This window comes from Centroberyx affinis, unplaced genomic scaffold (assembly GCF_046629955.1).
Source record: "Centroberyx affinis isolate AG114_WGS23_722 - 3 ecotype Tasmania unplaced genomic scaffold, CSIRO-AGI_Caff_v1 ptg002606l_1, whole genome shotgun sequence".
NCBI lineage: Eukaryota > Metazoa > Chordata > Actinopteri > Beryciformes > Berycidae > Centroberyx > Centroberyx affinis.
The window spans coordinates 1-57,621 of NW_027280805.1; the positions used below are offsets into that span (position 1 = coordinate 1).

General features: G+C 40.4%; 4 protein-coding genes across 6 annotated transcripts; 2 read left to right on the top strand and 2 right to left on the bottom strand.

The window, feature by feature from the left end:
- Positions 1-7,333: 7,333 nt before the first annotated feature.
- Positions 7,334-8,970, bottom strand: LOC139656992 (trypsin-3-like). Its single transcript, XM_071534674.1, has 5 exons — positions 8,807-8,970; positions 8,466-8,619; positions 7,967-8,229; positions 7,659-7,795; positions 7,334-7,536 (listed from the first exon to the last, which is right to left on the bottom strand). The coding sequence occupies exons 1-5, from the start codon at positions 8,844-8,846 to the stop codon at positions 7,387-7,389; spliced, it is 744 nt and encodes a 247-aa protein (XP_071390775.1). The 5' UTR covers positions 8,847-8,970; the 3' UTR covers positions 7,334-7,386.
- Positions 8,971-25,372: 16,402 nt separating this feature from the next.
- Positions 25,373-32,851, bottom strand: LOC139656993 (dual specificity tyrosine-phosphorylation-regulated kinase 4-like). The gene is made up of 14 exons (XM_071534675.1): positions 32,756-32,851; positions 31,913-32,059; positions 31,709-31,826; positions 31,385-31,536; positions 30,859-30,995; positions 30,570-30,710; positions 30,269-30,407; positions 29,932-30,013; positions 29,660-29,832; positions 29,475-29,541; positions 29,219-29,348; positions 28,878-29,058; positions 26,546-26,621; positions 25,373-25,479 (listed from the first exon to the last, which is right to left on the bottom strand). Exons 1-14 carry the CDS (start codon positions 32,849-32,851, stop codon positions 25,373-25,375), a joined length of 1,746 nt encoding a protein of 581 aa, XP_071390776.1.
- Positions 32,852-36,006: 3,155 nt separating this feature from the next.
- derl2 (derlin 2) lies at positions 36,007-44,144 on the top strand. Of its 2 annotated transcripts, none has more exons than XM_071534684.1 (7): positions 36,007-36,111; positions 38,948-39,013; positions 41,173-41,246; positions 41,530-41,623; positions 43,004-43,199; positions 43,319-43,409; positions 43,567-44,144. In XM_071534684.1, exons 1-7 carry the CDS (start codon positions 36,019-36,021, stop codon positions 43,670-43,672), a joined length of 720 nt encoding a protein of 239 aa, XP_071390785.1. In that variant the 5' UTR covers positions 36,007-36,018; the 3' UTR covers positions 43,673-44,144. The 2 variants fall into 2 exon arrangements, with proteins under 2 accessions (XP_071390785.1, XP_071390786.1); XM_071534685.1 differs by having other exon boundaries at positions 36,019-36,108.
- Positions 44,145-45,456: 1,312 nt separating this feature from the next.
- On the top strand, positions 45,457-57,263 carry LOC139656996 (SWI/SNF-related matrix-associated actin-dependent regulator of chromatin subfamily B member 1-like). 2 transcript variants are annotated; one of them, XM_071534680.1, is made up of 9 exons: positions 45,457-45,589; positions 47,940-48,072; positions 48,600-48,708; positions 48,890-49,027; positions 49,931-50,058; positions 50,191-50,357; positions 51,107-51,297; positions 55,066-55,197; positions 55,903-57,263. In XM_071534680.1, exons 1-9 carry the CDS (start codon positions 45,500-45,502, stop codon positions 55,940-55,942), a joined length of 1,128 nt encoding a protein of 375 aa, XP_071390781.1. In that variant the 5' UTR covers positions 45,457-45,499; the 3' UTR covers positions 55,943-57,263. The 2 variants fall into 2 exon arrangements, with proteins under 2 accessions (XP_071390781.1, XP_071390782.1); XM_071534681.1 differs by having other exon boundaries at positions 47,940-48,051.
- The last annotated feature ends 358 nt before the right edge of the window (positions 57,264-57,621 follow it).

Sequence of the window (57,621 nt, forward strand, 5' to 3'; positions counted from 1 at the left end):
CACCTGCGAGATCGTCTGAGACCAGCCACCAGGACAGCTGATGCAACAGTTGGTTTGCAAAACCAAAGAATTTCTGCACAAACTGTCACACTGTCTCAGGGAAGCTCATCTGCGTGCTTGTCGTCCTCACCGGGTCTTTACCTGACTGCAGTTTGTCGTCGTAACCGACTTGAGTAGGAAAATGCTCACCTTCGATGGCGTCTGGCACTTTGGAGAAGTGTTCTCTTCACAGATGAATCCCGGTTTTCACTGTACCGGGCAGATGGCAGACAGCGTGTATGACGTCGTGTGGGCAAGCGGTTTGCCGCTATCACCTCATGTTGCAGCATGATAATGCACAGCCCCATGATGCAAGGATCTGTACACAATTCCTGGAAGGTGAATACATCCCAGTTCTTGCATGGCCTGCATACTCAGACATGTCACCCATTGAGCATGTTTGGGACGCTCTGGATCGGCGTGTACGACAGCGTGTTCCAATTCCTGCCAATATCCAGCAACTTGGCACAGCCACTGAAGAGGAGTGGACCAACATTCCACAGGCCACAATCAACAACCTGATCAACTCTATGCAAAGGAGATGTGTCGCACTGCATGAGGCAAATGGTGGTCACACCAGATACTGACTGGTTTTCAAAAAATGCATATCTGTAGCCCTAGTCATGTGAGATCCATAGTTCAGTGCCTAATAAATGTCCTTTTTCAAGATAAAACTGCACATTTTAGAGTGGCCTTTTATTGTGACCAGCCCAAGGCACACCTGTGCAATAATCATGCTGTTTAATCAGCATCTTGATATGCCACACCTGTCAGGTGGATGGATTATCTTGGCAAAGGAGAAGTGCTCACTAACACAGATTTAAACAAATTTGTCAACAAGAGAGAAATAAGCCTTTTGTGTGCATAGAAAAAGTCTTAGATCTTTTATTCCAACTCATGAAAAATGGGAGTAAAAACAAAAGTGTTGCGTTTATATTTTTGTTCAGTGGTTTCACGCAACAGCCAATCAAAACGCTGATAACGTGTCAGATGATGGATGTCAAACAGCTGAGGTATGTCAATAAACAAACGTGAGCTAGGCAAACTACCGTATCGGTATCATTTCTACCGATTTCAACTGATTGATTTCAACTCGACAACGGCTTATCACCAAAATGAACAAAATAAGAAAACAGAATATGGTCTCTTGGACACTTCAGAAGGAGATTATCCTCATAGACTTCATGCAAGATTGGTAATGCTACAGTTTTTCTAAAGTTTTGATGAGAATCAGAGCTGTTATCTAAAATACAATCACATATCAAGCTACAATTTCATACTGATGTCACAAGGTGGCAACAAAGAGCTGTTTATTTATTTTCCTTGAATCAAAGGGAGAATGCACTCACTGGAGGCTCATTGGATCAAGCTCCTTGAATAGAGTGTGAAATGATCCATTGGTCTCTCTTTTGAGTAGCCAGTCCTTCACCCACAGATGTTTAGCCTTTTTAGGTCATGTTTTTTCCCCCAGCATATCAATAAGCATTAATGCACCGATAGCTCTCTTCCTATTCTCCGGGACAGCCATTATGAAACAAAGTAGCCAGCCAGTGCCAGAAGAAAAAGCGATACAACACCCATTCAATCCCATTCAACAGCAAATAATTTGAGTAAGGAGGACATTGAATATGTTAAAGGAAATAATTGGTTGAATGACACAATTATCGATGCATATATCAGTGCGGTAAACAACACAGGACATAAGTATTTGACTATTCCAGCAACATTTGTCAGTCAAACACAATGTTGTGACAATGTTGTACCACCACCTGTACCAAAGGCAAATAAAAACGGGTGGAATTTTGATGGGATAGTCATTCCAATCAATTTAGGATCCATACATTGGGTATGTGCAACCATATATATTAAAAACAGAAGAATGAGTTTAGATGGTATATATTTGCAGGTACGCGTAACTCACTGAAACATGTTGATGATTGTCTAAAGAAAATATTGAATTCAATTCAAAAATATTTAGCATTGCAGTATGTAGCACTAACGGGCAGAGCCACAGAAATCCTATTTGACATTGAGGATGAGCACTTGTGTCCAAAATGTATAAAGCAGACAGATGGCAGCAGTTGTGGCGTATATGTTTGTTTGTATGCCAAAAAGATATTGTCAGGGTTAAATCACATATCAGGTGATATCAAAAAACAGAGAGAGAGACATGCCATTGTATTGGATCCACAGAAATGTGTGTGCAGTGACTTCATAGATATATCGAATAATTGAGCTAAATGGAAAACATATACAAATCAATGATAAATAAATAACAACGCAAGTCAATCACAACGCCAACAGTTGCAGAAACAAAAGACTTCTCCAAAGTTTTTCATTAACTTCTGATCTAGACCTATTTCCTCTGGTGGTATATGAAGCATGGCTGCTTGCATTAAGACGGTTTTCAGGGTATTTTTCTAGGTGTTTTTCCCACCTTTCTTCTTCTTGCAGGGACATGGTGTGCTTGATGTGCTTGATGAGGCGATCTCTTCCTCCTCATCGGTAGCATCAAAAGGACAGTCTCCAGTCAATTCTGCTGGCGTGAACTCATAACCGGGATCCTCCATTTCATCATCCCTCATCTTCCCTCAGCAGAAGAGGCCATTCGAGGAGGCGCCAACTTTGAGAGCACGTGGTGGGTCTAGCTTCTCTCATACTTTTTGATAAATCTGACCAAATCTTTGAAAATTTCATGTCGCACTTTCTTTGTGTCTCTGGAGTTACTCATTTAAAATAAAGAGATTGCATTTCTAATGTAAAATAATCACTAATAAGGGACAGTTTATAGTTTTCACATGCTCTCTAGCTAGCAAGCTAACATGGCCATGTGTTCTTTTTCATGGAATTTTCATATTTGTGAGAAAGTGTCTTTGGTGTTGCTGTCTTTGGTGTTACTGCCTTTAATGGTAACACCACAGAACTATCTGTGGTGTTATGGGTAACACCACAGACATACATGTGCAGTATAATGTTAAGCAACTATTATGATATTATAAATATGAAATGGGTTTTCAAACTTATTTTATGTATTTATTAACAACCAGTTTAAATAACCATTCATTTTATCATTTGTTAGGTATGGCAAAGTTAAGTGCTGCTGAAAAACAGAGGCTTTACAGACAGAGACGAGATGCAGATCCCATTCGCAGGACAGAGTACTTGTAGAAAAGGCAGCAGACTATAGCAGCAGGGAAAAGACGGAGGATACATGACCTGTCTGAGAGGTGCCAGAGAAGGCTGAGAAAACAATGGAGGATGAGCAAAGCACAGCTCAGGAAAAAATTGGCAATTGTGGCAATTGCAGGGTCCAAGTACAATTTGAAAAGACAGACAAAACACTACAGAAGGTAGAAAGATACACACAAAAACAGGTTGTGTAGATCCTTGTTCTTGACAACTATTGACTTCAGGAAGGACAAGCCTGGATTTGAACCCATAACTTCCACATGAGAGGAGAACACTAGTTACTGAGCCAAACACCTGCCACAGGACTGCTGAGGAGAAAATAACTAAACAAGTATTGTTTAGTTATTGACAGTGCTATTCACTTTATAGAACATTGTAGTACTCTCCTTTAACGAATAAAACAATACTAAGTCACATGGGCCAGAAAACTGCTGCTGCATTGCTCTCTGTGGGTTGAAAGGTCAGGCCAATCATTTGTTTTGCCATTGACAAATGATGTCAAACACCTACTTTGAGTTTTCTGCACTGTGTGATTTAGAGTTGATTTACTTTTCATGAATGAGGACGGTCCCAAGATTGTACACACCAAGTTTCGTGTGAATCGGATGAACGGCTTAGGAGGAGTTGCAAAAAAAGTGTTTCTTAAATAATTAAAAATGGCGGACAATAGTACACAATAGTGTAAATAGTAGACAATAGTAAATGGTGAACATTGAAAGTGATATGGGTTGGACTCGGCACATTCCAAAGAATCTGTGGACACAAGAATTTTCAGTCTACGACACGGTTCAGAAGTTATTGGCCAAAAATTGCTTGTTATAGCGCCACCATCTGGCCAATGTGTGTGGGCTGCCTTGCCTGAGTAGTGGTGGGCCATAGGAGCCCACCTGCCAAATATGGCTGCTGTAGGACTTACGGTTTCTGAGCTGCAGATACTTTTAGGGGGGAAAAAGAAAGAAAGAAAGAATTACAGCAAAAACAATAGGGTCCCAGCACTAAAAAGGTTTCTTTCTTTCTTTCTTTCTTTCTTTTTCTCCCCTAAAAGTGTGTGCAGCTCAGACACCTACCCCGGATTCTGAAGTCGCCCCCTTCTGTTTATAGCAAAAACTGACTGTGATCCCACAATATTGTCCTCCTAAACCGTACATTTCAGGAAAAAAACAACATGATTTTTGAAATCGTCATACCTTAATTAGTAAACAGCCCAAAAATTTTAATGATATCTTGAAAACTGTGCGCACAGTAGATGGAAATGTGCAGCTGCAAATTGTTTGATAAACTGACAATGTGATATGTTCAAGATAGTTTGATCAATCTTCATCAAACTAAAGACAAATGATGTATGGACTGTCAAGATGATGTCTGTAAAGCCATGTGTAAATTGATTAATGTGGGCCCTACTACAGTTATAATATCCTTTCTGAGGCTTTCAATGTGGGTTGGACTGTCACCTATGATCAATCACTTGTCATAGGTGGAAGTTGTCAGAGTGTTTAAAGGAATAGTTCATCCAAAAATTTAAACTCAGTCATTATCTACTCATTCTCATGCCAGTACAAACTCGGGTGGATGTTTTTTCTTCATACAACTTACCTGGAGTTCTGCTGCTGGAGGAGCTTTCTTCCAAACAGTTGCAGTGAATGGGGAGCAGGACGTTCTGCTTCAAAAAGGGCGTTATGGCGTAATTTTATGGACATTTATTGCCCTTTTTGAAGCAGAACGTCTGGCTCCCCATTCACTCCCCATTCACTGGAAGAAGCTCCTCCAGCAGCGAGCTTGGAGAACTCCAGGTAAGTTGTATGAAGAAAAAACACTCACCTGAGTTTGTACTGGCATGAGAATGAGTCGATAATGACCAAATTTTAATTTTTGGGTGAACTATTCCTTTAAACTCAGGTCTTTGGAGCACAAGGTTGTGAGTTCAAGTCCCTTATGAACTGTGACCATTTTTAAGTTTCATGAAAAGTAAATCAACTCTAAATCACACAGTGCAGAAAACTCAAAGCAGGTGTTTGACATCATCTGTCAATGGCAAAATACCCGAATGTCATCACTGATTGGGGTGTGGCCAGACCTTTCAACCCATAGAGAGCAGTGCAGCAGCAGTTTTCTGGCCCATGTGACTTAGTATTGTTTTATTCCTTAATGGAGAGCACTACAATGTTCTATAAAGTGATTAGCACTGTCAATTTCTCATAGGCTGCAGTATCACAATACTTCTCGCTTTAGTTAGTTTCTCCTCAATAAACCGGTAACAGGCCTTTGGCTCAGTAGGTAAAGCATCAGCCTTTCCTGTGGAAGGTTGTGGATTCAAATCCAGGCTGGTCCTTTCTTAGTAGTCAAGAACAAGTCATAGAAAGTTTGGCCATTGTGAACAACTTGAGCAATGTGGTTGCAATGAAACAATCTGATTGATAGAAGTCAACACAAAAGCCAGTAACTAATATACTGCATGTCTGATCTTCGTAACATGTCAGTATTTGTGTGTCTTTCTACCTTCTGTAATGTTTTGTCTGTCTTTTCAAATTGTGCTCGGACCCCGCAATTGCTGCTTGCGGCTATATTTTTTATTATCTCTGAGAGCTCTATCAAAAATGTGTGAACATTTCACTCTCAAACCCAAGAACCCATGAAGCCAATCTGTAATGCTATCAAGAGCCACTTCCTGAAGCTGCTCCATTATGGGAGGCTGACTTCATGGACTTTGAGTTTCACCTTTGATACTGAAGAAAGTTTCCTTTGATACTGAAGAAAGTTTCCTGTTTACTATCAATAGAGCAACTCCAGAAAGTGATATTATCTAGGCTACTATTTGTTTTGTGGAACAATTGTTTTACTTATACTTATATATTGTGAAGCACTTTGCAAACTGTGTTTTAGAAAAGTGTTTATTATTATTATCATTATTACATTGATTTTCTTTTTGAGTAGATATCATGAATATATCCAAATTAATTCAGTCGTTTGTCGACAAAATAAAAATTGAGGAATAAACATGTGATACTTGTATCTTTGCCTTTACCCGATGTCAAGTTCCGCTGGTTTGGAATTTGCGAGAGACATCCACTCCGTGTTTCTCTACGTCTGGGAACTTGGCGTGAAGTTGGCAGCTTTAAAGTGGGTTGAATACTCTCACTTGGACGGAGCCATGTGTGCGCTTTTTTGTCTGGGAAATTATCAATTATACGCACGCGCCCGTTGACTCAGCCGTGCATCAGGAGCAAGGCGGTGGTCGCACTGATTGGAGACATCTCAGTGCGCATTCCACACAGTTCCCTCAAGATAATAAAAGCTACACCAAAACCAATAAATATGAATGTATTTGCTTATTTACATTTACATCTACATTTGATGCTGGATTATCCTATTTGAGATATTGGTAGATAATGGCTCATATTGATTTCCAAGAGAGACATTTTTTTCCACCCTGATGAAAAGTCACTGTCTAGTCAGCTGGCTAACTGTCACCTTTGCAGCAATGCTTACTTCTGTGCATTATATCTTTTCTGGGCAGCAGGATAGCCTTAAACATAACATCCCATAATCCTGTCCTGTCAAAGTGTCCTTGAGCAAGGCATGTGACCCTGCCTGCTCATTCACTGTGAAGTCATTCTGGGTAAGAGCATCAGCTAAATTATCCCTGTCAAAGAAATTATATGGTAGAAAAATGAGTACTGTTTAATATGAACCATACCTCAATCTCTCAATTTAATTAACTAAATGAATATCAGTATCTGCAAGTTTTGCTTTTAACTAATTTAACCAATTATGCTGTATTTTCTACGTATATAAGCAATCACTATTAAATCAGGAGAGAGAGCTAGAGCTATTCTTTTCACACATAGGATATTACACTCTGTTTTCACATTCTTTCATAGAGTCATGCTTACCCGAGCTGTGAATTATGGCACTGAAGGCAAGTGAATTTTCAAACTAATGAGTGATGGTCCTTGATCAATGCCATGCTAATGACAGTGATAGAACCACACTGTACACACAGTAAATCACACAGTTATACACACAGATTTTATGTATGCCCAGTTCAATAAATCACACAGTTATACACACAGATTTTATGTATGCCCAGTTTAATAAATCACAGTTATACACACAGATTTTATGTATGCCCAGTTTAATAGCTTCCTAAGTCTATGCTGCTCAGCCAGATTTCATGATGTTCTTGATCCAGGAGATGTAATTGCAAACTTTTGTGTACACCCCAGGCTTGTTTCTCTGAGCACAGCCATGCCCCCAAGATACCACACCCTGGATCTCCCCGCCACATACCATGGGACCCCCAGAGTCACCCTGAGGAGAGAGAGAGAGAGGCAGGGTGATGTTATTTTCAAGGTGGGTCCTTCATATTCAGAGCCAAATCTGAGAAGAAAGAAGCAGCAGGGTCTGTGTTGTGGCTGTGACCTTGAAATTACCTCACAGGAGTCTTTGCCTCCCTCCAGGAACCCGGCACAGATCATGTTCTTAGTTATCTCGGAAGGATAGGCATTGGAGCAGGTGTTGTAACTCAGGAGGGGGGCATCTAGGCACTGCAACTTGTCAGGGAACAATACTGGAATAGATAGTATGAGAAAATAAGCACACATAAAGGAGTTGTTTTTATCATTTTTATGATGCCATTAAGTAGAGCATGGCAAATACTCAACAGTTCATAGCTTGTAAGATAAATACAACCATTGGCCTTTTGAAACAACACACACAACTATTTTACTGTGAAACTCACAGCCCTTTTTGCTGGGAAGAAGGCTCCCCCATCCAGAGATATGGCACATCGTCCCATCACGGGCGCACTTTGTGGGGAGGGTAGCGGGGCGCACATAGCAGTTCAGAGTGGCCGGCTTCCTCAGCTTGATCAGCATGATGTCATTGTCCAGAGTGTCGGAGTTGTAGTCAGGGTGACGGATAACCTTGGTGGGCATGATGAGCTGTCCGGTGTTCTCAGTCTCCCCGATGTTGTGCCGTCCCAGATATACTTTTAGAAATGGCCTGGAAGAGTTAAACCCATTATAGAGACCATTATGATTATCTGAGAAGTGAGAGAAGCTTCCTTACCGCTTCCCACCCAAAGAACTAGTTTCAAGAGACTCACAATCATTAAGTCATGAATTACAGAGTCAAATATATGTTTTCAAATGTAGTAAAAAAAAATCCATCAGTTTTAAACAACAGCAAAACTGTTCGAAACAAGCTGCTAGCAGTGGTTAGTGACAAAATGTTCTTACTTTGTGTCGCAGTGTGCAGCAGACAGCACCCACTCACGAGACAGAAGAGTCCCTCCACATAAGTACTCCTCTGTGTCGAGTAACACTTGGTAGGGCACAGAGTGCTTTGGGCACTCATACCCTCCAACAATCTTGCTAGCTTCCCCAAGGGCAACTGTATTTGTTTAATTAAAAGTGAAAATATGGAACAGACAAAAAACAGAAGATGACATGTGATTCCTGTATCGTTGACATCCAGTTAAACATAGCTACACACGAGTCTGTGACACCATTAGATGCCCTGTTTTAACTCATGCATCATCAGACTTAATTAATGCTTATGTATCTATTTTGTACCATACCTGCCCATCCAAAGAGTGCCAGAAGAAGGAAATGCTTCATGCTTTCTGTCTGTTTGGTTGGCAAGACTAGTGTGTCCTCAGCCTCTATTTTTGATGTATTTTAGTCCTCTAATCTGCTCTTTCTCAAGGTCTTTTATCTTCAGGTGTACACATCAAACAGTGACACCTTGGAACAGGGACACCTTGTTTTCCCCAGAACACTGGGTTTTATGTATAATAAGACTGTGACGGCCCCGCCCTCTCTGCTGGCTGTGTTCCCCTTTGTCTGTTTCCTTTTGCAGATGGCCAGTGGGCGGAGCCGGAAGGGCCGTCTGGTTTGATGGTTTGCACCAGTTTGCTCTCTACCTGCCTAGATACAAGTTGTATCTAGGCTAATTAACAGGTCCTCGGTTTGGAGCCCTCAATTTGGGGCCTCCAAACCTAATTTAGGATATTTAACACTCGCACGCCTCACACATCATGTTACACTCATGCAGACATGCATCACACTACTGACCTTGCTGATCTCCACATCCCACTGCTTATTTAGGTTACTTTCTGTTAGATAAATAAATTATTCCTTTGTTTGATTTCCGTGTGGTCTCCCTCATTTGTTGCAAGCTTGAGCCTTGAACTTGTAACAAATGGGGGCTCGTCCGGGATCTTAAAGTTTGTTAATCCCTGGAATAGTTCACCTTTGATGGTTAGCGTTGTATTTGTGTGGCTGTAGCAGTTAACAGTGTTTGGGCTAACACTGAGGGAGAACACACATTCCAAACAGGAGTTTTGGTTTTCTTGTTTTGGGGTAAGAGCTCTGGGTATCATTTGGAAAATCCAGTGGGGTGGGTTTACTTGGTGAGGTAACAGTACATGGTTGGTGAACATTTTTTTTCCTGGTGTTGTGTCAAGGGTTGGCTGTTATCAGTGGAACTTACTCTCCCACTAGGCATTAGCAACATAGTCCATGTGGTCTCGTTGGTTTGTTGTACTTTGTTGTTTTGGTGCAGAACACTATAAGAGCCGTTGTCTCGGGTATACGTCCGTGACTGGCTAGGTAGGTCATCGGGTTCAGTGTTTAAAACACCTGCCGTGGATCTTGCATGAAGACTAGGGTTGAGTGAGTTAGTTAGCTTCTGGGCAGGCAGTTGGCTAGGGAAGAGGGTTCCCAGAAAAAACTCTTGTCATACACAGGCTATGGGGAAGGTGGTGTTGACTAGCCAGTACTGTTGTACTTGTTCTGGTAGGTAGGAATCTGGTAGTTTGACTGGTTAGCCTAGCCTGTCGGTGCAGCATGTTGGCTATATAGCTTTATATAGCTTTATATAGCCTGTTTTCTTTGGTTTTGTTTGGTACATACTGTTGAGGGGCAGTGTGTGTTTTGGTCTTCTTGAGATTATGGCGACCATAGAGGATTTTTTGCAGGTTCCAGCTTTGCGAGTTGTTGACGTATACCAATGACCAGGTGCCTAAAATTGCAGAGCATTATGAGGTAGACATCCCTAAGCAGTGGAGAAAGGATGCTATGGTTGCTACATTGAAGGCCCATTTATTAGAGCTGGAGGTTTTGCCGGTTACAGTCGACTCTTGGAATCCATTGGTTCCAAGAGTGGACTGTTGACCACTGCTATTGTGTCTCTATGTGCAAGAGAAGTTGGCCCCATCTCTATTGTCTAGTGCTGGTGGCGGTCTAACTTTTGAGCAAGATAAGGAGTTGTTAATGTTACAGTTCCAACAGGAAAGTGAACGTGAGGAGCAGGAACTTGAGTTGGAAAGATTAAAACTAAACGCCAGATTGCGTGAAGCAGATTTGGAGCAGGAACGCTACAGGCTAGACTTGTGTAAAGAGGGTAAACTCTTGTCAGATTCCCCTGGGGCAGGTGCATTCTCTGTTGATGTAGCTTCCAGTCTGAGGTTGGTACCCAAATTAAATGAGAAGGACTTGGATACTCTTTTCTTGTTGTTCGAGCGGATCCATGAAACCAATCTGTCATGCCATCAAGAGCCACTTCCTTAAGCTGTTCCATTATTGGGAGGCTGACTTCATGGACTTTGAGTTTGACCTTTGATACTAAAGAAAGTGTCCTAGTTTTCCATCAATGGAGCAACTCCAGAAAATATCATTTGATGACATTGAGGATTATTCCTTACTTTCTTCCTTCCTTCCTTCTTTTTTGCCACCATTACAGTGGCATCTGCTTGAACAAATGAGATAGTGAAAGAATTTAAGTAGAATAAACTTATTTTGTCAAAATAGCAGTCTTAAAACATAATTTTCTGCTCACTTTTTTGCATATGTCTTCTGTATATTTTAATTAAAAAAAATCGATAGTACTTTACATTATGGTGTAATTATAATGTGTAATTTATTGGTTAAATGTCAGTAAGTACAGTGGCTCTGTATAATTAGTAATATTACTCTAGAGTTTTAGCATTATCACAGTACTACATAAATGTAGGAAGTTGTGCAGTCATTATTGAATAATCACTGTTCAATACTTCTGAAACATTGCTAACCGCACCTTTCCTTCTCTTTTAAAGGGAACTTCCATATTCTAGTTAAGAAAACCGATGAGGTTGTTACAACATTGTTACCTAATACCTATTATGAAAGTACTGCATCAGTCAGGCTTGATGCCTCAATATTACATGGATTTTACTCTGGAGATACATTATTCCTTGGTTCAATAGGATGTAAGAAGGAATTTGAGCATTTAGAGCATCAGGAGGTGTAGGGCTGTTAGTAAGGTCAAGTTTATTTCAAGAATATAAGATTGAAATTATTGAAAACGTTGATGGCATTATAGGCCTGTCATTACAACATAAGATATCTGGATATAATTTTGTTATATTCTCCTATTACCATCCACATGAAAATTCTCCCTGGGGAAGAGATGTTTCATCTTTTCTTTGTCAGTTGTTAAGTCAGATTTATCAACTTTCTGAAGTGGATGCAATCTATATTTGCGAGGATTCAAATGCTAGAATTGGAAATATGGAAGATTTTATCCCTGTTATTGATTCTATCCCCCGGCGAGTTGCAATTGATGATTATGTTAATAAACACTGAGAAACCTTTCTAGAATTTTTAAGAGATTCTAGAATGTGTGTACTTAATGGTAGGATCAATTCACTATGTGATAATATTACATCAGTGTCGCCAAAGGGTAAAGCTGTGGTCGATTACATTGTAGCTCCATTTGAATGTTTAGAAAATTGCTTAGAATTTAAGGTATTGCTTGTCTCGCAGGTGGTAGAGGATAGAACTTTATTCAGTTTGGTTGGAGATCATTGTCGATTACCAGATCATTCATTGCTGTGGATGAAGTTTAGGGTTGATTATAAAATGCCCCAGTCTCAAGAAGTATTCGATACAGCTAAACAGATTAAAAAGCAGGTGAAACAAACTGTGCCAGATACCTTTTTAAACTCCGATATGGGACGTACAGCTATGTTGAAACTTATTGAGAGATTATCAACCTTTAACAAAACGCAAGAGGAGCTGGATAAATGGTACGATGAGTTTCGTATACTAGTACAATCAAAGTTGAACGATAATATGGATAAGCCTAAATTTAGGAAATCAAAGCAGAATAAATCTTATTGGAATAAGGAGTTGGTTGATTTATGGTCGGACATGCACAGCGCTGAACATCTTTTTTTAAAATGTAAAGATCATAGATTAAGAAAACAGCGTAAAATAATTTACAAGCATAAACAATATACTTTTGATAAAAAAAACACGTTATGCATTTTCAAAAACCAGGTAGAGAAAGGAGTAGTTTTCAGTTTTGTGTTGATGAGAAACAACTTGAGTTTACAGATAAATATAAGTATCTTGGTTTGTTTCTAGATGAAATTATGTCCTTTTTACATGGTGCATCAGTTCTAGCAGACGAGGCAAGTAGGGCATTGGGAGGTAGTATAGGTAAAACTAAAATGCTGAGAGATATGGGTTATTCTACATATTCCAAACTGTATCAAACATGTGTATGTACTGTTTTAGATTATGTGTCAGGAATATGGGGTTACAAAAGGTTTCAGAAAAACGAACGTGTCCATAATCGGGCAATTCGATTCTTTTTGGGACTTCATAAATATGCGCCTGTTTTGGCAGTTAATGGAGATATGGGGTGGGACTCCTGTGACGCAAGATGGAAGGCCAGCATGGTGAGCCTGTGGAGCAGGCTGCTGGGTTTACCAACCAACAGGGTGGCTAGTGAAGTATTTTATTGGGATTTGTCTGTCGGAGGTGAATGGGTGTCTGAAATACTTTATTTATTAGAAGTGTGTGGTCTTGAAGAAAATTATTTCCAAAGAGTAAATGTGGAGGTGGAGGAGTTTAAATACCAAGTCTGGGCTAAATGCACACAATCATGGGCAGAAGAAATTTGGCAAAAGCCAAAATTGAGAACTTACTGTTTATTTAAGAAAGACTACAAATGTGAAAAATATGTTAAGTATAACTTGCCTAAAAGTCAGAGATGACGCTGTGCACATAAGATGTGGTATATTACCACTACATATTGAAACTGGAAGATACAGAGGTGTGATTGAAGATGAAAGAATCTGTGAATATTGTGAGTTGAATGAAGTGGAGAACAAAATCCATGTCATCCTATACTGTCCTTTATATCATGATTTACGACAAATATTGTTTAAAAAAGTTCATCTTCCTGATTTAGATTTGATAGGTATTGAGAATGGAGCTTTAATTGAATTCCTTTTTGATAATGTTTTTGCATTCTCTGAATATCTCTCTAAAGCATGGGATAGGAGGAGAAAAGTAACATATGATAGATAATAGATTCCTTATATTATTCTATATGGATTGCAAACTATATTGGTTTATGAACTGGATCAAATATACAGTGTTTGGCACTAATGGATGCAGATTCTGTCCTGTTTGGATTTGTGTATTGTGACTTGTCCTTAGGGGGCTGTGTTTGTATGTTTGTATATTTGCTGGGGTTTTTCCATTGTGGGATATCTCCTGGAGCTTTATTTGTGGGAGTTTTATGTTTATGTTTGGATGATGTTTATGTTTATGTTTGGATGATGTTTATGTTTATGTTTGGATTATGTTTATGTTTTTGTTTATGTTTATATTTAAGTTTGGATGATATCTATGTATTGTGTTGTCAGATGATGATGGGTTAACATACCGGAATGTTTGATTTGTTGTTAGTTAATGTGTCTGAATAATCCCATGAGGGATGGTTCATGTAAATGACCAGACACAAGAATAAAATATTCATTCATTCATTCTTGTTGGAGGTTCCATGGTCATAAGGTTTTGTAAGCTTGAAATAAAACAAATCTGTTGTAATTCCAGTTTGAATATTTCAGAGAAAAAATATAACACTTATTATTTGTATTGTTCTAATTAATGGTTACACATAATGAAATCACAACATGTCAACATGTAAACTAACAATACTCTCTTCACAAAGTTTCAGAGCTTCATTTTCAGAGCTATGCATCCTGGGATATGTATCAGTGTTCTCTTGGGGATTTGTTATTTGAAGTCCTGTAAACTCTTGGGGCCTGGGGCACGCAATTGAGTTTTCTATTGTAATGTATATTATAACCTTCCTTTCCTTGGTAAAACAACATTTCTATGTGGTGTTGTGTCAGAATTTGTTGGCAGCTTGCAGTTCGAGTTGTTAACAATCTCACAAACCCATACTACACAATTCTTGGGAGGAAAAGTAGCAGACTAACGTCAGCCCATTAGCTGTTAGCGCTCGCTCACTCCATGTACTGAATGTACTTTATTCATTTAATTGCTGGCACCATACTTTGTAGTTGTCAGGTAGCTCTGTTTAAGGAGGTGATGTAGTAACTACCCCCTATTGAACCAAGGAATAGAGTAACCACAGAGACTTTACTGTGTTGCATAGTAGCTACTTTCATAATAGGTATTGGATAACAATACAGTTAAAACCTCAACCGTCTTCTACAGTAGAATATGGAAGTTCTTTTTAAGAGGAAAGGACTGGTAAGCAAATGTTTCCAGAGTATTACATAATTATTATCAAAACTGACCACTACAGGGTGACAAAACAGCAACACACTTGTAACTAACACACAGCAAAGCCTAGTAAAGTTCCATATGGACTGTATGTGTGAACGATGCCGTAACATTAACGGCAGAGCAGCACAATGTTAGGCAGCTCTGTTGTCGAACTGTAGGAGGGATGCAGCTTTACATTTTCTTTTTTTTTTTTTGCCCGAAATGAAAACAGTGGAATTTAACGGTATTGCCAGTATTGTGTGAATGGTAACATTATGTTCAAAAAACAGAAAGGCATGTCTTGCGTGAACAACAGAAACTGCTACCTTTACCGGAAAAATTAAAATGGCAGTTTTACGGGTTTCGTGTGTAAAAGGCATAGACGGTCCGTTTTGAAGACAAAAGTTGGGGTTTATGAGCGCCGCCATGTTGACATTTTTTGGAGCCAGAGCAGCCAGAGCAAAGCCGGGGGTTAATGATGCAATTATTTTGAAAATCGCCACACAGACACATATTAGAAGAACTAAAATTAGCTACTGAGACCATAATCTCTTGTCGAAAAAATTTATTGATTTTATATTTTGAGTGAGAAGTTGGGCTGTGGTCCCACTGACTTGAATGGAGTTGGGCGGGATTTGGAGTCTCTTTGGAGCCGACCCCAGCGGACGATAGAGGAACTGCAGCTTTCAGCCACTTCCTTATTGGCTTCAGAATTCACCTCTTGTTTTGGCCGCTTGGTGAAAGGGGCTAATGAAATCTCCACGTCGGACACATTAGTTTCAAGATTGGTTATAAGGTCTGATATTGTTTATTGCAAGTTTAAGTAACTTTGAAGATTGTCTGGTCTTTGGTGCCAGGTGGTCACCACCAGTTCAGTACACTACTTTTCACCATGTCAGGCTTCACGACAGATTTGGGTTTGGGGTTTAGTTACACAAAATTACACCCACTGGACAACCCCATGACGATAAATCCTCCCAAGCTAATAGTTCCACTCAATGAAACGTAGATTCATTTTCAGAGCTTTGGGTGTGAGGTTCCCTCTGAAGCAGTAAATGTCCTCCTTAAAGGTTCGCCAAGCTCGCTCAACATGCTGGGTGTGAGCTCCAGTCCCTGGGTGAACAAAGTGGTGCCTGTGGTTCACTTGGTAGTGGATGAATCCTTGCTGTAAGAGGTGGTCGTACGCTCGCCAGCAGTCACTGAGAATGCCACTCCCAGGCATCACGTATTTCTTGTATGATTGGTTGTAATTGGTGTCTTGTGCTCCTTTCCACCAGCTTCAGAATCGGGCGCCTTTCATTCCCATGAACCTCCAACATGCCAAACACCCACCACCCACACACCACCCTCTGGTGCCATGTCCTCCCGAACCGTCCCCCCCGGTCTTGCATACTGTTAAAAAAGTCAAAGTAAAATTAAAGAGTATAGATATAAAAAAAAATGTATGTAGACATTCTTTAAAAAAAAAAAAAAAAATTCATCCACAGAGCTTGCTGAAAGGTGCAGAATAAAAGTATTGCTATTCCCTAAAAAAATATATATATATATTGATTATGAATTTATCATTACAAAAAAAATGTACAGGCCCCTGGTAGATGGTGAGGGTTGCCACATCACTCTTCGGCACTTTGGTGTCATGTGCCGCTTTCTCATGCGCAGAGGGGAGGGCAGCTCATGCTTATTTTTGTTGACAGAGGCCACCAGGCTCATGTTTCTTTCCAGGAGCTTGTGAGCAAGAGAGAGCAAGATGAAAAAGTTATCAATAATGATGTTCCTTCCATTTCCCAAGTAGGGCTCCATCAGCGTCAGCAGCACGCTGTCTCCAATGGTCTGATTTTCTAGACAGAACCAACTCCCATCCTTACCCAGGTATGGATAGCCATTGACCATATACTTGGTCTTGACATCAACGGCAAGCCAAAACTTAATCCCAAATTTGTCAGGCTTGGATGAAGCTGCATCTTGGCTTTGTTGGGAATAACTGCTCATCCATGCTGATGCAATTTTGTACAAATCTGTCCCACATCTCAGTCATGAGGGCGAACTTGTCGGTGGACAGTCAGATGCTCCTGCTCTTTCTTGTCGAATCAGAGATAGCACATTGTCTCCCTGAATCTAAATTTGGCTTTTGCCAATGCCATGGACTGTCCCCACACAGTAAAATGCAAACACCAGACACCTATTGAAGTCTTGGTCAAGCTAGCTTACCTAGCAGAATAGTGGTTTTAACACACCGACCCGTATATGAGCCAGGGAAGTGTTTTTTTTTTTCATTATGTTTTTTTAGGATGAAATTTTCAATCAATCTGGTCATGCATCATCGGTTTAAAGTGTGACAACTTACAATTCTATCTCTATACACCATTTTACGATCACAATATTATGGCAACAACGAACCCTTTTGTAACAGGAGTGGACATAAAACACACACACAAAATGGCGACTCCATATAGAAATTCTCCGACAACACAAATTGTGGTATCCTAATCATAGCAAGCATCCATCCATCAAACAGAAAAATGCACTAACTCAAAAAAAAAAAAGATTGAACGTTCATTGTTGATGATTCTCAAACAGTTCCTCAGTATTTCCAGCCTGCGCCACCAATGCTGATGATGGTGCTCTATGGAGGTTGGGGGTGTGTGTGCGTGTGTTAACAGCAGGTGCCAAGCCTTGATGTGGTGTTGTAATGACATTGCTGAATAATAGAAGTCAGTATTGAACCAGAAATTATACATAGACCCTGTCATGGCTTCTTTTATCAACAATTTAGCCACTGGATGCGGTAAAGTTCCAATGCACAGATAGTAGTAGTAGTATTATTGTCATGTGAAAAAAAGCAGTGCATTCCAATGGACTATATATATACATAAATCTACACACACATGGACTCCATATAGGCTCCACATATACACACACTTAAATGTGCAGCACCTACAGCATCAGAAGATAAAGTACAGCAACAGCATAGCAGTAATCTGTACACATAAAGTGCAAGTAAAACACTGCACATTAGGGGAGCAGTTAGGACCCTGGACGCTGTTAATGAGTCTTACTGACTATGGAGAGAAGCGGTCTTTAAATTGAATGATGTGTGCCTTTATACTACGGTAACGCTGTCCTGATCATGTAAATTACTCTATATTGTATATTCAGTATATATTCCAAAATATTCAAATATTCAAAGGCATATCAGGAGAGAAAGTTTTATTTCATGGGATGTGCGGAGGAGTGGGATTATTCAAAAAATCTGATAGTTGGAGTGGTTGGAATTTTTGTTGCTACTCTGTAGTAAAGGAGTAAAATGAATGAGATTTTGATATAAAATACAAAATAAATTGTCAATTTGGTGGGTGGTGTAATAAAATGAGCTGAAAAGACAAAGTTCAGTTTTCATTCAGTGTGACTTTAAGTCTTTGCTCATTTTGTGTGGTGTGTGGTGTTAACGTGAAATGTTATTCTAAACGTCAACAGATAGTCCATCACTCTGCCTGGGTTGGATCATGGTAATTTTTATATTGGCTGTTGAAAACAATGTTGTATTTCCATCTAATACACACTTCATAAATGCTAATAACATGGTGCCATTGCCTCTGACTTGATTGGGTGGAGAAAAATAAACACCTATTTAGAGGAAGAGTGTCTGAGCCTCCTCTCCGTACCATGGACACAGAGAGTCGGGAGGAGATTATCACTTGGTCGCAAGGTCCAGACAAGTCAGATGACGACGATGAGCTGTCTGAGAAAAGGGAGTGTTACAGTTTCATGTTTGCCCTGAAGGATGACTACAAACTTTTCATGGAGGCGGTCAGTGACAAACAAAATATTAAGGTCAATGGAGGCTTTACAGACTGTCAAATGTAAAGCAAATTGGTCAGTCTTGATTAAACTAATAAATAATACTGTCAACACTCTCGACGGTGATTGTAAAGCCATGCCAGCTGTATTTTTATATTATTTTATGTTTTTGTACCTTTCTGTTAATAACAAACACCTTTAAGCAGATGGAATAAAGTTTTGTTTATTTTTTATATTCTAAAAAATATAATACAGGCATAACATAATATTATATGTTATATATGTTATGTTTAACAAAAAACTTGGACTTCCATACTGAGATAAAATACTGGATATTCCAGGAAGCTACTCACTGAAAAACATATACATTATTAATGACTAATTATTATATATAGATTATTATCATTAATATCTAAAAAAGGAAAGTATGTATGTGTTCATCAAAATGGAAGTGCTACCATAGGCTGTAAAAATAGGGTGTTACCTGTCAATATCATAACCTGTAATTACATCAGATAACCAGCAGATGGCAATGAACCTACTCAAATTTGACTGACCCATGTACATCACCATGTAATTTTGTCTATTTTTACAATACCTAACAGTAACAGTGACAGCTGTAAAAATAAAAAATGTACTGGAAAAGGGTAAGATATATGAAGGTTAACCTGAATTGTGACATAAAATTATTTCTTAAATTAATCATGAAATTCTAATCAAATGAGAAACTCCAGGCAAGACACAGCCTCACTGTAGGATTATAGTGATAATGTGTCTGCCACACTTTCTATTGCTCTACAGCAAACAAAGTGAACGAACAGCTGAAGTTGATCCCTATATCAGTAAACTGCTGTTAACTGTTTCCAGCATTCATGTACCATGCCATTTCCATTTTCCAACATAATGGGCACAATAAGAACTAGAAAATGTGCTCAGTAGAGCACAGACCTGACATTTCACTGACAGTGGTAACAGTTAGCGATTTTTAAAATTGAAACTATGTTTTTGTGAGCTGTATTTATGTTTTTTGGCTAGTTGGAGCCAATGACTTCCGGCTTGAAGGCTAAACGAACAAATTAAATTCAAGGGTTAGGGTTCAATGTAACTGGACATGAGTCACCAACTGTCACTTGTTTGCATCTACACCTTTTGATTTTTCGGTTACAAAGTGCATCATCTGAGCATAGTCTGTAAAACAAATGCGGAGAGAATATATATTCAGTTACCAATAAATGTAAATCGCTTGATGTTTTTCCCCAACAAAAATAGGCCACCATGAGTGATCCTACAAACTGAACCACACTGCAAAAACATCCATCTTAACAAGTGATTTAGTCTGATATTCAGTCTTCAAATCTTATTTTTCTTAAGCCAAGAGAAAAATTCTTCCAATGAGGAGAGATAACTCCACTTGTTTCCAATGCAGTTTCACTTGTTTCAGGAATTTTCCAGAAATTAATGTCACTATCTTGTGGGGTGGCTGTGGCTCAGGAGGTAGAGCGTGTTGTCCACTAATCAGGAGGTTGGGGGTTCGAACCCTGTCCTTGGGCAAGATGCTGAACCCCAAATTACTCCCGATAGTTGCGCCAGCACCCTGCGTGGTAGCTTGCTGCCATCGGTGTGTGAATGGGTGAATGCAGGTATTGTAAAGCGCTATATAAATGACAGCCAACATAAACACAGGCGCCAGAGTCATATGTCTTACATACAGTGCATCCAGATTTTTTCCACATTTTGTTACGTTACAGACTTATTCTAAAATAGATTGAGTTTATTTTTCTTCTCAAAAATCGACCCACAATAGCCCATAATGACAAAGTGAAAACAGGTTTTTAGACATTTTTGCTAATTTATTAAAAATAAAAAAACGAAAATATCACATGTACATAAGTATTCACACCCATAACTTAGTACTTTGTTGAAGCACCTTTGGCAGCGATTACAGCCTCAAGTCTTCTTGGGTATGACGCTACAAGCTTGGCTCACCTGTTTTTGGGCAGTTTCTCCCATTCTTCTCTGCAGATCCTCTCAAGCTCCATCAGGTTGGATGGGGAGCGTCGGTGCACAGCTATTTACAGGTCTCTCCAGAGATGTTCGATCGGGTTCAAGTCCGGGCTCTGGCTGGGCCACTCAAGAATATTCACAGACTTGGTTGTGTGCTTAGGGTCGTTGTCCTGTTGGAAGGTGAACCTTCGCCCAAGTCTGAGGTCGAGAGCACTCTGGACCAGGTTTTCATCAAGGATCTCTCTGTACTTTGCTGCATTCATCTTTCCCTCTATCCGGACTAGTCGCCCAGTTCCTGCTGCTGAAAAACATCCCCACAGCTTGATGCTGCCACCACCATGCTTCACCGTAGGGATGGTATTGGCCAGGTGATGAGCGGTGCCTGGTTTCCTCCAGACATGACGCTTGGAATTCAGGCCAAAGAGTTCAATCTTGGTTTCATCAGACCAGAGAATCTTGTTTCTCATGGTCTGAGAGTCCTTTAGGTGTTTTTTGGCAAAGTCCAAGCAGGCTGTCATGTGCCTTTTACTGAGGAGTGGCTTCCGTCTGGCCACTCTACCATAAAGGCCTGATTGGTGGAGTGCTGCAGAGATGGTTGACCTTCTGGAAGGTTCTCCCATCTTCAGAGAGGAATCCTGGAGCTCTGTCAGAGTGACCATCGGGTTCTTGGTCACCTCCCTGACCGAGGCCCTTCTCCCCCGATTGCTCAGTTTGGCCGGGCGGCCAGCTCTAGGAAGAGTCCTGGTGGTTCCAAACTTCTTCCATTTACGAATGATGGAGACCACTGTGCTCTTCGGGACCTTCAAAGCTGCAGAAATTTTTTGGTACCCTTCACCACATCTGTGCCTCGACACAATCCTGTCTCGGAGGTCTACAGACAATTCCTTTGACTTCATGGCTTGGTTTCTGCTCTGAAATGCACTGTCAACTGTGGGACCTTATATAGACAGGTGTGTGCCTTTCCAAATCATGTCCAGTCAATTGAATTTACCACAGGTGGACTCCAATCAAGTTGTAGAAACATCTCAAGGATGATCAGTGGAAACAGGATGCACCTGAGCTCAATTTTGAGTGTCATAGCAAAGGGTGTGAATACTTATGTACATGTGATATTTTAGTTTTTTTATTTTTAATAAATTTGCAAAAATGTCTAAAAACCTGTTTTCACTTTGTCATTATGGGCTATTGTGGGTCGATTTTTGAGAAGAAAAATAAACTCAATCTATTTTAGAATAAGTCTGTAATGTAACAAAATGTGGAAAAAGTGAAGGGGTGTGAATACTTTCTGGATGCACTGTATAACATCAGAGCCACTGAATGGAGATGATGTGTGGAGGTTAACGGTTAACACATAAGTATGATTGCTGATCTTAGTATTATTCATGTCAGTACTGTTATACCCCGGTATAGATATGTTGTCAAATCTCCCCCCTGGCTCCAGAACACAGCAGAAGGAAAATCTGCTGCCAACCTCAACCACTCCTGTCCTGTGGAAAAACCTTTGACGAGTTTGTCCCTGTAGAGTAGGATCAATAGATGTATGTCCAAGACCCAGATAAAACAGAGAGTATATGTGAATATGTTTCACCGCCAGGCTGTTACAGGCTCCCATCAACAAACAATCACACATGACTTTCTCTACATTTGCGTTTTGAGGTTGAAGTTTGTCTTCACTGTATTTTTTTGTTGACATCCCTGTATTGTCTTTTCTTTTCTATTTTTCTTTTTGTTGTTTATAAGTTGTTTCAATACCAATTTATGATTCATACATGATTTCCTTAGGCTGATTACTGTGATTCTTGTTCTTGAGTCATTGTTAGCAAAGGTGCAGAGAGAGAAGATTGTCTATAAACCACTGGTATATCTTTTAATCTTTTCCCTTTTGGAGTTATGTTTTTCATTTTGAGCTCTATTCCACAGTGGAGTGCTGACCTGGTGGGTTAGTCACCTTGCCTGCTGTGAGTAAGAGCACTGGACACCATTTGTGGTCACACGTGTGGTGAGTATTGTACCCGCCCACTATCAACCTCAAGGGGTCCTAGCCCACTCCACTGTTTTATTAGAATGGTGTACTTTTGAGTCAATTGTAGATTTATGTAGAGACTGAAGTAGTCCAAATTTATTAACAGAAGATGCTGTATTTTTTATAATTATTGTAATAAAATATGTATTTGTCTGCTGTTTTCATAACATAGTCTATTGCATTTTACTTCTGTCCCCAGCTCCTTCCAGTCTCCTGTTTTATTTTTTTTTAAATACTCTTTACTGAGTTTTAAACAAGGAACAGGACATAACACAAAACAGTACACAATAACCCCCCCACCCCAGACAGCCATACAAACACAACCAACAAAAACACCTAGACATGGTTACACAAGATGAATTAGTAATAAGTAAAAATAAAAAAATAAAATAATAATAATAATAATAACAATAATAATAACAATAATAATGATTTATATAAAACAAAATAAATAAACAAATACAAAAATATAAGAATAATAAATAAATTAGACAATTAAACCTAAATAGGCATCAAAGAAGAAGGTTAATTAATCACATAAAAATAAGTAAAATATTGTTTCCAGTCCACTGTATGTATTATATGTAAGTTTAGGGTAACCTGTCATCAGAAGCCGTATCATGTTGTGTGTCCCATAATTGGGGTTATGAGAGGGGTCTTCCACTCAGAAAAGTGCCCACCCCTCAGAAGTAAGTTCTTCAGGTCTGCAGGTAAATAATCTAGGAAAGGTGACCAAACCTTCAAAAACAGCTCATCCTTTCCTCTTAAAACAGCCTGTAATCTTTCATGTGGGAGGGTGTTAAAAATCTCTCTGTACCAGAGAGTAACACTAGGCGGGAAGTCTTTGATCCAATTGTGCAAGATGTACTTCCGAGCAACTAAAAGGAGCTTCTCAAGAAGTTTGTAGTGTGATGCACAGTCTCCTGTTTAATTCTTATAAATACATTTTATTTTAAAAATTGTACGGAATCACGTGTTTGTCTTCCTTTAGTGGATGAACCAAGCCTGTACATTACAACTTTGAGTTTTCAGGCTTGTGTTAGTGTGTTGTATGAAACATTTTGTGTGAAATTCCCAAGGCGGCATAGTTTGCTAATAAACCTCCCCTCCCCTTACCATCACATCACAAATACTATTTACAAAACTAGAATCTTCAGGCAAACTGATTAGTGGCAACTTTGTTGTAAAGAATTTCTTAAGGATTCTCAATCACATTAAAGTACCTACAGATTGCCATTTCAATCCATGCCCCTGATTGGCTGAAATAAAAGTGATGGTCAGACATCACAACATGTTGCCACTCACCTTTTGACTGAAATTGATACAAGTGAGCAGAACGCTAGCATTCGTATAATTTTTTGATAGCAAGGAGGAAACACATGGCCTTGTGCGTGTGAAAAAGCAAACTAATACAATGAAATAAATAAGGATATTAATAGGAAATAAGTAAATTACAATAGAATATACAGTTTAACATGTCCTCCTAAGAGGGGGATGGTGGAAGGTAAAAATGATAAGATCTTATTCTTTTTTTCTTTTTCTTTTTTTTATTATTTTTTTAAGACAACAACAACACAATTTGAATGTCCTCCTAAGAGGTGATGGGGCTCATAATAATGACAGAGCACATATGAGAAGGGCTCCTCCTCCAGGTTGAATTGGGAGGAGAGCAAGGCGCTCCATAGAGAGAGGTGTACAGTTTCAACACCCCCAGGGTGCTGGGGGAATTGCAGTGGAAGAGGGCTGGTATGAAGGTGCTAGGTGGAGGCATGGAGGTTTTCGTTGGGTCTGTCGAGGTAGAGGCTAGGAGCTGGGAGAGGGGGCGGTTGACATGGTGGCAGCCAAGTTGTTTTAGTTGATGCTACAGAGAAGCTCATGGAAACATACCCCCAGGGGAGCCCAAGAGGGGGGCAGAATAAGCACCCTATTCAGACAGACCTAACGGCACTAGACCCAGGCAACGGACAAGCAAGGGTGAGCAAGCAGTGTGCTTGTGTCAAGATCTGCAAGAATGTATGGGCCTTAAAGATCCACCAAACCAGGATTAAGTGTTTGATAGGGACAGGGGCAACACAATGCACCAACCTGGTGTCCAACCTGGTGAGATGCATGAGGAGCCAGGCCCGGAGTCACCCCACAGTGCCTGGAACCTGTGTCGCAAATGACTCCCTGTAGCGGATCAAGTGGCATCACTGTGGAACCAGTCTGACAGTGATATAGACCAAATTCTGGAGGCAACAGTGAGGAGAAATGTCTACAGGAAACTTCAAGCCATGACAACAGTCATTCTGAGCCTCACATCTCAACGATTTGGAGAAGAGGAACAGAAAGGCCCCAAAGGACCTTACCTAAAGAACCAAGTGAGGATCCACAATGTCAAGCAGGAGCTGAAGACCCTAAGGTGCCAGTACAAGCAGGCACGGGAAGAGAAGCGTATAGACCTTGCTCAGTTGATGTGCATCCTAAGGAAGGAGAGCTGCAGCTGAGGGAAGTTCAAGAGGCTGCCCGCAAAGTGTGAGCAAGCTCTGCTTCAGGACCTAGCGGTATTTCATATAAGATCTACAAGAACTGCCCTAAACTCCTGCTGCACCTGTGGAAGATCATGTGAGTTATTTGAAGAAGGGCAGGATTCAAGAACAGTGGAGAGCTGCCAAAGAGGTTTGGATCCTCCTCTCTCCTCCTTGGGCTCCTCTTCTCTCCTCCTTTGGCTCCTTCTCCAGGTTGAATTAGGAGGAGAGTGAGGTGCTCCTTAGAGAGAGGTGTATGGTTTCAACACCCCCAGGGTGCCGGGGGGATTGCAGTGGAAGAGGGCTGGCATGAAAGCGCTAGGTGGAGGCATGGAGGTTTTCCTCGGGTCTGCAGAGGGAGAGGCTAGGAGCTGGGAGAGGTGGTGGTTGACATGGTGGCGACTAAGTTGTTTTAGTTGATGTATCCAGAAGTATCAGCAGATGTATTTGCACATCTTAGAACCTGATTCAATCGGTGACGATCAGGTAAGACTGGTTGATAACCACGGAAAGCATGGTGACTACTGGAAACCAAGCTACAGTGAAGCTTATTGAAACATACCCCCAGGGGAGCCCAAAAGGGGAATAGGAATAAGCACCCCATTCCGGCAGACCTAACGGTACTAGACCCAGGTGGACAAGCGAGGGCAAGCAAGCAGTGTGCTTGTGTCAAGATCTGCAAGAATGTATGGGCCTTAAAGATCCACCAATCCAGTGTTTGATAGGGAGAGGGGCAACACAATGCACAAGTGTCCAACTTGGTGAGATGCATGAGGAGCCAGGCCTGGAGTCACCCCACAGTGCCTGGAACCTCCAAGTGTCACAAATGACTCCCTGTAGCGGATCAAGTGGCATCACTGTGGAACCAATCTGACAACAGTCAGGCAACAGTGAGGAGAAATGTCAACAGGAAACTTCAAGCCATGACAACAGTCATTGTGAGCCTCGCATGTCAAAGATTTGGGGAAGAGGAACAGAAAGGCCCCAAAGGACCTTACTTAAAGAACCAAGTGAGGATCCACAATATCAGGCAGCAGCTGAAGACCCTCTGAGGATCCTATTCTCTCCTCCTTAGGCTCCTCCTCCTCCTTAGTCTCTGTTTGTCTCCTCTCCTCTTCTCTCCCAAGCCCCCCCCCCCTCACCTTTTCTCCTTAGGCTCCTCTTCTCTCTTCCTTAGGGTCCTTCTCTCTCTTCCTCTCCTCTCCTCTCTCCTCCTTAGGCTCCTCCTCTCTCTTCTTCCTCTCTCCTCCGTCCACTCCTAGTCTCTCTTCTTGTCCTCTCTCCTCCTTTGGATCCTTCTCTCTCTTCTTCCTTTCTCCTCCATCCGCTCCTAGTCTCTCCTCTTGTCCTCTCTCTTACTTTGGATCGTTCTCTCTCTTCTTCCTTTGTTCTCCTCTCCTGTCCCCACAGCATACAGGCTGAGATCTTCTCCTTCTCAGAGTTGCTGATCCTCTCTCTTTCTGCTTTTGTCTGCAGTATCTGTGTTACCCTCTGAAAAACAATAAAACAAACAGTAATTCAGCTTAAAAATAGCCATTAATTTGAAACATTCATCTCAAGCATTTTCCCTTACATTTTCTGGCTCAGAAAGGGTCTTTGCTGCTACCTATACCGTGAAGGCCAGCATGCAAAAATGGCAGTCCTGTATCTACTGCCAAAGTAACTATTTGCTGTAAAAGAAAACTAATTAAATCCGGTCCATATTGGGAACATATTTAATCAAAGTTGTGCCTCTATATATTTCATTAACTCATAATATCATTAAATCCTAATAAGTTACTTTTTGTTTGTTTTTCTGTTTATTATATATGGAAACTTGACTTCACCTCTCATCACCTTCTATTAGAAAGCTTATATTTTTCCATGCTACATCATAGCTGTAGAAACAAACATAATTATGCCATGGAAAAGCCTAATCTAACGTAATATTGACTCAGGGAAAGACTCTGTCCTTTGCTAGATGTCATGTGCTGAAAACCAGTATGCGTTCGTTAACATGAAGTTTAGCTGTAGCTTGTTATCATCTAACCATGAAGCTAGCGGGCCAGTCGAGTGTCAAGTATCCATCAGCTCACCAGCACTGGAGGACTTCTGCTGTCTTTCCAGATTTGGATAATCAGTTACTTATTGAACCAAACGAGCACATATCCTATTAGTCTCCTTCTTTTGAAACAAATTAAGATCCATATACTGTACCTTGCCTTGTCTTTTCCTGACACTACGTTTTCTGGCTCTACCTCGCCTCCTCTGACCTCAACCCAGAACTGACCAATTCAGGGTTTGGTCACCATTTCAAAGGAAAGTAGTTGCCAGATGATGCTACAGTCTGATGTACATATCAATATTTGCTACAGTCCCCCCACAGAGGGAGGGGTCTTTGTATGGGAAGTGTTGTGGTCATCAGACCTCTTTGGATTACACAAGCATGTTGCTCAAATGTATGTGCATTGGCCGTACCAATTTATTGCCTAATATCAATGCATTGTCAACACACTGAGCCTGGTAACCCGAAATTATGTGAAATGACCACTATGACTTCAAATTCAAATATACGTTCCGTGCACAAAAAATGAGAGAAATACATTGTCCCACCACCAAACAATAATAAGGAGACACAACTACAAACAAGTAGTAGTGACACTGAAATAATAGTGTGGTGGTGTAAACACTTGCCTACAACTCTGACAACCCAGTTTCAATTCCCAAGTCATGCCAAGAAGTTTTTTACTCTGAGTTAAATTTTCATTATTAGCAAAAAAATTGTTTGATTTAACCACGACTAAAACCTTTTCACATGACAAACAGAAGTAAATGGCATGTCCAATTCATTTTATTATCATCCAGTTTGTGGTGGAACATGTAATTAGTGTTTCAAACTTCATGTTTCACTTCAAAACATTTTATGATTATTGTGTTGCCACATTAGCCCCTGACTGTCTGAAAAAGAAGCTTGATTTGTCGATAGTTGTTTTGACAAATTAAGTTGCCAGGGGGTCTGAAAAGTTGCTAAAACTAGCAACAAAGCTGCCCAGTTGGCAACAGTAGAACAATTTAAAGTATGTATGATGTATTTCTGTAGTTCTACTCAAATTACATGCCAGATTGGTAGATTTCCCTACCAAAAAAACACACACACACTAAGACATACCAAGCTTAGACAGCTGAGATTGATTTAAGTCTAGTATGTACTTCAACACACCCAAAGCCAGATTTTAAATTTGTGTGAAATAACTGTCCCGCTCTGAGAGGCAAGAGAAATTTTGAACTATGAAACACTTGACTGAGAAAAAAATATTTGGGTCTAATCTTAAAACATTTGCTGTTTAAGGCTGCTCTGCTCTGCTCAAAGATGGTGGTTCTCCAGGATGTTGTGCAAGCACACAGACAATGAATCCTATTTACTGCAGTGTATTCCAATGCTATATGCTCAGAGCTGTTTCCTGAAACACTCTCTGCTTATCCCATGCACACCTCCCTAAGAGACTGAGTGGTTCTCCAAAGCAGTGCAATAATGATGTTTGGACAGCAGAGCAGAAAGCCTATAAACTATCTGGAGCTCCTATCGTTCAAAGTGGCATCGGAACATTTTCAGCAACAGTGCCTCATACACACTGGGCATCATGTTCTCATGCACAGACTGTCTCCCTTTCTCCTCTCCCTAGCACAAACTCTGCTGGTCTACAATGAACAATTCTATGATATCTTTAAGGAAACATGGCTTGCACATGGCTTGCTCATGGTACTTACACTTTGCACAGGGATTTTTCCCTTCCCTGCGGTGGAGCTCTTGAGTGTGACCTCGGCTTCCTTCTCCTCGACTGGTTGCAGTTGCACAGCTGGCATTTGCACTCTCTTGTAGAGAAGCTGCTTCCTAATCCACGGATGCTGCATGGCCTCGTCTGGTGTCATGCGCTCCTCTGGGTTATATCTAAATAACGAAATATATGAAGTCCACACATTCAGAGAGAAACTAAGGACACTCTACAAGATACACTGAAAGAAAGCTTAGCTTACTTAGTACAACATAGTACAACACATTTTTGGAAAAGTATAGATCCTATCGAGTGTTTCTGAGGGAGTGCACCTACTTGAGGCAGCGCTGAATGAAATCCAGGAAGTTTGCATCCTTAGTCTTCAGGAGGCTGGCCAGATTCCTGCTGTTGGGAACCCGAATTTTGCCGTTGAAGTTCATTGTGTTCTTCGGGACGCCCTTAGAATCTGCACAACCATAACACACTGACAAGTCAGTTACAAGATATCTTGTAGAGGATCACAGCACCATTGAGCCTATCATAAAGATGACCAGCCAAGAAACAATCAAAAGACTTGAATGTTTTTGCTCACCAAATAACTTCTTCCTCTCCTTTTTTGGTGCTGTCCGCACAAACTCTGCAGGAGGGACACCCAGCACCTTAAAGAATACACACAAAAACCCTTTGTAAGCATTACATCTTGGTGAAGAAATATTTGCTGCAGTCAATGAAATGGCAAATGGCCTGATGTTGGTGTTGCACGTCTGGTAGTGTTACCTCCATGATGCAGTTGAACTGGTCGTACATGTCGAGGCCAGCAAAGAGAGGGGAGCCGGTGTGCAGCTCGGCCAAGATGCAGCCCAGGCTCCACATGTCGATGGCCATGCTGTAGTCTTTGCCCAGCAGAACCTCCGGAGACATGTACAGCAGAGTCTGGATGCAGGCAGAGGCTGTGGAGGAGGAACAGGAAAAGACCGATAGTAAAGGTAGAATTGACACAGCCTGTAATATTTCATAATGATGTGATCAATCAACCAACACACACTCACCTCTGTTCTCCTCAAAGCAGCTTGCTCCAAAGTCAATGACCTTCACATGCTCCTGGTCTTTATCGGAGAGGAGGATGTTTTCCTGAAAAAGCAACATGTAAGTATGACCAGTGCCTTACCTGCAACACATCTTAGTAAAACTACTCTTAAACTACTCAATATTGTCTAACAACTCAGTGCACTGTAACAAATAACAATGAATACACCTCGCATTGAGTATTTTAGGCAAGGAATCAAGAATCGGTGAGAATTCGATTGGAATACCCAACACTTGTGGATTATTTGAGCTGCACCGATGGATCGTTTCACAGTGAAGATCGATAACTTTGACTCCTACCGGTTTTAGGTCGCAGTGGATGATCCTCTCCTTCTGGAGCAGTTGCAGGCAGTTGAGCAGGTCTATGGCGAACTGTCTGACCTGAGGGATGCTGAAGCCCTGGAAGTTGTTCGCCTCCAGAGTCTTATACAAGTCTTTTCTGGAGAGAATGAGAGTGATAGACTTACGTTACCTTTTGATTTGATGAACAAATCCCCACAGCCTCTTGAGTTGCTTAATAGCATTGGTACAACTTAGCTTGCTTGCATGAGTCCAGCTGCATCATCATAGTAACAAAATAATGAGTATTTTGTGAACTTACCCCAAGAGTTCGAAGGAGATGCAGAGATGGCTGCGGAAGTAGAAGTTATCCTTCATATGCAGGATGTTGGCCGCGTTGTTCTCGTCCTTCTTCCGCAGCGCATCTAAGATCTTCACCTCAGCCGTCCCCTCAAGGTTGCACCTAAATACCAACAGGACCACAGAGGAGAATATAAGCTCAGTGATAATGAGTGACTGTTGTCTAAGCTGATTCCTAAAGTATCATATCAGGTTCAGCTTTCTCTCTTTTATTTGTGTCTGCTATTCTGGAGTTTTAGAAAATGTTTCACCTGTCCAGGTTTCGTACGACTTTCAGGGCCACAAGCTCCATTGTTTTGTGGTCCCGGCACTTGAGGACGTGGCCGAAGCCGCCTTCACTGATCACTGCCAGCACCTCGTAGCGGTAGGCGATGTGATCTTTGATGACCTGCGGACCAAAAGTTCAAAGGATCAGTCGATAAGATACACCATGGGACATATCGTCCCACAGTGCAAAGCCTCCAAATATTCACATCCACTAGGTTGAAAAAAATATGAATGGAAATAAGCTTTTTGCTACTGTCATAACCCATCCTGATTCAAAATACAGGTTTCACTTCAATGTTCACAAACATCATGAAGTGATGTGCTGAACTTGGGTTTAGCTGTCACATGCTATCAGACTTTGCAACAAAAGCTCAATCAATTAATTTGAAGGTGCAAAAATGTCTTCAGTCCAACAATAAAGAGATAAACAAATAATCATTGTTGAGCAATCAACAACTGGAAGTAGCAGTAGAAATAATTTTCTACTGCTTGAAAGAATAGTGCAGTTACCGTCCTGTAGAATCCTTCCTCATCGTCGTACTGTGAGTTATAGGATCCCTGGATCTTCTTAGCCTTGCGGCCGAGGTACCACACCTGCTCATAGTCTTTAATTTCTTCCTGCTCAAATTCTGTCAGGTATTTCTTGTAATTCTTCAAGACATCTGTATGGAGGGAAAGAAAAGGTGAGTCAGGTGTCTTTTTCACTTGCTCTCTCTCTGTGTTCCTCTCTAATGATCTCACTATAAGATTATAAAAAGGATGTAAACTTGTATCCTAAACTTGGGCCCTTTTTGACAGTTCAAGGAGAACCTCTCCTGGTCTCAGCCCACTTACATGCAGGGGACATGGCCTCTTGTCCATTACAGGATTTCTCCTTCTCAATCTTCAGCTTCTTCTTGGAAGCGAAGCTTTCCACGGTGAAGCCGTGGCCTTTCTGCGCTCGCACCTGTGGCTGATCAGAGGAACCAAAGACATGCAGTGAGATGTTTTATGAGGAGACAGATAACAACAAATGTGTAAATAGACATCAGGACTGACCAGAAGACCACCACGCTGGTGGGTTTTCTGCTGGCTCCCGTGGATCTGTGGTAGAACAACATCCGGCTGCTGGGGGCGCTTTGGAGCCTTCACACCCACAGACTTTGGCTCCAGCTTGGGCAAGAAGCCTTTCTTGGTGACATTGTTCTGTGCATCAAAAAAGAAAAAAAGAAAATGTGACTCAGAGGGATTTTCTTGAAGACGATGCAGAATGATGCAATTACACAACAGCTTTTGAGGAGACAACATCAGATAGACAGTATTATATTTGCATGTGTGTATGTGTGGTGAACAAAGCAGGTGAGTTATAGTTAAGTGTAAAAATAATAAATTAATGACCTTGCTGTTGTCAGAGCAGTACAGACTGTTTGCTCTGACAACACAGTCCACAGGTAGACTACACTTGAAAAAAGGAAGGATCCTCTTTAGTGTGTAAAAGTTAAGAAAGCCTTTATTTTTCTATGTTTACCCGAAGTGTTTCAGCATACACTAGGTGTTTCATCGAGGGTATCTCACAGGTACAGCTTAATGTAGCCCATATTACTCCCATAGTCTGTATTTTTTATTGCTGTCAGAGCACTACACATGTGCACCCACAGCCTTTCTGTTTTTCACTGCTCCCCCAGGCAGTGTAGGTTTCTCTCACCTGTGTTATCGCCCCACATACAGTGTAAACAGTTGTATAACTGTTTACACTGTATGTAATAATAAATCAATACTACCAAATAATTAATTAACAATAGTTAAAATCTGCCCATAGTGTCTCTGGGATTGAATCTTATCAAACGGGTGTCTTTGATGTCCAAACGTTTGAGATTTCACCGAAAAATAAATTCAACCAACCTCTTTCTGTAGTTCGTTGCCTCTTCTTTTGAGAAGTCTCTCTGGCCTCTTTCCAATTTCTATCTTGGAAACTTTCAAAAAGTCGCAATAACTCATGTTGTCGTCTATCTAAACAGTTGATGTGTAATTTCTCCGCTCGGGTCTCTTCACTGAACGCTGCAACGAAAACCTAAACTTATAAGAACTGGGCCGTTTATGACGGTATAGTGGTGCGGCTGGTTCCGAACACTATGATAAAGACCTATAGTAAAGTAGGTCTACATAACAATACTATACTACTATGAGAAATATTATAGAAATATCATAGTGATTAATATAAAAGATAAGCAATAGCCTACTATAAAGAACAATACAGCTCAGTATGGACTACCACGGACACTCTATTGGTCTCAATAGGAATATTACAGTGACTTGTCTCTATAGAGTTGTGCAGGTGCATCAGTTCGCTAGAGCCTATATGGAAAATCCATTTGAAATAATTTGCCACCAAATCCTCCAAACCTGCTTAGATGGAAAATACATTTCTGGGGAAAAGTGGAACAATGACTGATGACTGACAAGAGATTGTTAGACCACTTGGTCAGTGTCATAAATTATTGAATAGGCACACACACACACACACACACACACACACACACACACACACACACACACACACACACACACACACACACACACACACACACTATAGGTCTCTATTGGAATATTATAGCCTATAATGACCTTTAAACACGTGAAAAACATTTATCTAATTTAGTAGGCCTATATAACTATAGGGATATTATTTGGAATACTACAGTAGGCTAATACTATAGGAGATGGGAAATACCATAAATTACGACAAGGTCTGTGAGTTAATATAGGAATATATGGGATTTTTCGTTAGCGCTGTGAGTAGCATTTCTTTGTTTTAGATAGAATTAGTCTATACATGCGCATGTTTAAATTGTGTAAAAAGTGTATAAAACACATACACAAATGAACCAAAACTAGTTTCTTTCTTCTTTCTTGATTGAACCTTAGGAGCCTGTTATGGATTTTCTCCCCCAAAAAGAACAAACATGTTATGATTTACAGGAATTATGAGTGTGATTTGAACGCACCGTTGATTTATACTGTTGCTTGGTTGAAACTAATCTTTATTTCGATGGAAAGTAATGTAAAGTTTTGAAGCATTTTGAAGATCTACCTACTTTCGGCTACATCAATTAACCCTTTGTGGAAAATATTGTGCTACTTTCTGGTTCTTTTTTTGTTTGTGGAAGGCCTAGGCTACTTTGTCCTATAGGTCAAATACAGTTAACAGTCTCACGTCCATAATCTAACACAGTTTATATCATTATGCCTCAATGAAATCTCCGAATAGCACACGTTAAGTTCGGGATTGGTTATAAGGTCTGATATTGCTTATTGCAGGTTTAAATGAGAAATAATTTCAATGTGCAATTGAATAATAACCAACATTTTAACTGAAACCGTTTATGTGAAAATCATCTAACCTATCAAACACTTGCACTTGTCAAATGCAAGTTCTATTTAATAGCCCACAGTAGGACTACATGGAAGAAGCAAGCAGAGGAGCAGCAGCGCCATCTAGTGGCCGCTGGTAGATCTTGCAGGAGCAGCTTGGTCCTCGTTCAGTGCTGGGCGTTTCTAGGCTGAACATGATGGAGACATTTGCTGGAGCTGATCCCTTGATAATGAATGGGAAAACTGACTTTGTGCCTTGAGTGAATTTCTGAACATAAGAGCACTTTTACTGGTTAAGTAGTGTTACCGCTGCCATGAAATAAGATTCATTTGGGTGTTTGCACTGTTGCAACTCAACAAAATGGGCTTGATTTTGTCTCTAAAGAGTCAAAGCTGCCAGGAGTTTGAGCCTTAGAGCACTTTGCAAGAGAAAACTGTCTCTTCTTGCCCTGCCTCCCAAAAATACCATAGAATAGAAAATAATTGGATCACACCTGGGACAATAGAACAGAAAGGACCACACCCGGGACAGTCAACATCTTCCAGAGAATCCAGAAAGAAGAATTAGTAAATATGGAACACAGTTAAGTTTAAACATCATTCACAAAAAGGTCTCCCATTTGTGTCATATAGCTCCAAAGAATCTGTCTCGGTGAAATTATGAGTTGTTCATGTTCAGATGCAACAAAGAAAGCAGATAAATGAGGAGAATGGGACCACAACCCAACTTCTCACTCAAAATATAAAGTCAGTTCCTTTTTTTCGACAAGAGGTTATATACTCAGTAGCTAATTTCACTTCTTCAAATGTGTGTCCTTATGGCGATTTTAAAAATAATTGTGTATAATGGATAGTGATTGACAGGTCGCCTGTCCTCAGGTCGTCAAAAATCAAAATAGGATTGGAAGCATCTTACTTTTTTTAATTTTTTGAAGCTTCAAAAGCACATCAGTAGACAACAGTGCATAATGAACATACATATATAGGTTATAAACATGCAGAACATGCAACGCATTTTGAGCTCAGCGCCCTTCCTCAGGCAGCACTGAAGGGGAGTGGAAGACGATCCTAGAAATAAGAAAAAAGGAGGGAAAATGTGAAAAAAAGGAAGGAAAATAAAAGGAACTGACGTGAATTTACCTGGGACAGACTAGACTGGATAATGACAATAAATACAAATGATAGATAATAGTAAATAGTAAACACTTCTGCCACCCAGTAGCCACTAGAGATGAAACAAAACATAGAAACTTCAAATACTATGTTCTATATGATTATACATTATATCCCAAAAACCTACCATAATATGGCACTATCTACATAGCATAGCATTATAACAAAATGAAATGAAATCGTCACGAAAAGGAGAAGTGAGACTCTAATGCAAACAAATTCAAGAAAGGTAAATGACAATGATCACGAAAAACATGAGAGATCAAGATCTTCATTGAGCCCTTCAGGGGATAAGAGATAAGATATCACTTTATTAATTCCCTTGGGAAAATTCGGGGAAGGTACCCAGGTTAAAAAAAAATCCTTGCTATTTTAATTGATCTTACATTGTCCTCTGTGCTTCTTGTATCAAATATTTTGATTGTGCACATTTTTTGTTATCATTTTCTTGTTCATTTGTGTTACAGCTACATATTATACATTGTTGTTCTACATCAATTCTATTAGGAAGTCTGGTAGGAAGTCGTATCTCCCATTTCCCACATGTGTTTGAACGCACCACCATTCGCATCCTGGAATGACGTGTCAAGAAAGTGCCGGAAGCTTTCAGTCCGTCCAAAATGGCTTACCAGACTTTACAGCAGGAGTACTTACAGATTCCTGTTGTAACTAGGGCATATACCACCGCCTGTGTCCTCACAACCGCTGCAGTGGTAAGATATGTCCAAATCCAACTGTTTACTGTGCTATTTCGGCCACTTACGGGCCTTGGATACCTCTCAATTTCATACCTCTTAACCTAGCTACGTGTTTACTTTACTGTTAGCTCGCTAGTTTAGCCGTAGCGCCTATGGGTGCTGCTGTAGAGAAAGCGAGAACGGTACGTGTCAGGATTTGGTTAGCCAGTGATACTGTAGGTTTAGCTGCCCTAGCAAGGTAGCAAGACAGCAAAACCGTATCTGTGGTTGGTGTCTTCTTAATTTAATTTGACCAGTGAGTCAATATTGTCAGCAGACGTTACGGTTAGCGTCATTTGCTTGTTTAGTAGTTTACAAACTGCCTTGCAAGCGAAAGCTCTTCGCTCGCTGGTTGCAGGATATGTGCTGTTCTCGTTAGAGAGAACGTCACGCCAAACTCCATTAAAAAATCTGTCAAATTAAAGTGGCCTTGCTTATCGGCCAAGAGACCTACATCATAAAACATGACTCAATACCATTTTTGAATCGTTAGGAACCATTTTTCAACTCGGCAACTATATAATCCACCAAGCAGCACTTATTCCAATACAATTTAAACTTATAATTGGTTCACTCTGTTCACTGTTCTCTGTTCACTGTGTATTTTGGTCGTAGACGATTGTGGAAACAACAGGCGAACTAGTTCTAAAAGTTGACATTTTATTGAAGAAAGTGTTGTATGGTGAATTATATATAGGCCGATTTGAAGAGATACCCAAGGTCACATTTAAGGGACTTTGGCGTGGTGTTCGCCATACAAGAGAAAAATGTGATACTGTAAAGGTGAGAAAGGACAGTTTCAAGAACACAATGATTTTTTTGCCCTGAAGTGGCATAAAGTCGTGTGTGTTGTGTGTTTTTGTATGTGTGCCTCTGAAGTAGATTTTGGAGGGCAGTTTCTGAATGAGGGTTTCATTTCAATTCATTTTCATAGACTTAAGGGTTGAAACATGACCCAAATATGTAAAGTAATATGCAGCAGGGGTCCCAATCTTTTCCATGTCAAGATTTTTGCTGTTATATATGACTATGTGCATGCATATCTGTCTATACTGTTGGTGGGGATGTAACAGTAGGTACAGTGAAACCCATGATCAGAGCAGTCATCCTTTCATTGTGCAAATATGAATGAACTCTTCCTCATTTTGTTGGGGATCCCTTGGAAACCTCACAAGGACCTCTAGTAGTCCTCAGACCCCACTTTGGGAACCACATATCTAAGGAATCTAAGGAATGACCCACGTAATTGTCTTTGACTTTCCTAGAGTGTGTTAATTGGCACTGTGCACCTCATAACTGAACTATATTGGATTGTTTAATAATGCAGAATGCAATCATATTCATGATACACAGTGTCACTTAGAGTGTTTAGAGCGCACTCTAGGCAGGGTGGAGTTACAGCACGGTATTCAAATGACAGTGGCACAGAATAGTGTCAAGCGGAACTGCTAAACTTGCTATCAAGTTACCTGCCTGGAGATGAGCGTCAAAGCAAGCTTGAGAAACCCCACACTGGTTTCTGTGTTCGCTTAAAATCCATTACACCGAGCAGCCCGCTTGTCTTTTTAGCTCAGAATCAATTAAAGATTTGGTCCAATATTTTTATTTTTTCAGTCGGCTTGTTTAGTAGTCCTGGCACAGTGTTGGGTTTATTGGTAGGCGTCAGTGAAAAACAGTTTTGTTTTGTTCCCACAGTCGGCCTAGAATGGTATGTGTGTGTGTGTGTGTGTGTGTGTGAGAAAACAATTTGTTCTGTATGCCACCCTCGGTTTGGGATGGGCAAATTAACGTGCAACTTCTCAAGCATGGCGAGTGATTTGAAAAACCACAGCCTAAGCCACATGGTAATAGTGTAGTATGATTTTCATAGTTACATTTTTCATTTATCATGTAAAGTGGTCTCACAGTTTATTTCTACCACACACCATTGAAAATAGTTCTGCCAGCTGTTACAAAAATCAAACAAAATAGGATTTAAAATTGTCTTGGGGAGTAGGCTAGTTGTATCCTTTGTTACATATAATTCATTATTGTAGCACATTAAAATTCTCAGTCAGATTCTGTTGAATCCTACCGTATGTGTACTTATGTGAGTTCTTTAATTTTGATAAATATAAATATGAAAAACCCAAATATGCTAGCTGGGATATGCTGATATTAACTGGTGAATTCTGGCATGTAAACACCATATTAACATAGTCTACAATACACTACAGACAGCAGGATAACTAGAGCGTTAGACAATATGCATCGTTCCATGTCAACAATCCTGACTAAGATATGACCTTAGCCATGAGAAGGCTCATATTCGCAGTATTAATGAGCATGTAAACACACTCATGACTCATTTTTAGGAGTTTACATTATGAGGATGTTATCATGCCAGAATTCAGTGGTTAATATCAGCATATTCCAGTTCGGATATTTGTGTTTCTCATATTTGGGATATGGGCTTATCTCCGTCATTGTAAACAGGACATGGTGTTTACATGCACCAGCTCACAAACAGAATATTTGATTATCTTGAATATAAACTGAGTATTAATGTGAATGTGAACACACAAAATGAGCAAGGGGACAGGGAGGGTCCCTTCTTTGAGGTCGAGTTTAAATATCCTGAGGCAGAAGTGGAAAAATAAGCAATTTGTTTTTCCATCACATTTAGACGTATTTAATATTTGTAAAGACCCCCGAAATTGCTGTTCATATTAAATGTTCTTTTTTGTCATATGGGGATGGTAATGTATGTCAAAGCTGGATCATCAGTTGAAGTTCTCATGACAGTTATCTTTTCTGTCCTCTCCTCTCACAGCAACTAGAGCTCATCACACCTTTTCAACTGTACTTCAACCCTGATTTGATTCTAAGGAATTACCAGGTGAGTGATTTCCTACATTTAACAGAACAGCCTCCAGAGAAGAGGGTTCTCTGTGCTGTAAGTGTCATGGTGGAGAGCGCTAGATTTTCCAGTCGAGAAGAGGGGCGAGTGGGGAGAAAACAATGTTGTGGTGTGCCGTGTTCATTGTTGAAAGAGGCGTTGTCTGTGACACGCTGCCAACGCCAGATCCCCAAAAATGCAAGCTGTGGCTGCAATGCATTCTGGTCTATTGGAGAAATTGGTGTCTCTGCCCCATGTGATGGGTTTCTCCCTGTATGATTGTTTTGTTTTTGGTGAAAGTTATACAAATTGATCCCAGCTAAAAAAAAAACCAAATGAAATCCATGATATTTGAAATATGATGAAGTGATACAGTTGTAGAAGGTCTCCCTGGTTAAACATCTTGATCACTTTTATCATCATGAGTTTATTATCTTTCACCAGAAACAGACGTTGGTGCAAAATAGTGAGTCTAGAAAGACACTCGTGCTCTTTGAATTCTGAGGGACTGACACCAAACTCCGTTGTAGCTGCTAATATCTCATTTGGTCAGTTATCCACAGGAATGAAAAAAATACACCAACAAACAACAAAATGGGCTCAGAAATGAAAGTTGCATCACCAATGGATGTTTTGTAATGTTTAAAGTGTTTTAAGGCGCTTTTAATATATGGGAAGATGGTTGAGAGGGAGACAGAGATACAGGACAGGATCACACACTATTACTTTTCAGCAGCAGCATTATTCCAGCTCAAAATTCAAATTATTCAGAGAGTTTGTCCTTAAACCCTTACAAAGGGGTGAAACTGATAGGCCGAGTAACTGTAGCAAAGTGATATGGCAGTATAATGTTGCATAACTGCGTCCAATGGAAGAGGTTTTGGATGAGCGAGATGTTGATCTTGCTACTACATGCTCTTTGGTGTAGCATGGAAACACCTTACAGCGGGTGGCGAATGGAGCCACTGTCAGTGTACTTACACCTTCATGACAAAATGAGTAACTTGTTTTTATTATCGGTGTGCTTAGCCCTGCTTAGCAGTTAAGTATAGAGAGTGGACCAATTTAGAGTACTTTAGTAGTTGGTTATCATGCGCTTCCTTCACAATATACATAATGTTTTCAGCTTTGATGTAGGACATTTCTGAATATTTTGTTCGGTTTTTTTTTTTAAAGGCAACCATTAAGTTGGTCTATACAATGTAACTGAACATCTCTGATCCAATTAGTTGATTACAGTTGTAAATTAATGTGATTGGAATGTTAAGTAATAAGTTTGACTTCATTCTTTGTATCAAATTTTATTTGAGCGTACTTAATACAAATACAAAGTTATTCTCCATGTTACATGAGCAACCACACTTTCTTGTCTTACCATTCCAACATTACTTTTGGTTATGCCTGTCAGTAGACATAACCTACGATCTCTTTGGAACATATTATTGTTTTTGGGAGAGCAATGTGGTTAGTTAGCTGGCTAGTTATGTTAAACACAACTTGATATTATAGCTGCTGAGCAGCAATGAGACGGGCCGGGAATTTTGACAACAGTGACAAATACAAGAAGGACCGGCAGCAGAACTGCCCAGCCCCTGGTTATAATAAAACCTTGAAATATCTTTGAAAACATGTTACACACATCTCAATGCCTGAGTAGGAGTAAGCATGTTTACTCAGCATCACTCCGGACTCGAACTCACAACCTCTGACAGCGACAGCAAGTTGTGATCTTGTTGAGTGATGGACTTCTTTTAGTTTGCACTAGGTTGCAGTGTGTGAAAGTTCCTTCTCACTTGGGCCTACATTTTGGTGAAAATTGCAAAACTGTAGCATGTACGGCTGATTTTTGATGAATTGATAGTTTAATGAACTATTATTTGTGTGCCCCAAACTGAAGATGGCCTACCCAACGGCCCAGGTTTTTGAGACATTCCTCTCCAGGCCTGTTAGTTATGTTTCACATGTCTTGTGGTCTGCTTCACATCATTATGTCCCCAACCGTTTCCATGATGTCATGTTATTTTGCTGCACCTTAGGTTTTACTGAATTGTCCCTGAAGGCTAACTGCTGGAGATTCAATAATAAAACATAGGCTCCAGCCACTATTAAAATGCAAGCTGTTAAAAAAAACTGACCTCTCTCTCTGTCTCATTTTCCAGGTATGGCGGCTAATAACCAACTTTCTGTTTTTTGGTCCAGTTGGCTTCAACTTCCTGTTCAATATGATTTTTTTGTATCCTTTTCAGTTGCGGGTCTCTGTGCAAGTATGCATATGAAATACATTTGCATATTTTCTGTTTCACTTAAAAAGGGTAAAGGTACATGTGGTTTCAGAGATGGGATTATTAAACGCTACGCTGCTCTGGGGACTAGACATACAAATGGAGGGAGATAAGTCACATGATCAGAATCTTTATGTGATGGTGATGCAACGTAAGATTGGCCTTGCAGTTGTGTTTCTATAATCAGGATGTGTTGCATGTTTTGTGTATATTTCCTTAACCGTTTGCCTCCAGGTACCGATACTGTCGTATGCTGGAGGAGGGCTCTTTCAGGGGACGCACTGCTGACTTTGTCTTCATGTTCCTCTTTGGTGGGCTTCTGATGACTGTATCCTTCCTCTGAAAGCTTCTCTTTGATTGGTGGGTTTGTCCAAAACAGAGTATGGACCAGAAAGAGAGATTTGAAAGCCAGAAATCTCAGCACCAGGCCAAGAAACTACTCAGTCACTGGTGCTGATCACAACAGTCTTATCAGTAAAAACCTTACATAATGCACCTTTTAAAAGTTTATTTATTTAGTCCAGAACTTTATTTACGAACTACTTATCCTGAGGTCCACAGACAATGTATGTACTGGAAATATTTGATGCACTGAAAACACCACATCTGTCCTGTCCGGAGGCTTGTGGGGTGCTTTCCCACACACTCTTTGCCATCTGGTTTCTTTTCCTGTATCTTTACTGCTAAATTAATACCCTGATTGCTGCCGGTGGTCTAACCAGCAAGAAACATATCACGCACCTGTTAGAGCCTGTTAAAGAGTGATTAAAGGATAATTCTGGTTATTTTCAACATGGGCCTTATTTTCCTAGTTTTTGTGGTCAGAATTTACTCAATTACTTCACTGTAGATCTTCAGTTTGAGCGCTGCTCTTCCATACACACTCAAGGGCCAAAGCAAGCTCCAACCGTTGAACCCAAAAAGCGATTAAAACATAATAACACTCATACTGCAGTTACACATTGTCTTTAAATACCTGTGATTGAACAATATTCACAACATTTTAGTTATAATAGTCCATCTGATATTGTTTAGCATTGCTCACACACTTCCATGTGTAGTTTGCTGGCTGCCAGTTTTCTTTTTTAAGGTTTTTTTATTTTTATTTATTTTTTATTTTTTTTGCCTTTTACCCTTGATTTGATACTTCACAGTGGAGAGCGACAAGAAAGATTGGGGGAGAGAGAGAGGGATCACATGCTAAAAAAGTCCTTGGCCGGATTCGAACCCAGTAGGCGGTTCATATTTACAGAACATCCGATATGACTTGAACACAGCATCAGAGTACTTGTGTGCTCTACTTGCAGACTAGTTAAAATAACGTATCTAATACCACAATGTATACAAGTTTCAGGCAATGGGTAATTGGAAATTGGATGTAGGAAGGTCCCATTGCAGTGTGAGTGTTTTAGTCGCTTTTGGATTCAACTGTTGGAGATTCCTTCTTCGAAGTGTGTATTGGACAGCAGGGCTTCCAGCAAACTGAAACTACATGAAGGTCTACAGTGAAGGAAGTGAGTAACCTTTGAACGCAATCAATCGTCATGATGACAAAAAATAGGAAAATCAGACCCAGGTTAAGGAGAGTGTGCCCCAAAACCAGAAGTTCTCAGGTTCAATCCTCCCAACAGTCAATGTGTCCATAAACTAAACTGTAAGTGTAATTCATTTAGTTTATTTGCCACATTCTTCTTTAATAAGCTTTCAGATATTTGGCACTTTTGTGAGTTTGGTGTTCCTGGGCCAAGCCTTCACTATCATGCTGGTGTACGTGTGGAGTCGGCGAAACCCGAACGTTCGCATGAACTTCTTCGGCCTGCTGAACTTCCAGGCGCCCTTCCTGCCCTGGGTGCTGATGGGATTCTCTCTGTTGCTGGGCAACTCCATCATCGTGGATCTATTAGGTAGCTGTCGCTCTCATCTTCATTCATTATTTAGCGCCTTAGCGGTATTCCAAGAGCCAAAATGAATGCATCTTTGTGGATGATAGTGATTGTGATTTCATGTTTTGTCCCGTCCTGAGGTATCGCTGTTGGTCATGTGTACTTCTTCTTGGAGGATGTGTTTCCCAACCAGCCAGGTGGTGGCAGGTGGCTCAAGACCCCCTCTATCATGTGAGTCCTACATTCCCTTACGCAAATACTACTACAGAGATCAGAACAGAGTCGTCATTTTACGAGATATCAACCTGTTGGAAGTGAGATCCGTCACTACCTTTGTGCGTCTCTAGAAGTCGTCCACCCACCTCTTCTTCTCTGTATCTCCCCGCAGAAAGATGCTGTTCGACACTCCAGAGGAAGACGCCAACTACAACCCCCTCCCCGAGGAGCGCCCCGGAGGGTTTGCCTGGGGGGAGGGACAGCGCCTTGGGGGTTAAACGAGCCCCGCCCCACCCCCACCCCCTGATCGCCAGGTCACTTCTAAGGACATTCCCTCAGAGAGAGAGAGAGATGAAGGGGACGAACGTGGTCTTTTTTTCCGACTTGTTTGTTTTGTTCTGGACTAAGAATGCCAAACCACCAGAACTCATTGGGAGATCTCCGTCTGTTGTCTTTGTAAATGGCTTACATCACCCTCAGAAACTCTTCTCGATGCCAGATTGTTGCTCTAAGACTACTTGAGAGAACAGAAGCCCCGGGGACTTTGGATGGCGAGCCGTTTGGCTCGATCGATGTTTGTCTTCATCAGAGAAAAAATAGTGATATTCAACAATTGTCAGATGAAAGAGAGAAAATGACAGCAGCAGTAAAATATCTGAATGAATTTATTCAGATGGCGAGTGTTTTGTTTTTATTTTATTTTATTTTATTATTTTTTTTCATTTCACTTTTTTAAAGAATAAATGTGTGTGGCAAATTACTTTTTGGTTATATTTCATTTGTGAGAGTGTCGCTGGTTTATTTCAGTGATGCGGCATCCATTTTATTGTTTTTTGAATGTTTTCATGTGATCCATTTTAAAGCTTACTGCATGAGAGAAACTGACCCAGGAACCCAGGTGGTGATTGAGAATCCTGTTCAAGAACTTTTGGGCTATGTTGCTCTTGAGAAGGGGGTATAAAAGTCATGAGTTGTGACAATGCTTGTTTCAAATTCTGAACCCACTGCTTACCAGTCCGGTCAGAATAAGATTGAAAGGATTTTATAGCCTGGAGTGCTATTGTATTTCTTGTCAGTTGGGTTGCTGGGTTTCCGATAATATTTTCTGAATTTTGCTGAGTGGCCTAGATGAGCAACGGGCCTTTATGGAGCCAGGAGAGCAAGTCTTCATTTTATTGTAGCTGATTGTTTAATTGTTCTGTTTTACTTTATAGTACTTTGTCATTTTAAGAAAATTGTCATGATAATATAGTTATTATTACTACTACTGCAGATATGAATTACCCTTCAACAAACTGTGTTTGCCATAGTACAATCAAGTATAAATACAAGGTAATGCATTTCCATATGGTGTACAGGGGACTACTACATGTTCCCCTGTGCCTTAGCACCACACCTTTTTTCAATATGAAAAACACCAATTTTCATAATTTTGTTAATTGATTTAAACCTCTGGCCTTTGTGTCATTTCTGGGTGATAATGCAACACTTTAGATTTGTATGAATATTCAAATTAATGCGAAGTATAGAATCGCAACTCTCACTTTACATCAGTAGGTGGCGGTAATACTTTTTGTAACTCGTTTGTCAACCGTCATACAACCGAAGAGGAAGAAGAATGCTGCGTTCAGGTAATATGGGAAACGCCCTTTGTAATTGTTCAACGCATTTAAACCATGGGAGTATGCTGCAAAGACTGGTTGCTCTTGATCTTGAGTCTTTTTCCACGCTTAACACACATGCTCTCAGTGAGTGATGCGTTTCAGTTCATGTCTTAAAGTAAACCAAACATCGCCATTAAACTAATGTTACAAGAAAAAGTAGTTGTGTACTGCCATGGCATTTCAAGAGTTGTGGTCACCAGATAAGTTATATAATTTAATTATTTTATTTGAAATTAATCTATCATCTACTACACTTGACTACAGCTATTTCCTTGATGGTAACTCAATTCTTTAAATCGGAAAATCGGAGCTGAAAGCTTGAGTTAAACGGTATTTTCAAGGAGGAAGCTCGCATCTCCCATTTTTCCCGCGGGACTGGAACACAGCAGCAGAAAATAAGGCTACTTACTAGTTAGCTAGCTGGTTAGCGACTGCGTAGAGATGCAATTGGCATTAAGTAAAACATTTGGCCAGAAGCCTATTAAATTTCAGTTAGAACAAGATGGGGACTTTTACATGGTTGGATCGGAGGTATGTAACTAATTATCATTGCTTAGCTCCCTAATGTAAGCTTCAATTACGCATTTTCGGCTTGTTGATGCTAGCTTGCTAACGATGCCACATTCAGGGTTTGATAAACAAAGAAATGCCTAGTCCTGATAACGGGGACGTAACCGGGTAACGTTAAGGCAACACATGGCAGGTCAAATATGATTCATGCTGTATGAAACAAAAACAGATTTTTTTTTGTTGCTGTAACTTCTTCTCATTGCAGCCAGTAGTTGACTAACTAGTAACGTTAGTGTTGAACCAGTACAAGTACAAGTTAGCTACCAGCTAAATCAGAGTACCATTCGGGAAAACTGTAATACACTCTGCAAACAGTATATATCGACCGCTAATATTTTCAAAATAACGCCTCACCGAAACCTCAGTTGACCATTTTTTCAGTCCACCCCCCCCTTGTCAACCCACAATTCACACCAGATTCACCATTGTGAACTACACCATAAGCAATACAACAGATGTATTCTCAAATTGAGTTCCTGAAATTACGAATACATAACAGAGTGTGTTGCAGATTATTTATTGTTCTCAGACGACTAAGAAAGGTTTCAAACCAGCACACAGGTTACCATGATGAAGATTAACAAGTATGATAAACCCGAGGATTGTTGAACCACTGTTTAAGATTTTAAAAATAATAATAAAAATAATGAATTTATCCTATCGATTAACTAATAAAAATCAAATGTTGACCGAATATTGCAATAGTAAACGAATAAAAGAATCACAGTAACATCACTTCACGTAATAATTTTGACCAAAAAGCAAACTTCAAGATACCTTTTCCCTCTTTTTTTATGTGAGGCTTGCATGACGCGAGCAGGATGCACAGTAAGGGTCTGCTTTTCCATGTTTAGAGGAATGGACAGAAGGACCAGGTGATGGGGCTTGGAGAGGGCTGGATTTTCCTTCAGAGTAGCTCTTTAGCACCAGTTAATTGGCCATTATCCAGTATGTAATAGACAGGTATAGAGTAGCCAGCTGGCTGGGGAAAGAAAGGGCTTTATCTAGAAGATAATGAAAGCTTGAGACATTCTACTGTTGCATTCAGTGGCAGACACTTTGGATGAGAGTGTCAGCTAAATGCCTAAAATGTAGATGTAACGTGGCTGGGTGGCCTAGTGGTTAGACAGACCGTCCTTTCACCGGATGATCTGGGTTCAAGTCACTGTGTTGGCAGGCAACCTCCCTGCTGAAGTGTCCTTGAGCAAGACGCTGAACCCCTACCAGCTCCAGTAGTTTTTTTATTATTGTAAATGACACATCACCACAGTTCCTCCGGCCCTTTTCCAGATGGGGAGCCTTGACTACCAATTGCCTGAACTACCATGCTGAAACTTTGTCTGTTTAGGCTATATAGTCTTTCCACCAGTTATTTGTACTGGTGAGTTTTCCATTCCATATGCTGTAGGATCACATTGCAAGTTTCCACCTAAAGGAGATATGTGGGATAACAAAATATGTAGAAAACATTTGCAAATAAATAATATTCTATCTCCATGATAATTTAGGTTGGGGGCATGGTTTATAAACATAGTAACTACCAAGATGTGACCTATAAGAGAAATCTGGCCTTTACTGTTGAGCCACAGAAATGAGATAAATCTCCAACTTGTTCTGGTCATTTTGCATTTCTGATCATTTTAATGAGAGGGTTTTTTCCTGCTCATTTTATACAATGGCAACAAAGTAAACTATAAACTGTCACTAAATAACCACAAAGAGGAGAACCCAAATGGACATAAATGAAGTGTGTGTGTCTGTGTGTGTGTGTGTTGGGATAGAGGCTTATTGTAAAGTGATTATCAGCAGGTGTGGCATGTTTCTGTATCATCTGTGTGGCTCCTGGTGCTCTGGCCACAGTTGGCCACATGCATTTATATTGTTTACTTGAACAAAGTACAATAGTGATCTTGGACCAATCGCCTACAATTACTTAGCATACTGTATGCTAAAGCATTAGCGTGTGCGCTGGACAGAGCTATCTACTGGAGACACAGATGAGACAGTATACTTGGATCAAACAACACTGGAAGTGTCTGTCTGCTTTGTTCTACCATCATGATAGCTGGTTGATCATCACAAATATGGTAATGAGAGTGGAGGAGGCTAGACTAGTGTTGGTGTGAAGGGGTTGGATGCATGTTTGGCTTGAATGATAATATGAGTTATGATCTCATCATCTGGGATAATGTTAGCACTTCCTTACCAAACAGTGATAAAGTGGAGTGTAACTAAGTGTGAAGAAAGGCCAGGGAATTCAAATGATATCGGTCTCCTCTCCTCTCCTCCTCTCCTCTCCTCTCCTCTCCAGGTTGGAAACTATCTGCGTATGTTCAGAGGCTCTCTGTATAAAAGATACCCGTCTTTATGGAGGAGGCTGGCCTCAGTGGAGGAGAGGAAGAAAATTGTAGCTTCATCACATGGTGAGTGTATCCTTCACACTTGTCTTGACATTCAAAATATATATGACGGTGTTGTTTAGTCTACAGTGACATTAAAATGACCTCCACGAATCCATTAATGCTTTACCATCTGTTTTGCCTTATAGAAGACCAAACATACAGATTTAGTTCAATTCAGTGTGCATAAACAATTTCAGTGCTTAGCAAGTTGGCTTCAGCAGTAATCAAGATTTCAATTCTATGATCATAGGGCAGTTTCTGATTTATTGCTGCTAATAATAGTGGTATGTAAGTATTTTCTCCTCTTTACCTGAAACACATTCCATTTCTGATTGTGTTACATATTTGGTAAAAAATCAGACAACCCCCAACCTGCCCTTGTGCTTTAAAAACATGGCAAGTGCAGTGCAAAAACACCACAGCAATTAGCACTTACCACCAAAGATGGAGACAAAGTCAAAGTAATGAGGAACTCGAGGATTACCACTTTAAAATGGAACAATAATTGACATGCCTCTGAATATTATCCTAAAACTCTGTATGTTTTCTTCCCCATTGTCCATCTGTAGCTACTAGTGTTACTCTGCTGAAGGCATCAGAATGTGAAGAGATATTCGAGGGTAATGATGAGAAATACAAGGCGGTGTCCATCAGCACAGAACCCCCAGCTTACCTCAGGTAACTACTGATTGGCTGACTGGATATTCATGTTTGCCATATCGGATAGTTTATATTGGAGAGTTTATTTAATTTGAACATATTCCTATTTGTGCATTTTAAGACCGCAAAGCAAAGTTTTTATTGAGGTGGCTCATGGTGTCCCTTCCCAACATTGTGTCTTTTTGTCCTTCCTATAAAGGGAGCAGAAGGCAAAGAGGAGCAGTCAGTGGGTCCCCACACTGCCCAACAGCTCTCACCATCTAGATGCTGTGCCTTGCTCCACCACAATCAACCGCAACCGAATGGGCCGTGACAAGAAGAGGACCTTTCCCCTGTGGTGAGAAAGACAACATATTGTCACAGGTGTCACAGTTGAGATTATTTCATAATCTTTCTGTTTCAAACAGAAATCAACTCTACTAGTTTTATTCTTCTCTTAAATTGATGTTCCTGATACTTTGTGGACATAAAAAAGTCTGTATTGTTCTTACACAATCTGCTTGAAAAACAAGATTGAAAGCTACCAGCAGCCAAGGCGAAGGCTTGTAGTACTCCCGTCTTGATTTTTGTTGATTTTTTTATGCATTTATGTCAGTCTATGCCTTAGAGAATTGAGGAAGAATGCACAATTCTGTTGTTACTGTTCAAATTGTCAAGAGCAAACCGTTTAAGGTTAACATTTGGATAAACAACACAATTACTTTAGTTAATTGTCTCAGTATTGATTGCCGTCTCCAGCGAGACCTCCAACATTAATGATCATGCGATGTTTCAGCATGCCTAACCTTTGGTGTGGCTTTGGTCTGAGACCAGTGTGGTTTCTCAAGCAAACCTTCTCCAACTGTTTTGAGCTTTCTCAGATAGAGCAATTTACTGTGGCACTTTTTGTTTTTTTAATCACTTGGTAATGAGGTCTGATATACAGAAATTCAATATGAGAGCCAGCTCACAGACTGTAATGGAGTACATGGTTACACTGTGATGACATGGCTCTAAATGAATTTGTAATAGTATTGTGGTGAGACCTACAATTACCGTTGAAATTCATAAACACAGTGAATCTTTGAGATAATTGGCACAAAGAGCTCATTTAATTAGAGTGTGAAAATGGAGAGAGCCAAAACAATTAAGCTGTTTAAACAGTTTGGTTGAAGTACAGTGAAAAATGTGTAAGAATAATGATAAGATGAATGCTTTCAATGATCAGATGTTGAACTCCGTGCTCTCTTCTCTCTCTCAGCTTTGATGATCACGACCCCGCAGTGATCCACGAGAACGCGTCCCAGGTAGAGGTGTTGGTTCCCATCCGTCTAGACATGGAGATAGATGGACAGAAACTCCGAGATGCCTTCACATGGAATATGAATGGTATAGACACCCCACACAAATCACATCAGTAAGCTTGCCAACAACCAGTTCACATCGTCTACTGTCTACTTTTGCAATTGCGTGCCAAGTGATCAAATTTTGTAATCACTAATGTTACTATTCCCCCGCCAGAGAAACTGATGACCCCGGAGATGTTTGCAGAGATTTTGTGTGATGACCTGGACCTGAATCCTCTGGCCTTTGTCCCGGCCATTGCCTCAGCCATTCGTCAACAGATCGAGTCCTACCCCACTGACAGCATACTAGATGAGCAGACGGACCAGAGAGTCATCATCAAGGTGAGTGCTGAACGGGTATTTGATAAATTCTCTGGGCAAGTTGGGGAGTATCAGGGAATTTTACAAATATGTCACTTTACAGGAATATGCTAGAATGTCACATGTTCATTGCACCAGATTGGTGGTTTTCAGCTGTTTTTCTCCACAGCAAGTGTCCAGCTATAGTGGAAACCAGGCTGTTTACCCTGTTTTAGAAAGCATTAACAAACCATTAAGGAATCACATGTTTAGGTCATGGAAACACTCCGACTTAGATATATGGAAAGTCATGCAAAAGTCCTAAAGTTTTACATCTGGGCCACGTTCTGAACATTCCTTATTTCGTCTCTCGCTGAAGTCTTTCTGATAAGATGGTAATGTTAATGCCCTGGATGTAGTTTGTGAGAGTGAAAACAAATATGCAACCCAGATGTTTTAGTCATATGTGTCAGCTAGGTGAACATCTGTAAAGTGTCACTAGCAGTACACTTGAAGTAAGGATGAAGTCAGAAGTAGGGCATTTGAAGGAGAATAAAGGCTGATGGATAGCACTGCTTCAACAAATTTAGCAGTCCAACTTAGATATCTGGCTAACTGAGGGGAATTCCCCTACACAGAAATACTTCATTCCTGTTTAATATTTTATTGATTTATTTGGGAAATGGCAATCATATACCAGGTGTTGGACAATGATTGATGTTGCACAGCTAGGCTTGAGTTTGTAAAAGATGTTCATCATCAAGATCATTAAGTCTTTGTATATTCTGCAGCTTAACATCCACGTGGGTAACATCTCTCTGGTGGACCAGTTTGAGTGGGACATGTCTGAGAGGGAAAACTCCCCCGAGACGTTCGCCTTGAAGCTGTGCTCTGAGCTGGGTCTCGGCGGAGAGTTCGTCACCACTATCGCCTACAGCATTCGCGGTCAGCTCAGCTGGCACCAGAGGACGTACGCCTTCAGGTAACCCACTCACTCACTCTGTAAGAGGTATATAACACCCCAAACCCATTGTTTTTGTACACACTGTGCCGTTCTTCCCATTCATAAAAATGTACCTAACTGTCCATGTTGTCCCAGCCTCAGGCAAAGTGACACCCACCGTAGTCTGAAGTCATTTGTCCTGATTATGGTGCTATAGGTTGTAATGGTTCAAAGTTTAAAAGGCAATTAAGATAAGGTTATAAATAGAGAATTTAAATGACAGCAACATTAATCTACGTCATCATCAGTGTCTTTAAAAATTATATTCACTTTTTTCCATCTCAGATATTAAGTTTAAGTTTGCTGCACTGTAAATTGTACTGTGCACAAACCTCAAAGAAATATTATAGTTTATTTTCAGTCACCAAATAGACTATTTTTGTTTTGATCCGCAAAAACATATTCAGTGTCTTGCATGCTTTTCATTTTGTGTGTCTGTATCTGTCCACCAAGATATCTTTGCAGCCATTCAAGATAGCCATGAAACAGAATGCTTGTGGAACAAAAATTAATCCATAATTTAAGTCCAGTTGGCCTGATTGGGTTGCTATAATGAAGTCAATTTTGAAAAGCGTAAAAGGCTATGATTTCCACACTGGTTCCTGTAAGTATGAACTTGGTACATATACAGCTGATGTGGTTGTACAAATTTCTCAAAGTCCACCACGATGGATTTTCAGCCATTTACAATTTTTTGTTAAAGTTATTTCCCAAATGCATTTGCAGTTTTGGTCCTTGGTACCAAATTTGGCATCAAACTTACATGGTATTTATTTATTTATTTATTGGTCTATAAACCAGCCTAATCATGTACATAATATGGCTGCCATAATGGAATAAACTTGAGAAAGCTGTGACTCCCCATGTCATAGGAAGCCTGTCTTCAATCCACCAAGAGGTGGCACCAACAAAGCTTTCAAAATGTCTCCCCAAAGTGTGAGGAGCCAGTCTGTTGGCACCCACTACCTATTCTGTCTTTTTCCATGTGCATGTCTTGGGCGTTCAAGCTTTGACTTTGGGCTGTGTTGACACTTTGTTTTAAACAGGTTGTGTAATCATCATTTAAAACCATCTATGTACTGAAAATGCAGACCCGGATTTTCACTTACCCAAAACAACCGCAACTGTTAACATTCACTCCACAAAAAAAAGAGTGCAGCCCAGCACCTTCCATCAGATGCTTTTGCTTTTAAAAAGCACACCAAAATGGCATGGAGATTTGTCAATTTCAAAGTTTAAGTATTCAAGCATTGTTGCAAGATTTGATAGAGGCCAGCATTGGACCAGAAATTCCACATAGACCCTTTAAAAAAATGACATTTATTTTAGAACACTTCAGTTGGTAAATAACACATGGTAAATAGGAGCTGGACTTGCTGCCTGTCTCTCTTTCATCAGAGATGTCAGAGGTCTCGGGGCGGCCAGAAGCAGGTAGGGGTTCAGTGTCTTCTCAAGGGCAACGTCTAGACGACTCCTTACCACCCTATGTACAAATGTGTGTAAATCGCATTTCATCCTACTTGGTACAACTACCTCATTATACCTGTTCTACAGCTGCAAACATGCCACGCTACCTGAATACACAGAGAGATTGAGTGATGTATGCATACTTATAGAGTGATATGTGTTGTGTAGTGTCTATGTGTTGCACAGCATATGACCGTTGTCCCTGTACCATTGTGCCAATAGCCATGTGCTCTGTTCAACAATCATACAGGGAGAAATCCATTGTAGAAGAGGCAGAGAGACCAATTTCTCCACTGACGGTAGCCTCAATAGACCAGAATGCAATGCATTCACAAGCTTGCGTCTTTGTGAGTCTGTTGTCAGTCACATGTGAAGTGCAGCTTTTTTGTCGTTTGAACAACTGCCACACCATGGCATTGTTCTCTCTCCTCTCTCACTTTTTCTCCACTGGAAAAACTTACTAGGCTATCACTATCACTCTCTCCACCTCCACATGTACAGCACAGAGAACCCTTTTCTCTGGGGGATGTGGAAAGGCATTCTGGGAAATGTAGGAAATCACTAAGAAGTAGACGAAGACGAGGCAGGTTGAAGGAAAGGGTTAGACGGGATACACCAAAAAGTAGATTCCAACACTTGGGCTCTACTCACCGGCCGCCCTGTCACCCCTTCTCCAAAGAGCTTAATAATAGATGGAGTCAGTGAAGTTCACATGTGACCATGGGCAGTTTGAAGTGATGTACAGTTTTACAAACATGCTGCATGGGCTTTGGCATTTGCAGGTACATGGTAAGTTGCAGTCCCCCGTCCTGCCCTGCCCTGCCCTGCCCTGCCAAATACTGGTGGATACAAGCTTAAAGCATCTTTGTCCTACTACAAACGACAATACCACTACTATAATAACAACCTTAACCCAGCTAATAATGAAAGGAAGACATGCACTGCTGATTCCAATGGCCATAACTTAACACTAGCCAAAAGTCAGAAACCATACCACCCCCAAGAAACAAATCAGTGTTATTACAACATGATGAAAGCAGTTAAATTAGAAAATGAGTTTCAAGTTGGCTCTTAAGAGAGCATAGGAATCGTATTTCCTTATGCAGGTTATTCCAAAGTTCTGTTGAGGATTACCTGCTTCCCTATGATGACACAGGTCATGAGTTTGAGCCCCAGGTAGAACTGAGGAAATGCAGCACTGCTCCACCTCACCAAGGCAGTTTATGTCAAGTACATTGTATTAAAAGTTTAGCATCATGCATTTAACTTAATTAAGTAAAAAGATTTCATTCACTTGACAAATGCTTTCTACTTATAACCACGTACCACTTGCAATATTAATATGGAATTTCTATACACAAGGTTCTAAATGCCATTTGTTTTCAGTTTTCAATTTGCTTTGCATATTTACTACTTTCATACTATGGCTTACCATTCAGTTTTACTTAGTTCCTCTTTAGTCATTGGTCAATTTTGAAAACTTCAAAATGTTTTGGTTCTCACCTCAAATCAGTGAGGAAGTGTTTTGAAAACATCATCTCCATGGCTTTTTTGTGTTGCTAATGTGTTCTGTTTTGCTCTCTCTCCCCACTGTCTTGTTCCCTCTAGGTCTGATTTCAGGTCAATATGCTTACGAATTACTTCCCCTCTACCCCCAAAAGCTTAACCTTCTTCCACGTTCTCTTACCAACTGCGCTGGGAAGCTGAGTACATTTACACTTCTCTCTTTCATCTGTTCATTTTGCACAGCCCATCCCTTAAGTATGGAAGTCATACACTACATTACATTGAACTGGCCAAGTCAAAATATGCAAAAATGGAGCACTTTATATTTCTTGTTCTTCCAGTGTAGTCACCCCAATCTCGTCCCCTCCAAAAAGAGGCTTTTTGATTTAGTTCTTCATCCCAACCAAACGGACAAGATGGTCAACAGTAGTTTTGTGAATACTTATAAGAGAAGAGCAGTTGTATTGTGCTGTACTCCAGTTTGTAATGCGACACATTGAAATTGCATGAGCTTGTTCAAAATTTTGTTAGCGGTGTTCCAAATATTTCTGTGGCTCAGTCCTTGGTCTGCTGTATCTTGGGGAAAATAAAACCCTCAAAAAAATCTTCTTTCTCTTATTTGCTGAAATCTTGTAGTTTCCTGCAAAATGTAGCTGAACAAAGACTTTTCTCATCCTCAACTTATTTTACCCTCTCTCTGACACATTATGACCTGATCTTCAGTGTTGTTATGGTGGACTCACGCTGTATTGCCATGCCTGTGATTTCCCACAGTGAGAACCCGCTCCCCACAGTGGAGATCGCCATCCGCAACACGGGCGATGCGGACCAGTGGTGCCCCCTGCTGGAGACCCTCACAGACGCCGAAATGGAGAAGAAGATCCGAGACCAAGACAGGAATACCAGGTGAGACAGTCTGACCGTCACTGAGCAATCACCACAGGATGTGGTGTGTGCAATGGAATAGATATCTGTCAACTTCATCCATCAAAGCCCATGGGCGGGTTCTAACCAGTTCTGACTTTTGATTGGTGGTTGAGCTTGAATGCCTACCTCAAAATGGCAGCGCCCAGGACAAATGTATACTTAGAGATTTTACATGATCTGATTTCTTAGAGAAAGTTGAGAGCTTCTCTGAAGCATTTACAAAGATATCAGCCTCTCTCTCTATGGCACTGATGATGGTGTAACTTGCAAGCCTGGAGAGTTTCAACTTTGATGGAAGAAGTTGACAGATAGATTTATTTGATTGTACATGCCACACCTTGCAAAACTAAAATAAACAAATGAGTAGATAAATAATTCAATAATATAGATTTAATTGATTGGCTATTTATGAATTTAATTAATCATTTATGTATTTGTTTCTTCATCCTAGTCCTAGTTTTACATCAGACTGGTCTAACTAGAGAATCATTGATCTAAGGCTCAGATCATTACTGAGCAAAGTTAATGCAACTGGCCCTTGCTTGCAATAATAGAATGTACAGATGGATTAAAGCTTTTACCAGAAATGGTGTAAAGGTTGTGTTTTTCCATTTGTATGTGTTTGCTCAGTGGATATTATTTCTGAAATAATTTTACTGAAATTGAAATTTGTATGTTTTTAAGGCGCATGAGACGACTGGCCAACACCGCCCCCTCCTGGTAGAAAGAGGTGTCCAGCTGCATCAGGGCCTCCATTGGCTGTTGGTGATGCTTCCCCTGGAGATTGCTGTTACTATGAAATAAGCAAGCAACTATACATCTACAGACATAGACACACACACACACATAGACACAACACACAGGTCATCCACAAAGGGTCATCGGGACATTCCTGTAAGCATGAAACGCACACACATGCTGATCAATCTCCATGGGCACTTCATCGGACCTGCCTTTTTAACACACACACACACACACACACACACACACACACACATACAGGCATTCCACTGGTTATACAGTCTACCATCCTCTTTGTTAACGTTGCCTTTTGTTGCATCAATCATGACAACAACTAAGATCTAATCCAGGATCACTCTTAGCTCGTGTTTTTTCTTTTAAGGAGGTTTATCTGTCGTCTGTTACAGAACGAAAACCAAACCATGCTAATCCGCAACGTTCGTACAACATTTGTCATGTAAAAATGCTTGGCGTTGCATTGGATGAAAAGTATCTGAATAGGGTGTATGAATGGTTCGTGAAATGACACCGTGGGGTTTGTGACACTGGCTGTAGCCCTCTCCAGACGGCAGTAGTATTTCTAGAGGAGGTCTTGCGGTTGGTATTTCTTACCTCGGGAACCCAGGAATCTGATCTCGTCCGGAACAAACATGTCTGTCATTTTCTCTGGTCTCCTCAAACTTCCATCTTAAATTACCTACTGTATTTCGTAACTGCGACGTCCCGGGGTGATGTTCATCCTGTTGTTGCGCCGTTGGCAAGACCACATAAGCATTGGTGGGGCTTTACACAGTCATGTACCTGTGACATCCTGGGTTTGAACCTGGCCTGGGACCTCTGAACGCTGTCTGGAGAAGGCTTTAGACGCAATATGGCCCGGATCTACTAAAAGTTTGCACCGCGCAAATCAAATAGTAAGTTTAGGTTTCAGCAATTAGCCTCTATGTCATTTTCTCGCCCCTTATATTTGCGGGTTCTCACTAATGAAGTATGTGCACCCGTGTTCATTTGCATGCTAAATCTTAGTAAATACCTTGCACGTGTGAGACTAATCGCGCCCTCGCTTACTATATGTTAGTAGATCCGGGCCGACGTATTTTACTGGGAGTCTTGTTGGGTAGTGTAGGCAGAAATAACATGCTGACAAGAACCAATCGTGTCTTTTTAAAGTAATGATATTCAACTTGACTATACTCTTGAGAACGATGTAAACGTATTTGTTGTTGCTTCCTGTTCTTTTGTAAAATTCCGTTACCTTTTTAGTGGACTTGTTTTTATAAAAAGAAATAAATAAATGAAATAGTTGTGGAAAATGGGTGGTGGTTCTTTCGCTAACCTGTGTATGAATTTCTTAATAATATAACATGAATTGTGCTTATGATAGGCAACAAGTTCTATTCTAGAACCCCCTTAACTGCTTTTAATTAAGATGTTCCATGATTTCCCTTCAACAATTTGATGAGTAACTTCTTTATACATCATATTTTTTATTTTTTTTTGACAGATTGTGAGTTGTCATCTTATAATTTAATTGTAGTAATTCATGTCTAAGAATATAATTTCCCTACAGTGACAGCTGCTATTATTGTTCCTGACAAAAGGGAAAGGATGGTGATTAAAATGACTTGTAAAACCCATTTTAAACCACATACCTGTTTCAAG

Bases quoted from the DNA above. Each gene is read 5' to 3' on its own strand.
- LOC139656992 (XM_071534674.1), bottom strand. From the start codon at position 8,846: ATGAAGCATTTCCTTCTTCTGGCACTCTTTGGATGGGCAG. The intron at 8,620-8,806 runs GTATGGTACAAA...AAACAAATACAG, and splicing joins GGCACTCTTTGGATGGGCAG to TTGCCCTTGGGGAAGCTAGC. The intron at 7,537-7,658 runs GTAATTTCAAGG...CTCTCTCCTCAG, and splicing joins GAGGCAAAGACTCCTGTGAG to GGTGACTCTGGGGGTCCCAT.
- LOC139656993 (XM_071534675.1), bottom strand. From the start codon at position 32,851: ATGAGTTATTGCGACTTTTTGAAAGTTTCCAAGATAGAAATTGGAAAG. The intron at 31,827-31,912 runs GTCAGTCCTGAT...TCCTCTGATCAG, and splicing joins ACCAGCGTGGTGGTCTTCTG to CCACAGGTGCGAGCGCAGAA. The intron at 29,542-29,659 runs GTAACACTACCA...GTATTCTTTAAG, and splicing joins AGTTCAACTGCATCATGGAG to GTGCTGGGTGTCCCTCCTGC.
- derl2 (XM_071534684.1), top strand. From the start codon at position 36,019: ATGGCTTACCAGACTTTACAGCAGGAGTACTTACAGATTCCTGTTGTA. The intron at 41,247-41,529 runs GTATCCTTTTCA...GTTTGCCTCCAG, and splicing joins CTGTTCAATATGATTTTTTT to GTACCGATACTGTCGTATGC. The intron at 43,410-43,566 runs GTGAGTCCTACA...ATCTCCCCGCAG, and splicing joins CTCAAGACCCCCTCTATCAT to AAAGATGCTGTTCGACACTC.
- LOC139656996 (XM_071534680.1), top strand. From the start codon at position 45,500: ATGCAATTGGCATTAAGTAAAACATTTGGCCAGAAGCCTATTAAATTT. The intron at 45,590-47,939 runs GTATGTAACTAA...TCTCCTCTCCAG, and splicing joins TTTACATGGTTGGATCGGAG to GTTGGAAACTATCTGCGTAT. The intron at 50,059-50,190 runs GTATAGACACCC...TTCCCCCGCCAG, and splicing joins CTTCACATGGAATATGAATG to AGAAACTGATGACCCCGGAG.